A 54,953-nucleotide genomic window follows, 5' to 3' on the forward strand; every position below is an offset into this window, starting at 1 on the left:
TACTTTACTTCTTACACCTCTACTCCACACCTCCCTTTGATTGAAAAAACCAAGAGAAATAGGCACTTTTTTTTGTCTCTCTTACTTTCCAATAAAAGAAAGGTAGGGAGTATTTTAGTATAAAAAATGAAGTATAGGAGTAACACCATTGATAATTCATATTTCATATACCTTTCACACACTTTGCAAGCATTGTTTATTTGGAATCTTTGGCCTTCAAAGAACCACAAAGCAAGCTGAAATATTTTCCTAAAGAAATCTAAAAACTGTATCAGAGAAGAGGAAAAAGGGTTCATTAGCAACATTTTCATCCTAATTAAAAACTATAGTTAACAAGATTAACTCAAAGGGGTGACCTGAGAACACAAAACAAATTAGTAACAAACAAATCAATTTTTGTTTTCAACCAATCAATCTTGTGTTCTTAGTGTCACTCCTCTGAGATAGAACCATATGCTAGATACATGGATGAAACACTTTTACGAGAAAAGCAAAACATATGTTTTTTGGTTGAGAATATTTCATTTTATATGAAATATGGTGATGACATAAGGCGTAATGTCATGTAACGATTTCACTATGTTGTCATTTGTTGGACAATAATTGGTTTTTATCTATTTAATTTAGGATGTGTTTGAATAATATAATAATATAATAACTTATATATGTTGTCATTCTATTGACACCATGAGAGGGATGTTATCATTTTCTCCATAACCAAAATAGATGTTATCATTTTTCGTACATAGCTTTATTAAACAGCGACAGCTTTGGTTTTCTTTGCAGGGCCAGGACATATATACAGTGAAACTAGAAAAAGAGATGTTATCATAAAAACTGAAAAATAATAGTTTTGTTTTTTATAATAAAGAGCTAAATATTTTTTTAATCCCTACAAAATCACCGGTTTTTAAGTTGTCCCTAAAAAATTTATTCACTTTTAGTCCATATTTCTTTTTTATAGTGAGTCTCAATTCTTAAAGGGGTCATGCTAAACAGTGCCCCCGGACACTTGTTAAGCATACCAAAAAAGGAAATAAAAAATAAAATAAATATTGAAAAGACAACTTTTTATACTTTTGATGTATTGAATACACGTATTTCGAGACAAAATTTCTATTTTTAAATGCTTAACCAGTGCGGGCATTGTTTAGCATTTTCCTTCTTAAAATGGTCACTAAAAATGTTAGAGGTAAATACTAAGACTAAGACTTGTCTAAGAGGTAGTCCATCTTACCTCTATCTTGAAATTCCAATTTTCAGAGGTAAGCCTAAGACTAGTCATTTACAACCTATTGCTGATGAGGTTAGAGCCAAAATTTCTACTTGGAAAACGTTTTTGTTGTCCATTGTCAAATCGGTTATCCAAAGTATGCTGATTTATAGCTTACAAATCGATTCTTGGCCAGTCACACTTCTTAGATGCATTGAGAAATGGATTCTTAATTTCATTGGGAGATATCAGCAAAAAGATAACAGTAGCATGCAAGAATGTTTGTACTCCTATTGATGAGGAGGTTTGGGGATTAGATCTCTAGTTTGTCATAATGAAGCCTTTAATTTGAAGCTATGTTGGAATTTGCTAAACTCAGAAAAATTGCTTATGATTTTAAGAGGTATCATCATCCTATCCTTGACTAGGCCAGGACCATTTGGTGTATTGACATACCTCCCTCTAGACTTATGCATGCAACTAGCCACCGATGAAAATTTGAAGATTCGTGTGGTTGCAACTTGCCTTATGTTTGCTCTCTTTGTTTTGTCGTGAGGAATCCACTTTTCACTTGTTTTTTGAATGTAGCTTTGCTTTTTATCTATGGTGTTGACTTGCTTTTATCTTGAATTTAACCTTGCATTTTCAATCCATTGAAGACTTATGGAAGCTGTGTGATAGAGGTTGGAATGCTCAATGTAAGTTAGTCATCAAAACTATTATTGTGAACATCATCAATATGATTTGGCTAACTAGAATTAATATGAGAGTCAATAACAAAAAATCAACTTGGCACTCTGCTATTGCTTTCATTTCTTCTAATGTTACTTTATCTGAAAACAAAACTAAATTGTTGGCCTCAGGATCTATGAGAGATTTTTCTATTTTAAAGCAGTTCAATACTATACATCCTCCAAAAGATCCTCAGATCAAGGAAGTCATTTGGTGTCCTATCTTCAGCTTGATGGATCAAGTGTAACACTGATGGTGCTACAACCGTAGTAACTTCATCATCTGGCGGAATTTTTAGAAACTACTTGGCAAATTTGGTTTGTGGTTTTGCTCATAATACTAGTCAAGAATATGCATTTCATGCAGAGCTTTGTGAAGTGATGACTGCAATTGAAATTGCACACAGGTTTCATTTGGAGCAATTATAGATAGAAACAGATTCATCTCTTGTGGTGAAAGCTTACAAGAATGGTGCTTTCATCCCTTGGAAGCTTAGGATCGAACAGGTGGTCCAATTGCAATAGTCTTCCCCGGAATATAAATGTTATCGTATGACGTGTTTTTAGAGAAGAAAATAGCTGTATTGATAGCTTATCTAGGATAGGTTTGGATCTGGTAAACCTTACTATTTGAGTTGATTTGCCTATAGAGATTAGAGATAGTTTCTTTAGGAACAAGCTTGGTTTACCTAGTAATAGGTTTACCAATTTGTAAGGAGGTTTTGGTTCTTGTTGATGGATAATTTTCGCAAGTGAACGAAATCCACGTAGTAATAAAAATATCGATCCACAGGGATTGTGTGATTAAACTAGTCTAATAGTGTTCATAAACATTATTCAAGAAATACACATAAATTGGGGGTATGTTGAGTGATGAATTGTTAGGAAACGTGCTTTGTGATAAATGGAAAAGCGAGGTAGAATCATCGGAATCACCTAGTCTATAGCTAAATCACATGCAATCTACCGTATCATACGAATTTACTCAAGTGTTCACAACTGGATCGACAAATTAGTGAATCGCAATCTCTTGTCAAAATCCACTCTATTCGTTGTCGATACTCCACCGATCTCTCGGGCGGAAGCTACCTATAACGAATGATATGAAAGCGCGTCGATCGTTCGCTACACTCTATGTTTCAATCTCTCGACCGGAAACACTCGAGTGCTCAATGCAATTCAGTTCAGACATTAAATCAATATTCTCATACGTGACTTAACTCAAAATCATTACAACACTAATGAAGGATCATAAAGCATTAAGAGACGAATTGCATTAAGTAAACACTGTTAACAGAGTAAATCCTTACAATTAAGCAGATTACATGAGATTCATCTACATCCTAAGCTATCCTATATCCTACCTCCACAAGGAGTTTAGCTCCTCATGTTGCTTCGATCGCGTCCTAGCTTCAACTTCATGGCTTGAGAATCCATGCTATTGAGGAGCTTGAAGCTATCCTATGAAGGTCTGGATCCAACTCTGAAAGCTTCAAAATCAGAAAAGTAGATGAATGTAGCAGAATTTCTCCCCATTTAACAGAAAATGCAGAATCCTTATATAATAATCGCAACCACGCTGCGCGCCAGATCTATCACGCCGCGCGTGGTTGCAATTTCTTCAACTATGCCGCGCGTGTAACGGTATCACGCGGCGCGTGATCAAATCTGAGGTCTCTGATCTTCAACTCTGCCATCTTCACGCCGCGCGTGATAGCTCCACGCCCCCGGCGCAGTTGTCCTTCTTTTCTTCACGCCGCGCGTGGTCAGTGCTACGCCGCGCGTGACCAAGTCAGAGAGCAATCCAATTCTGATCAAAGCTTCACGCCGCGCGTGGTAGGCATCATGCCGCGCGTGATCAAAGTGAAAAACTTGGCTCCCTGTGATCTCCATCACGCGGCGCGTGATGAGCTACGCCCCCAGCGTAGTGAAAATCAGCAATTTCCTGCAATTTTTCCTGTTTTCTTGCAAAACAAGTAATCAAGCTTATGAATAGATTTCTCTTACATTTATTGCTTAAAACCTACTAAAATACATTTAATGTTGCTAAAATAGGCATGGATTAGAGAGTGTGACGATCCGTCATCACAACCCCAAACTTAAACCTTTCCTTGTCCTCAAGGAAACAACTTTTACCTCAAGCTTTTGTGTCAAGACCTTGGCATTTTCCTTAGATTCACTCGAATCATACATACGTGAGAATCACCTGATGATCAATGATCCACCTGCAAACAATGCTCAATTGCACAATCGTTCCCGCAAGACATTTTCAAGTAATTCACACTTTTCAACCAAGGCTCTATGATCCCATCACACTACTCACATACACTCTTCAGTTTTGGTAATTCACTCAAATCAACACATCAATGCAAGTCAACACTAATTTTGCAAGTAGTCTAAAAATTCATTCGGTTCACTTTGTGCACACACTTTAGAGGTCTTTTAGGGTTATAACGTGGCTTGGCTAGGGTGGATGGTGACATTTTGGGATAAGTAGTAGAAAAACTTGGAGTTAGATCCCCCTAAGGTCAAAATTTGTCATAAACCAAACCCCCTTTTTTTTTTTTTTTTTTTTTTTGAACTATAGTGGACTAGAGAACTTCTTTTTCAATTCATCAAATAAAGTTTTGTAATTCTTTTGAAATCAAGGCTATCACTTCTTTTTGTACTTCTTTTTCAATATTTCTTTTCTTTTTTTTTTGTTTCATTTTCATGTTTTCATCATTTGTTTTTTTTTTCTTCATACTTTTCTTCTATCTTTCTCATGACTAAAGCCTTGCAAATTTTTGAAATTTCTTCAAACAAAACTTTGTATAAGTTCTCTAGTACCCTCACCCCAAACTTTATTTGTTGCTAATTCCATAGAGCAACCCCAAACTTAGTGGTGAGCGATGCGCATCAACCACTAATTAGGTGCCTAACCTCCAAGAAAGTCATTCCTTTTTTCATCAAAATTTCTTAAGGTTGTGCAAAATAACATTTTCTTTTTCAGCTCAAATTGGTTAAGCAAAGGATAATTATATGTAAGGGTGGATAGAAAAGCTCAAAGGTACCAAGGAACATGCCTCGTGTGTGCTACAAAAGTACCAATCAAATAAAACGACGACAAGCAAAATCGAGAGACAATACATGAGTGGATATCACACATAGAAGGAAAAAGGAGTGTTTGGCTCAATACCTCTCGGTTGGGTCGAATCAAAGAACCGGTCAAAAAGTGTGTGTTCCCTTCCTTTGCCTCTTGATCACATGAGTGCAACAAGCTATTGCACTGCAAGTTTCACAAATCACACACGGATAGAATCAAGCAATTGATACTCAAGTAAATAGAAAGAACATGCCAAGATATCGAAACAAATTCCAAAGGTAAAAGAAATTCCACAATCAAACATAAAAAGATTCAAATTCAGAGTTAAATGTACAATCATCCAAGCAATATTCAAAGGAACATCAAACAATTATTCATAAAGTAGCATAAGAGTGAAAGGGAAGAAAGGACCGTAAACTCATGGGTTGCCTCCCATGAAGCGCTTCTTTCTCGTCATTAGCTTGACGCTTCATCATCACAAGTTAGGGAGGATACTTCAACTTTGATTCAACCCGGCTCCTCTTGTTCTCTTCATTCAAAGGAGCAATATTAATATCAAATAGTAATGATTTCACGCTTCCCGAATCACTCTTGAGACCTTCCTATTTAGCCTTCAAATTGGTTCTTTCCTTCTTACTAGACTGTGATGGAGATTTCTTAGAACCTTTCTTCACCGAAGCTTTCAATGTTGAAGTGGAAGACTTTTGAGTATTAACAACCGGATTGGGCTCTTCTTCTTTGCCCACCTTGTACAAACAATAGATAGGAACCACACCATCCAAGTCCCATCCTAGGTCGTCATTCACTTTCTCCGCTTCTTTTAACAAGTCATTCTCTTCTAGTGGAGTGAGCAAATCACTTATGATCATGGGTTTCCTAGAGTCGCCACCCAAAAACACATACTTCCATTTAGGAGGAAGTTCTTTCAATTCCGGTGGCTTTTTTATTGCCTTTGGCTCTTTCTCCTCTTCTAGGGGGTTATTCAAGTTTTGAAGAAAAATTTCAATCTCATGATCCCACTCTTCTTCTTTCCCATCTTTTACCACTTCCTCTAGCACTTCCACTTTGAAACATTCGGATACCACTCCACAAAATTCAAGGTATTGGTTCTTGACCCTCTTCATCCTAGGATAAGGCATTCTAGCTAGCATATGGTGAAGGAACTTGAAACTTGGGGTCCTTCACAATAGGTTTCTTGCCTTTCTTGGCACTAGACTCATTCTCCACTCTCTTTTCAACTTCACCCTCATAAGCTTTTTCTTCCTTATTTTTTTTTCTTTCTTATTTTCTCTTATATTTTCAACTACACCATCCCTCATCTTTTCAACTACACCATTTTTACTCTCATCCTTCTTAGGATTCTCCACTACTTTTTGTGATGAAACTTCTCTACTCCTCAAATTAATGGAACTACAACTTTCATTACGAGGATCCGTGGTGTTTTCACAAAAACCACTTTGAGTTTGTAGAGAAGAGACTTGCCTTGCTAATTGACTCATTTGGTTTTCGAGATTTTTGATGGAGGCTTCATGACGTTCGCTTGACACTTCTTGGTTTGCCTTCATCACCTCAAAATTTCCTTTAGTCATCTTCATGGCTAAGATAAGAGTATCTTCAAAAGATTCAAGGTGATCTTCAAAATGTTGATCTTGAGGAAATGCTTGATTCGGATTAGCTCCATAAGAACAATTCATGTGATTCTTCACTCCAAGATTGAAGGTGTTGAAATGAGGATTATTTTGAGAGGTTGCTTGCACCATACATTGAGCTTCTAGTTGTTTGATAATGATTTGTAGAAAGACATTATTGAACTTGCAACTAGTTAAGAGTGCCTCTTGATTGTATGATTCAAACATGTCTTCCTCCCGCTTTACAATTTGCTCGTGCTGTTTTCTCAATCTCAGAATCGAATTCCAGCTCAATTGGACCTGTTCTCCGCATGCACAAGAAAACAAAAAGTAGAACGCTCTCGACAGAAAAATGTAAAAACAGAAAAATCAAAGAAAACACAGAAAATACAAACACTATTGCCTTGTCGAATCAATCACAATCCCCGGCAACGGCGCCAAAAACTTGATGGATAATTTTCGCAGGTGAACGAAATCCACGTAGTAATAAAAATATCGATCCACAGGGATTGTGTGATTAAACTAGTCTAATAGTGTTCATAAACATTATGCAAGAAATACACATAAATTGGGGGTATGTTGAGTGATGAATTGTTAGGAAACGTGCTTTGTGATAAATGGAAAAGCGAGGTAGAATCATCGGAATCACCTAGTCTATAGCTAAATCACATGCAATCTACCGTATCATACGAATTTACTCAAGTGTTCACAACTGGATCGACAAATTAGTGAATCGCAATCTCTTGTCAAAATCCACTCTATTCGTTGTCGATACTCCACCGATCTCTCGGGCGGAAGCTACCTATAACGAATGATATGAAAGCGCGTCGATCGTTCGCTACACTCTATGTTTCAATCTCTCGACCGGAAACACTCGAGTGCTCAATGCAATTCAGTTCAGACATTAAATCAATATTCTCATACGTGACTTAACTCAAAATCATTACAACACTAATGAAGGATCATAAAGCATTAAGAGACGAATTGCATTAAGTAAACACTGTTAACAGAGTAAATCCTTACAATTAAGCAGATTACATGAGATTCATCTACATCCTAAGCTATCCTATATCCTACCTCCACAAGGAGTTTAGCTCCTCATGTTGCTTCGATCGCGTCCTAGCTTCAACTTCATGGCTTGAGAATCCATGCTATTGAGGAGCTTGAAGCTATCCTATGAAGGTCTGGATCCAACTCTGAAAGCTTCAAAATCAGAAAAGTAGATGAATGTAGTAGAATTTCTCCCCATTTAACAGAAAATGCAGAATCCTTATATAATAATCGCAACCACGCTGCGCGCCAGATCTATCACGCCGCGCGTGGTTGCAATTTCTTCAACTATGCCGCGCGTGTAACGGTATCACGCGGCGCGTGATCAAATCTGAGGTCTCTGATCTTCAACTCTGCCATCTTCACGCCGCGCGTGATAGCTCCACGCCCCCGGCGCAGTTGTCCTTCTTTTCTTCACGCCGCGCGTGGTCAGTGCTACGCCGCGCGTGACCAAGTCAGAGAGCAATCCAATTCTGATCAAAGCTTCACGCCGCGCGTGGTAGGCATCATGCCGCGCGTGATCAAAGTGAAAAACTTGGCTCCCTGTGATCTCCATCACGCGGCGCGTGATGAGCTACGCCCCCAGCGTAGTGAAAATCAGCAATTTCCTGCAATTTTTCCTGTTTTCTTGCAAAACAAGTAATCAAGCTTATGAATAGATTTCTCTTACATTTATTGCTTAAAACCTACTAAAATACATTTAATGTTGCTAAAATAGGCATGGATTAGAGAGTGTGACGATCCGTCATCACAACCCCAAACTTAAACCTTTCCTTGTCCTCAAGGAAACAACTTTTACCTCAAGCTTTTGTGTCAAGACCTTGGCATTTTCCTTAGATTCACTCGAATCATACATACGTGAGAATCACCTGATGATCAATGATCCACCTGCAAACAATGCTCAATTGCACAATCGTTCCCGCAAGACATTTTCAAGTAATTCACACTTTTCAACCAAGGCTCTATGATCCCATCACACTACTCACATACACTCTTCAGTTTTGGTAATTCACTCAAATCAACACATCAATGCAAGTCAACACTAATTTTGCAAGTAGTCTAAAAATTCATTCGGTTCACTTTGTGCACACACTTTAGAGGTCTTTTAGGGTTATAACGTGGCTTGGCTAGGGTGGATGGTGACATTTTGGGATAAGTAGTAGAAAAACTTGGAGTTAGATCCCCCTAAGGTCAAAATTTGTCATAAACCAAACCCCTTTTTTTTTTTTTTTTTTTTTTTTGAACTATAGTGGACTAGAGAACTTCTTTTTCAATTCATCAAATAAAGTTTTGTAATTCTTTTGAAATCAAGGCTATCACTTCTTTTTGTACTTCTTTTTCAATATTTCTTTTCTTTTTTTTTTGTTTCATTTTCATGTTTTCATCATTTGTTTTTTTTTTCTTCATACTTTTCTTCTATCTTTCTCATGACTAAAGCCTTGCAAATTTTTGAAATTTCTTCAAACAAAACTTTGTATAAGTTCTCTAGTACCCTCACCCCAAACTTTATTTGTTGCTAATTCCATAGAGCAACCCCAAACTTAGTGGTGAGCGATGCGCATCAACCACTAATTAGGTGCCTAACCTCCAAGAAAGTCATTCCTTTTTTCATCAAAATTTCTTAAGGTTGTGCAAAATAACATTTTCTTTTTCAGCTCAAATTGGTTAAGCAAAGGATAATTATATGTAAGGGTGGATAGAAAAGCTCAAAGGTACCAAGGAACATGCCTCGTGTGTGCTACAAAAGTACCAATCAAATAAAACGACGACAAGCAAAATCGAGAGACAATACATGAGTGGATATCACACATAGAAGGAAAAAGGAGTGTTTGGCTCAATACCTCTCGGTTGGGTCGAATCAAAGAACCGGTCAAAAAGTGTGTGTTCCCTTCCTTTGCCTCTTGATCACATGAGTGCAACAAGCTATTGCACTGCAAGTTTCACAAATCACACACGGATAGAATCAAGCAATTGATACTCAAGTAAATAGAAAGAACATGCCAAGATATCGAAACAAATTCCAAAGGTAAAAGAAATTCCACAATCAAACATAAAAAGATTCAAATTCAGAGTTAAATGTACAATCATCCAAGCAATATTCAAAGGAACATCAAACAATTATTCATAAAGTAGCATAAGAGTGAAAGGGAAGAAAGGACCGTAAACTCATGGGTTGCCTCCCATGAAGCGCTTCTTTCTCGTCATTAGCTTGACGCTTCATCATCACAAGTTAGGGAGGATACTTCAACTTTGATTCAACCCGGCTCCTCTTGTTCTCTTCATTCAAAGGAGCAATATTAATATCAAATAGTAATGATTTCACGCTTCCCGAATCACTCTTGAGACCTTCCTATTTAGCCTTCAAATTGGTTCTTTCCTTCTTACTAGACTGTGATGGAGATTTCTTAGAACCTTTCTTCACCGAAGCTTTCAATGTTGAAGTGGAAGACTTTTGAGTATTAACAACCGGATTGGGCTCTTCTTCTTTGCCCACCTTGTACAAACAATAGATAGGAACCACACCATCCAAGTCCCATCCTAGGTCGTCATTCACTTTCTCCGCTTCTTTTAACAAGTCATTCTCTTCTAGTGGAGTGAGCAAATCACTTATGATCATGGGTTTCCTAGAGTCGCCACCCAAAAACACATACTTCCATTTAGGAGGAAGTTCTTTCAATTCCGGTGGCTTTTTTATTGCCTTTGGCTCTTTCTCCTCTTCTAGGGGGTTATTCAAGTTTTGAAGAAAAATTTCAATCTCATGATCCCACTCTTCTTCTTTCCCATCTTTTACCACTTCCTCTAGCACTTCCACTTTGAAACATTCGGATACCACTCCACAAAATTCAAGGTCTTGGTTCTTGACCCTCTTCATCCTAGGATAAGGCATTCTAGCTAGCATATGGTGAAGGAACTTGAAACTTGGGGTCCTTCACAATAGGTTTCTTGCCTTTCTTGGCACTAGACTCATTCTCCACTCTCTTTTCAACTTCACCCTCATAAGCTTTTTCTTCCTTATTTTTTTTTCTTTCTTATTTTCTCTTATATTTTCAACTACACCATCCCTCATCTTTTCAACTACACCATTTTTACTCTCATCCTTCTTAGGATTCTCCACTACTTTTTGTGATGAAACTTCTCTACTCCTCAAATTAATGGAACTACAACTTTCATTACGAGGATCCGTGGTGTTTTCACAAAAACCACTTTGAGTTTGTAGAGAAGAGACTTGCCTTGCTAATTGACTCATTTGGTTTTCGAGATTTTTGATGGAGGCTTCATGACGTTCGCTTGACACTTCTTGGTTTGCCTTCATCACCTCAAAATTTCCTTTAGTCATCTTCATGGCTAAGATAAGAGTATCTTCAAAAGATTCAAGGTGATCTTCAAAATGTTGATCTTGAGGAAATGCTTGATTCGGATTAGCTCCATAAGAACAATTCATGTGATTCTTCACTCCAAGATTGAAGGTGTTGAAATGAGGATTATTTTGAGAGGTTGCTTGCACCATACATTGAGCTTCTAGTTGTTTGATAATGATTTGTAGAAAGACATTATTGAACTTGCAACTAGTTAAGAGTGCCTCTTGATTGTATGATTCAAACATGTCTTCCTCCCGCTTTACAATTTGCTCGTGCTGTTTTCTCAATCTCAGAATCGAATTCCAGCTCAATTGGACCTGTTCTCCGCATGCACAAGAAAACAAAAAGTAGAACGCTCTCGACAGAAAAATGTAAAAACAGAAAAATCAAAGAAAACACAGAAAATACAAACACTATTGCCTTGTCGAATCAATCACAATCCCCGGCAACGGCGCCAAAAACTTGATGGATAATTTTCGCAGGTGAACGAAATCCACGTAGTAATAAAAATATCGATCCACAGGGATTGTGTGATTAAACTAGTCTAATAGTGTTCATAAACATTATGCAAGAAATACACATAAATTGGGGGTATGTTGAGTGATGAATTGTTAGGAAACGTGCTTTGTGATAAATGGAAAAGCGAGGTAGAATCATCGGAATCACCTAGTCTATAGCTAAATCACATGCAATCTACCGTATCATACGAATTTACTCAAGTGTTCACAACTGGATCGACAAATTAGTGAATCGCAATCTCTTGTCAAAATCCACTCTATTCGCTGTCGATGCTCCCCCGATCTCTCGGGCGGAAGCTACCTACAACGAATGATATGAAAGCGCGTCGATCGTTCGCTACACTCTATGTTCCAATCTCTCGACCGGAAACACTCGAGTGCTCAATGCAATTCAGTTCAGACATTAAATCAATATTCTCATACGTGACTTAACTCAAAATCATTACAACACTAATGAAGGATCATAAAACATTAAGAGACGAATTGCATTAAGTAAACACTGTTAACAGAGTAAATCCTTACAATTAAGCAGATTACATGAGATTCATCTACATCCTAAGCTATCCTAGATCCTACCTCCACAAGGATTTTAGCTCCTCATGTTGCTTCGATCGCGTCCTAGCTTCAACTTCATGGCTTGAGAATCCATGCTATTGAGGAGCTTGAAGCTATCCTATGAAGGTCTGGATCCAACTCTGAAAGCTTCAAAATCAGAAAAGTAGATGAATGTAGCAAAATTTCCCCCCCTTTAACAGAAAATGCAGAATACTTATATAATAATCGCAACCACGCCGCGCGTGGTTGCAATTTCTTCAACTATGTCGCGCGTGTAACGTTATCACGCGGCGCGTGATCAAATCTGAGGTCTCTGATCTTCAACTCTGCCATCTTCACGCCGCGCGTGATAGCTCCACGCCCCCGGCGCAGTTGTCCTTCTTTTCTTCACGCCGCGCGTGGTCAGTGCTACGCCGCGCATGACCAAGTCAGAGAGCAATCCAATTCTGATCAAAGCTTCACGCCGCGCGTGGTAGGCCTCACGCCGCCCGTGATCTCCATCACGCGCTACGCCCCCAGCGTAGTGAAAATCAGCAATTTCCTACAATTTTTCCATTTTTCTTGCAAAACAAGTAATCAAGCTTATGAATAGATTTCTCTTACATTTATTGCTTAAAACCTACTAAAATGCATTTAATGTTGCTAAAATAGGCATGGATTAGAGAGTGTGACGATCCATCATCACTTGTCCTTCTCCTTTTACTTGGTTCTCTTTTTATTTTAGTTATATATTTTGAGGCATAGTTCCTTGCTATGCTTTCTTTGGCTTAAAAAAATTGACTATTTTGAGGATTAAAAATATCCGTTTTTTGTAAAAAGTTTTGAAAATTGAGACTATTATGAAAATTTAATAAGGACTAAACTTAAAAAGATGTGATTTTGTAAGAACTAGAAATATATTTAACTCTTTTATAAATGTGAAATAACAGTTGTAATGTACATCAATTATCATTATAAATTAAATCAAGTAAATAAAAGATTATAAAGAACAAAAATATGTATACAAGTAAAACCTATCTAGTCTATTAATAAAAATATGTACACAAGCTGGTACATTGAAACCTTTGAAATTCACAAACACTATGGAGTCAGGCCCCACTTTGATGGGAGAAGATGAAGAAACAAATGTTGGTTTCAATTCTGGGATGTCTAATGTCTCAGTTAGCTTAAGTGGAATTCCATTTAACAACACCACATCACTTTGAATATTTCCATCTACTTAGATATGTTTTGTGTGTAATGAACTCACCCATAATAATCAGGATTCGGAATGAAAGTTGTGGTGTTTAGCAAGGCATAGTTTCCTCCTATAAGAGTTTGTCTACAAAAAACCTTATGGTATAAAGTTGATGTCATGCCTAGTTTGATCCAAGTACCTAGTTATTCATTAATTCAAAAAAATTGCATTAGCATGTCAATGGTAATAATTTTCCAAAAATTGGGGTAAAAAGTTATTAAATAGCTCAATTTAATGAATTATTAGACTGACCAGAATCCATTAACAAAAGTGTGAGACACATCTTTGCCACCACTATTATAAGCTCCACCAGATTCTCCAAACCACGCTCCAGCCCATGGTGTAAATTTTCTGACTGCTTCCAAAACATCTTTGAAGGATTTGACTCAAAAAATAGGGATCTTGAACTCTATTGATATGATCCTTATCAACACCTACATTTATGATAATTAAGGTAAACCCGTACGGGTTCGATTAAATATATAATTAAAATATTTTTATAAATGAAAAATAATAATTGTTATAAATATAATAATATCATATAGTTAAATGATAAATATTAAAATAGCTTATTTAACTCCTCTTCAATGTATTATTGGTCAAAAAAGAATAAGAAAATATGAGACATAAGAACAATTTAAAGTTCGCTTATAGAAAATATTTGTTTGGTTGGACACTAATGTCATCCATTTTGAGGACGTCACAAGTCATTTCACTTTGTTTGGTGAATTAGCAAAAGACAATCATAGCAAGCGAATTCGTCATATAATTTGGCTGGCGACGACGTGGAGTATTTGGCGTATGCGTAATAACATTATTTTTAGAGGAGACTGTGTCAACATATCATCTTGTTGGGGAGTCCGGGGGAGCTCAGGAAAAACAATGGGCCAATGCCCCACGACCACACAAAAGAGGGAGACGACACATCCCAACCCAAAACCTTAAGGTGTTAGGTTAATGGGTCACCTCTCTTATAAATCCAACATTCTTCCCACACATAGTCGATGTGAGACTTAAACACTCATACTTGAAACCCAACATTCTCCCCCAAGTGTGAGTTCCCCCACATACTATAGTTGATCCAAACCAGGATCCCCTCCTGCTCCCCCACCAAGCCGAACCTAGGCTCTGATACCACTGTTGGGGAGTCCGGGGGAGCTCAGGAGAAACAATGGGCCAATGCTCCAAAATCACACAAGAGAGGGACGCCACATCCCAACCCAAGAGAGGGAGAAAATATGAGACATAAGAGCAATTTAAAGTTCACTCATAGAGATGTCGTAAAATAAATTATAACCTTTAACTTCTAAACTTTTGCATAGGTCATATACATTCAAATTATTTCTAATGTAGTTGAGACATACATTTTTTTTTACAAAACATATCAAATCCATGGTTTAAATAGAAGGAAAACATACCAAATCCACTAGTTATTATATTGTCGTCGTTCGCCTAAACCCATGGGTAATACGTAAGTTTTTTATCCTTGTGTGTACATGGCGCCACATATTTTGACTAATTTTTTTTCATGAGACTCTTTGGAAATTAAGAAAGATTTCGCTAACTGTTTTCAGCTGTCCCTAGTTCGACTGATCCCTTACTCGACTTATTGAGCATCAAATCACCTTTAATTTGGTGGAGGGATTTGTTCTTGTTATTGAAAAAAAACACCAATTCAAAATGGCTGAAGAAACCTAAGACATTAGACTCAAGTGATTAATGAGTTTCTCTTATCACAAATCGTTCAGGAGAATCCGAGTTCGATTCTCGATGAGAACAATTTTTGACTAAATTTTACTTACCTCATCACTAAACTGATTATGGGAACACCCTTCTTTTAAAAACCACCCACAAGGTTAATAAAAAAAATGCATGACGAAAGACGTCAAATTTGGCGTTAATTTACTTTCTTATCCTGTAATTTAATTTAATCAGCAATTTCATAACAAGACATATGAGTGTAGAATGTAGAATTAACAATACAAGAAACTTTAAATATAAAATATAAAATCATCTTAAATTTTCACAAACATATGCAAATATACAAATAAATAATATTAGAAAATATAGTACAAAGGGTCATCATTTTTTATATATCTTGATATCTCTCCACCTTGATTCCATATAGTTACTTATATCAACTGGTGCAGCATAAACCCCACACTTGAAATACAAATCTCCAGGCCCATGATCCTTTGTTTGAAACTTCTTCTCTCCATCAATGAACACAGTCACTATTCCTCCATCCACATCATGAATGATATTAAGTCTAAACCATTTATCATAAAGATTCTTAGCCACCAAATCTGTGTCATAATATCTCATATCTCCATTGTATATTCTTAGTATCAATGTGGTAGCACCACTTGCTGCACCATGGATTTGTGCTATTGTAGCACCTGATGTTCCCTTTGGTACATAGCTATATCCTTCAAATTGCCAAACACCTGAGTGGTAGTCAAGCCCCTGCATATAGTATATAACAAGTTAAAGATGCTTCTATGTAAATCACAAAATAGAGATTAATATCAAATAATTACACTTATTTTGTTTTAAAAAATTCAATGAAAATCAAAATATGTAGGAACAATTTTTTTCCCTACAATAGTGATATGTAAAATAGAACGTAATAATAATTTGAAAACAGTCTTATAAAAACTGGACAAGACAAGTCTTAAATATCGCTATTTGAATAAACAACTTATTTGGAGTTTATAGCGCAAACTCTTATAGTCTTATGTATGAGCTTATTTTTTAAAACAAAAGATAAAATAAAATTGTTTTGTATATGCTATAATTTATTATCTTTGAATTATTAGAATAAGTGGAAAAAAGTACAACAAATTTTATCAAGCTATCTCACAATTTATTTTTTTTTGTAGATAAATTTAAATAAATCAATTTAAAAGACTCATGCGCTATTTAATTATGACCCCTATTGAGTTCTTTTTTTTAAAAATAAAAAAAATAAAATTGTTCCGGTCTATTATGTCATTTTGTGTCGACCTAGGCAAGGGGATTTGTGGCCCCTTTCTGTGAGCCCATAATATTCTTTTGATTTTTTTTTCTTCTTTTTCTAAAACAAAGAACCGGATGCAAGGTAAGTAAAAATTATAAATAAAAAATGTTATAGCGTGTGGTTCAACTTTAACCCACGCGGCTTTAGAAACTCATTTAAATGCGCGCTCTTAGCATTGAGGGCTTTTAGCCCCCACAAACATGTAGATGGAAATTAAATTATATACGGGCTCGTATAAATTGACAACGAGATTAGTTATTATACGCCAAACTTAAAGAATACCTTTATGCGAATTTCAGTGCGCGGCTGAGTAGGGCTACTTGGAGAATAAGGTTTGTCATGAGCATAAACCCAAAATCTATGAACACCATCAATGAAGCTATACCTTTGATCAACAGGTATGTTATATGGCTTCTGCACCGCAAAGTTTGCTTCAGTCAATGGGACAGAAGTAAAACCATAAGTAGGATCTTCACCACATATTGGCACAATGTTTTCTATACAAATCACAAGGAACAAAGATAGAATCAAGAAAATGTAAGAGCTACTCATTTTTTTCCTTTAAATCCTCAACTACTTGATTCCTTCTATAGAATAGTATGAGCAATATTAATGTGTATATATAGCCACACTACACATAATATATAATTTAATTGATCTAAAAATTTAGGATACATACAATGTTTAGAATAAAATGTAAAATTTAAAAACTTGACTCGTATCTTGTATAATCCAAAAATTCAATTTGTTTTTACATGTTCACATATAATTGACTCGTAAATTTTCATTTATATGTGTATAATATTTAATTTCATTTGTTGTTACGCGAACGTTGTTTGTACCCTACCCCGTGAATAAAGTCCAAAGTAAGGTTCACATGATCGATGTCCTATCGGTGAAGGTTTATTATTTTATTCAAGTGAAGAATGGAATATTGATTATAGTTTTGGACTCACTATATGTTTTTCTTTTCTTACAATTTTTTTTATTTTATTTTAAATTTATCAGTGGAGTAATTTCCATGTCTTGAATCTTCATTACCGTTATTTGGAGCTAGCAATTACTAGCTTGTATGATCACAAGACAATAAAGTACTGTAGACGACAAACCAAAAGTAGCTTTTATGCACGCTCTTAAATTTGCTACTATGAAAATAAGAGCGTGCAATTGCTACTTTTTGTAGCAATGTTAATTCTTAAAGTAGCGCTATGTAAATAATTAATATTTTGTGTATCTCTTTCTACTTACTACTATGAAATGTCTTAAATTTGCTTATGTAAAAAAATATTAATTATTTATTTGTGATCAGAGTTAACATATTTCATAGTTAATAAAAAATAGCAGTAATACATTATACATGGCCAATTTGAAGACACATATCCTCTTTTTATTTGGGTTCTCCACCAAATGGCTAATTTGAAACCGTATATGTCTTCTTCTTATTTGGGTTCTCCATTATTTGGGTTCTCCACCGAATCAAACAAGATAAACAAATAAATCCACCATAGGCTCATTTATTCCCCTCTAACTATATTCGCACAAAAAAAAGCAGACGAATTTCTTTAACACCCTTTTGATTTTCAACTAAATATCTAATCTAGTGCAATAAAAGTATCTATTTGTCCAAATAGTAAGAATCTTGATTCCTTTAAATATCTGGTCAGAAGTTCGATTCGTGACTCATGCGTATGAAAAAAATTCAATGGAAAACCCACAAATTCATTTGAACTTATTGAGACATATGCTACCTTTAAAAAACTATAGATGAATTATTCAACAACATGAGTAAATTTGCTAGTGCTACTCATAAAATAATTTTTACTCTTCTTATAACTTTAGATATGTGATTAATTTTTATTCATTGTTGGGTAAATTAATCTTATGGACCGTTTGGGTTAAGTTAATTTTAAACTTATGAAAAATAGTGATACAAATAAATAAATTTATATATTAATTTATAAGTTTTTATTAGTGAAAATTGTATCTATATAATTTTTTTTAAAAAAACTATATTGACAAACTTATAAATATTATATAAAAATTTATTTATTTGCGTAAATTATTTTCTATAAACTCAAAAATCAGCCAACCAAATATATATATATATATATATATATATATATATATATATATATATATATATATATATATATATATTCACAAAAATTAAACCTACATTATGATCAAAGTTAATAAACATATCACTCCACACATCTCATGTTATTATACCCTGTGTGTGAATGTCTTGTGCGAAGTTTTTATTACAGAGGATTTTTTTGTTTTTTGTTCATTTGAGGAAATAATGTTGGGTTTCAAGTGTGAGTGGTTATGTCCCACATCGACTATGTATGAGAAGAATGTTGAATTTATAAGAGAGGTAACCTATTAACCTAATGTCTTAAGGTTTTGGGTGGAGCATTGCCCCATTGTTTCTCCTGAACTCCCTCGGACTCCCCCAACATGTGGTATCAGAGTCATGGTTCGGCTTGGTGGGATGTGACATCTCCCTCTCTTGTGTGTTCCTGGAGCATTGCCCCATTGTTTCCGTCAAGTTCCCCGTAAAGATATATACTATGGTACTTAAATAAGAGGAGGCGAACCTTTTTATTGCCCTTCGTGATATGTAAGTCATATTTTTTTTTTTGAACAGCATTCGTAAGTCATATGTCTATCGACATTTAGCATTATTCAATTTTTAAATATCAGTTCATATGAAAAATTTATGAGTTTAGAGATATAATATTATCGTGAATATAGTTCAGTTTGGTATGAACATTGTATGATGTATGTAATGGTCGAAATTCAAATATCGAACATCCTACTTATTTACTTTAAGGATAAAATTTTCAGCCAATAAACTACTTAAAATATATATAATGAAAAAAAAAAAACTAAAGTTCCCTTCGTATAAAGCAAAGGAACAAAAAATCAACTGGTTGTATGACTGAAGTTGCCATAAGAATTTGCCAAAGTGGAGAAACACGTTTCCAACACACAAAACAAAATAAGCATAGCATCAAAAAAGCTCCTAAAGACAAGGCGAGATCCACCTTTATCCAAACCTTAATACTCACCACAATTTTCGTAGATCTTTTAAGCCAAAATTTTCCTACAAATACCTCTCATATTCAAGCAAAACCTCATTACACCAACACTTTTGTTAATTTCTAAATATCATTCACACAACACTAAATTATGTACAACAACTACAACGACAACTCTTATGGTGGTTCTTATGGTGGTCAAGGGAAGGAACAACGTCATGGCCAGAACTATTCGAGTGGCGAGCTCTTCTCCTCTGCTAAGGTCTTGTCGGAAGCGGCACAATCCGTTTACAACCATGAACCTGGCAAGGTGAACAAGGCCAAGGTTGCTGTTGCCGCTTCCAATATTTTAGGTGCAACCGGTGTTGATGAGAATAAGGGCTTTGGCATGTACGTTGACAAAGCCGCCGATTATCTCAACAAACATGACTCTTCCTCTGGTGTTGCTACCAGAGGAAAATCTAGTCATTCTAGTGGCGGGTTTGGTGGAAGTGGTGGTTATGGAAATAAGAGTGGTGTTAATGATCGTTATGGTGGCGGCTATGGGAACAATAATGAGAGTGAGTATGGGAGTGGACGTTCTGGTGGTGGTGGTTATGGGAATAATAATGTGATTGGATACGGAGGTGGACGTTCTGGTGGTGGTTATGGTGTCGATGACCGTTCTAAGAGTGGGTATGGGCGTTATGATGGTGGGTATGGTGATGGAAGACGTTTGAGTGATGGATATGGGGCAGAAAATCTTTCTAGTGGTGGATATGGTTACGGTGGACGTAAGAGTAGCGAATATAGAGATGGAAATCGGTCTAGTGGTGGCTATGGAGGGCGTTCCGGTGGTGGATATGGTAATGAACGTTATGGAAGTGGTTATGGGAATGAGTCTGAAGAACTTTATGGAGGAGGGTATGGTAGGGATGGTCGAGAAAGTCGCCCCAACTATGGATACAACTACAATAATTAAGTTAAAAATATGTCTCAAGAATTTAGGTGAAACTACTCATATGAGTTTTCACTAAATTAAACATAGATGATTATGAATTAATTAAGGGGCATAATCCATAATTACTTATATGCAAACTTTCCACTTTTCAATTTTCATTTCTCTAAGTATATTGTATGAAAGTCTAGAACACTATTTGTATGTTGTTGCCAACTTTAGTATCTTTTACTTAGTATGTATTAATGTTCCAACATGACAATATCCATGTCTTTTCCTTGTAGTGAAATAAACTAATTATAAGATGGTTGTAGTATCATTGATAAAAAAATGGCTGTAGTATCTTGCTAATTTAGTTTGCTTTACTCTTCACAAAATACAACAAAAAAAGTGGTATAAGAAGATTCAATATCGGTGACCTTGTCCTCAAAAGGCCCATATTGGCCTAAAGAACGCGACCCAAGGGAAGCTAGTACCTAACTGACAGTGAGAACTGAGAAGGACCATACATAATAGAAATCACTTATTAAAAAAAAATAAAAATACATAATTGAAATCAGTACTGAGCAAGGGACGTACATACTCTATATACTAATAGACAGGATTAAGCCGTTAGATTTAGTTTAGCAGTGAGGAATTTGAGTAGTATGCATGAGATCTTATGTTTGATCTTTATTGATAACATTGAAGCAAAAAAAATAAAAAGTAGACAATACAGTAGAAACTCTTTAAATTAATACTCGGTAAATTAATAAACTCTCTAAAATAATAAATTTGTCCGGTCCCGACTTGGGCCAATGTAAAAAATTGAAAAACTCGATAAAATAATAATTTTTCGGGAGATCCCTTTATAATTTTCGGTCCCGAGAAAATCATAAATTAATAATTCATAAAAACTGAAAAAAAAATATTACACTCTATTGAAATATGATTCAATAGTTTAATAATACATTGAACACATTTGTTTCTCTTGTTTACATTTTTTGTACTTCAAAAGTCATTATTGATTTCCAATGGATATGAACACAATAGTTACTAATTTACATTGAGTCCCAAAGTTCGCTGCAACGTAATTCTAAGAGACATAGACTAATTTGCCTTTTTGTTTGGTATGTACAGTATAATTACTTAAAAACTCTTTAAATTAATAATTATTAATAACTCTCTAAATTAATAAATTTCTCCGATCCTGACATTATTAATTTAAAGAATTTCTACTCTATTTTCCACAAACCTATAATGCTGCCTAGTTCAAAAAGATATTACAACTTTTGTAAATGCATTACACATTTACACATACTTTATGCATGAAATGACTTGTACAATTATCAACTACTTCTTTCACATTTCACTTTTGCAAATATACCAAACAAACAAAATGATTGAACATTAGAGTTTTTGTTCCTACCAAAATGTCAAAGGATCCACACACATTAACAAGGGAACAATTGGAAACCTGGAAACCTCCTCATAAAAAGGGAATCATTCTTTGCCTCATAGGGTAGATCAATGTCAATATCTTCTTTGTCGCACTCGGGGAGACTTACTTCGAGTGTCGTCGGGGGGCCTTTCGTTTACTCCTATGCTTTTTAGGGCCTTTGTTGTGCTCGTGCTCTTCGTGGGTGTCAGGAAGCAAGAACGACAAGCTTCTAGGGTGGCCTCTATAGTGGAAACTTCTTTGTTGCTTTGTGTGGTACTTCATTTTGAGATACACCGTAGAGGTGAAAGACCTAAATTCTTCGAGGGTTGATCTTTCGATAATGAAATTTTACATGGAGTCACAATCTACTACCAAGAACTATGCGTTGGCGGTCTTTCTTTGCTTCCATGTTCCCACTGACCAAGAGTTTTCCAGACCCCTAAGGTTTGGTTGTTGCACCATTAAAACCACAAGCATTGCAACATGTGTACGAGAGGAGGTTTTTATTTTTCATTTGAAGGTTGTGAAAGAGTCCTACATACCTGATGTTGCATGAACTTCCCCGATCAACTAATATTTAGTGGACACCGTGATTGACTATACTAATCCTGGTTATGAGCGAAACACGCTGATTGGGATCTATTTATCATATCCTCATCTTGCAATGACAAGGCCACTATACTCTTCTTCTATGGGGTGCTACTTTTTGGGTTTGCCAATAACACTAAGCCTATGTTTGGTATTATGGTAGTTGTATCACGATGACTCACCGTGATTCTGACATACCTATCGTGATACTAAACATACACTAAATCTTTTAGCTTCCTTCTGATGGACTTATAGGAGGCCTATTCCATTGTCGGGACTCCTTCGAATACAATAGTCCCCGTTAGAATCTGCCTTCTATCACTTTGTCATCCTTCTCAGCAGCAACAAAGTGTAGTGAGTATACCACTGAATAGTTAGTATATTCTATTTCTATAATTTGGGGCTCTCTTACCATTATATTGTTGAATTACTTTGTCCCTCTTTGTGGGACGGGGTTTCAATTTCCCTCTGTGAACGATACCTACAATATCTTTAAACTTGAGGCACTCCTTCATGTCGTGTTCGTACAATTTGTGGAATCGACATCATTTTGATTCGTTGACACACATAAACGTTGGATTGATGGACCATCGAGGATTGTTCTCCACTTATGATATATCAAAAAAAAATTCAATATTAATAAAGTACTAGTAATTGTTTTTGTTAAAGAAAGTAATAGTACTCCCTCCGTACCACAATATATATCGTTTTGACACTTTTACACATATTAGAAAGGTAATTAATATTGTATGGAAAGGGAGATTATGAGTTGATTTACAAAATTGTCCTTCATTTATGGTATCAAAAAAATAAATTGAAAAATTGAAAGAAGAGAGAGTAATAAATAATTAAGGGTATAGTCCCCATGAGCTTAGCTCAATTGGTTGGGACATCAGCATTTTATATGCAGGAGCCAGGGTTCGAACCCTGGACACTCCACTTATCCATCTTTAAAGGTGGAATTTCAAGCCACTAGGCTACCTGACCAAAAAAAAAATAAAAAAATAATTAAGGGTATAATAGGAAAAATAACATTAAATGCTTCATTGGTAATAATATTATCAGATTTTTGTTTTTTGAGTAACAATTTTTTTTGTCTTGATATATTTTTATTTAAGTGACTGACATTTGTCTGTCTGAAGAACAATTTATGAATAACAATATTTTGGTTTTCATTGAAAAAGACTCATGAAAGAACATTAATAATAGAAGAACTCCGTGGAAAACGCATAATTGACCGTTGTTTTCTGCAACAATAAAAAACTCTGTTTATTTCTTCCGTAAATTTCAACAGTTTTTTGTTTGTGGAGTCACACACAAAATAACCAATTTCAACCTCATTCTGATGCAAAAAAACTAACTAAAAATGTCCTCTAAAACGACGTCGTTTTCTCTATTTTCCACCTCATATAAATAACCGCATTTTCTTCTTCTTCATGCAATTCACCGAAACTGAAGAAAAAACAAAAAGAGAGTGAGAAGAGAACCTATTCTTCTTTCCAGATTCAACGAATTTTCTGATCCATCGCTTAATTTCAAACCTAATTCGCTTTCGATTCATTCTCAAATCCTACACTTCATGTTAATTAATGGTAATTTTTTATTTTCTTGTAATTCTCATTTCTAGTTTCGCAATTTAGATTCTAGGTCTTATTACTTAGATTTTTAATTTTCCTATTTCATTCAGTTTGATAGAAAATGAAGGAGAGTATCATAATTATAATGCAAATGCAAATTAGGTTTTGTTAATGCAATTATTATAATTTCATATATTGATTTTATTTTTTTTTTGTTTTTTGATAAATTTTAATCGATTGTTATAATTTAGATTGGAGTTAGGTTATGGTTATGGTTATGGTTATGGTTATGGTGCTATTTGGAGATTTGTTTTTTACTCATTGAGAATGTGTTGGATATGAGATTGCTATTTTGTGAGTTAAAAGTTATGGATCATAGATTGTAATTATCTTAATTGTGCTGTTTTGTTTGAATTGGAAACAACACTTTGGTAATGTGAAATTAACACTCTATATGGTTTTGCATTATGGTAATGTTTTACATGGCACACATGCGATGCTTTCAAGTTTTACAGTGTTTAAAACATGCATAAGACTAATGCAGTGATTCACCATATAAACTATGTTTCTTTATGCGGAGTGTTAAGAGTCCCACATCGGATGATAAATGACCTGAAAAATATGTTTATAAGGGATGTGGGGGTGGGGGGTGGGCAACCCTCTCCTTACAAGCTGGTTTTTGAGGGTTGGGTTATGCCCAACCCAAATTCTAAGACGTAGTTTAACTGTCTGTTTTATCATTTTTGATTTGTGTCATTTTTAGGTTAGGAGTAAATTTTGGTATGGCATTGTGCTATGTATATGATATGATGCTCTTTAGTGGCTATAACTTGAAAATTTGTGATGGAATCATGGAATTGTTTTTCTGGTTTGGGTTATTTAAATTTAAGAATATATTTAATCATTAATCATATATCCTTACAAACCAACAAATGCATCACAATTATTTTTGTTCCATATTTATATTTTCTTATGAATATTTTTCTTTTTTATTTACATCTTATAGTGGCATTGATTGTACTTATTTTAAGCAGTCATACACAAATTAATATTTTGTTATTCTTTTTTTTGTTTAGATTTATATTGAGGTGTGAAAGGCTTGGTAGTCAACAGGGGAAGCTAATAGCTGGGTCTTAGTTTCACGTGAAAGTGATTCTTTTGTTGGACAATGGCTTATATTAGTATATTGCTGTGATTTCTACCTTTGCATTGTAAACTTTTCATCTTTTACAATGTGGAATTTCGCATCACATGCCCTTACAAGCATTAGAATGAAAAGAAGCTCCACTGAGCCAATCCTAAGTTGTGCAGAATGCTCAGATGATGAGGTCTGCTCTAATGCTAGCAGAGATGAAGGGCTGGAATGCCCAATATGCTGGGAATCATTCAATATAGTTGAGAATGTGCCTTATGTCTTATGGTGTGGCCACTCCCTATGTAAAAATTGTGTCCTGGGACTTCAGTGGGCAGTGGTGAAATTTCCTACCCAACAACAAATCAAGATTCCATTCTTCATTACTTGTCCATGGTGCCACCTACTATCATTCCGGTTCATCTACAAGGGAAATCTTAAATTTCCTCGCAAGAATTTCTTCCTTCTTTGGATGGTTGAGAGCCTGAATGGTGATAGGCATAAGTCCATTTCTGCTTCTGTCGACACCCAACCTAAGTTCAACCTTTCGGGAAGTCAAGGTACTAGTTGTAGCCTTAGAAGGCCCTCAATTAGTCATAGTTCTGGACAATTGGGATCTAATAATGCTAATCGTGTCAGTGTTGGAGAGAGACACTATTTTTCCCTTCATAAATCTCTGGATTTCTTCCTTCACTTTACATCCAAGTTCCCATTGGTCATCATTTTCCTTCTGATAGCCTTTTTTGTAATTCCCTGCAGTGTTGTTATCTTAATCATTTACTTTCTACTCACTATTGTTTTTGCTATCCCATCAGTCGTCGTATTGTACTTTGCATACCCTACAATCCAAAGATTGGTTAGAGAAATAACTTCATAAAATGTAGCCTTGCTCCACAGTCAGTTGTGGCATGTTAAACCAACTTCAACAAATTCACTATATACCCTTTGATTGAATGTTCTACCATGTGGTGCTTCCTTTGTTTCTTTTTGGTTTTCATATTTTTGCGATTTATTTTCTTCTGTAGTTTTTTGTGCCCCACATTCATATCAATTTCAAGTTGTGGATCTTGAGAGGGATTTTATTCTTTTGTTGGTTGTAATTTTTTTTTTCTTCCTGAAGTGAAGTTTAACTATTGTACAAAGAACTCTTACATGCTAAAATTTTATGTGGAAAATTACTATGGTTATGTGAATACTTGTAGAAAATATGTTTCTTGCTACATCTCAATGTCTGGGCTTAATTTGGATGTACATGTTGCAGAGGCAAATTGCCAGATGCTTCATTCTATTACTATAGCTTAAATTTCTAACCTATTAAGCTCCGCATTTCTAACCAAATTACCAGTTGACCTTTAGCGTCTGCCCTGGTTCCTACACCCTAGTCCTTATGTTTTTCTTCAAGCCTGTTGAAGAGGAGTGGTGACGGTGTAGCCAGTTAGCAGCTTCCAGAATTCACAGACGCAAGGGATCAAGTTAGTAGTTTCTAATTATTTATGTTATAATTGCTATTTTAACTTCTTTGTATGAAATAATTTTGGTATCCCAGCCATTCTGCTTCTCTATATTATCCCAAATTTGAAATTCTTTGTATGTTTTCGTTGTGGACTCTTGGTGATGTTAAATACTAACTTTAAGAAATTTGTCTTGGCCTCCGATGGGCGTGGTTTCCTCTCCACCATTGTTTAAGTGCTAAGTGCTGTAGGTTAAAGCAATGCATATAAGTTTTGCCCATTAAGGACCAAACTTATGTAAAAAACTAGGGTTAGCTTGATTAAACACTATCACTGATTTTTTATAACATGATTAACCATTTTATTGGATAATTTGTCATGTTTTGAAAATGAAGTCGACAATGGAACTGTGTTACCAAAATAAGAAAAGCCGAACTGATTTACACAAGTAGCTCATGTATTTGCTGAAACTTACAATTCTGTTTTTTCAATTTATATAGCATCATGTATTGTTTTACTAGAAATGATGTTTAGGAGCAATAGATAGAACTATATAACAAACACTTAGATCTTTGCCTTAAACTCCTTGATATTTGTAATGGGTGATCTCAGAAGCAGAAATAATTCCGTGGCAGTTTGCCTGTTGTTCGAATTGCTCCTGCCTTCCCTTTTGCTTGTAGCTCTTCATTCTTTCGGTTTTCTTCTGCCTTGTATCTTGCTCCGTCTGCAACTTGATTTACATACTTCATCTTATTTTGAAATTTCACCAAAGCTTTCAACCTTCTATGCTCAAGTTCACTCTGCAGTTTTTAGAAGTTTGCGATTAGTCTTTAGAAGGTTCAATTTTTCATCTCCCACAACATTTTTTATCTGGCCATTGTAGTTTCTTTATCACCTATGCTTAATGTTCAAATAAGAATGCTAATTCTTTTACATATTGCATCATCTACTACTGTGTTTTAAACTCTGAAATTGTCATGAATAAGGCACAATTACACAACCTTGCCAAGAGCTAAGACATTATCTGATATTAGCTAAGGAAGCATTTGATGATCTTTAAAATAATAATTAAATGAATACGCCATGTAAAACCTAATAAAGAGTGTCTGCAACCTCTTGCTTAATTAGCTTGCGTTTGGCTTTCATCCTCTTCTTGTCTTCCCATGAATCTATTATCTCTTTCAACTTCTCGAACCTGACAATGTTTTTCATTATTATATAATTATAAGCTGTCTGGAAAACCTGATGCAAGCAATGATAGTATTTATAGTTCTAGTTGAAGATGGTTTCTTTCGTAGAAATTCATCGTAATCTTGCTTCGAATACCTTTGTTTGATCTTGTCGAGCTCAGTTCTCTCCCATTCATCTGCATTTGTCTCCTCAGCACTTGATCCTGTTGTAGTGTTTCTTAGAGGGCCAGGTTTCTTTGAAGTCTTCCTTATTGGTGGTGGTGGTGGTGGCGGCGGTGGAGGAGGAGCTTTTGGTGTTGTTCTGTCAGTTGTTTTCCCAGTGAAAGTTGAAGTCTTTTTCGTTGACGGTGCAGCTGTAATGGCCTTTTCCGGCTTCTTTTCTTCTGTAACCGAGGATATTGACACCTTGTCACCCTGGTCATCTTTAGATCTAAATGAACCTAAACATTATCAGACAAATTTTAATAAACTTTTCTGTTTTCCTTAAAAAATGATAATTATTATGTATATCTAGAGTGCTATGTTGCTCATCTTTACCTGATAATCGCTTGGATGCACTACTAAGTAGGGACTTCGAAGATTTTGTGCTGTCCACCTTGCTTTTGGACCTGGCCAATGAGGCCTCTGGGGTCTCACTCTTCTGGTCAGAGGTCTCTTGCAAATTAATTGAGAATGCAGCAGCAGCCACTGCAGCAGCATGCACCATTTCTATGGAGTCATAATCACGGCTTGTTTTACCCAACAGCTGTTTTTGGAGCCAATTCTGACCCCTTTTCTTCTCTGCTAAAATGGTCAACAAAGTTTGTAACAAGGAGATCAAATGAAAATTTATCACATGTTTTTCTGAAAAAAACGAATTTAAGAACTTCGTGTAAAAGTTTTTATTTTTTCTTTTCCTCATTATTATTTATGGTTAATGGTTCACAAACTCTTAAAATTATGAATTAGACTCGCTAATAATTCTACATCCAGTGTAACAAAAAAAAAAAATACATAAACAATAAACATACCCCACAAGAGAGGATTGTCAATCACCCTCCAATATCTAGTGGGTTTGGAAACTAACGATGTGAGAAATGAAGGTAAGGGGAAAAATAAAACAATACATTACCTTTGAAGGATTGAGTTTTCTGTATAGGTATTTTCTGATTCCTTGTGGCACCAATATCAGCTTTGTTCTCCTCTGTACCAGTAAGTTGCACCCTAACACAATTGTTCATGTAAAATTTATAAACTAATGAAAATTATGTGCAAGACAAGAATAACCTGGTAAATACATTACTGGTATGTATTGTTCTCTGTACCAGTATTTTGCAATCTTGTTACCGCCATTAACATGTAAAAATATTGTAAGAATAACCAAGATATATGACTGGTATGTATTTACAGTACATATTTACCATCCAATATAAAATGTTTAGCTTTAGCTAGAAAAGTCAGAAAAACTAACCTCATTTGATTCCATAAACTCTCCATTCTACAGCACCAATTTTCTTCTCACGTTTCCCTTCTATCACAAATGTGTTTTGTCATCATCAATTAACCACTTGCATGTGCTTATTTGAAATAGAAGAAACTTTGAAAAGGAAACTTTCTTTGGGTTCTTTATGGGACATCATTTGGAGGGGAACAAGCAAGGTCAGATTCAGATATACTTTGCATATGGTAACTGGTTTGGAACTCGAGTGCCTTTTGGAGAAAGATAGGTATTCTTTTCTTGGTTGTAGATTTAGCTTTCAGTATAGTATATACTATATATCTTTATTCATCTTTTCGACCAAAATTGTTTATCCATATTTCTTTGGCGAAATCTTTGAAGAATCACTAGTTGAACTTTTTATGCATCATAGCCTATATAAAATGCTGCTTTACATTTTGGGGGCATTTTTTAAAGTTTATTTAGGTTTCTCTTCTAACATAAGCATTTAGGTAAGGTCCCCAAAATATTCTTAAACAGATAGTTATACTTGTACAGAAGTTTTGAATCTACACTGATTTTATTGTAGATAATCACTTCCACAAAGTTTTATATGATTTTTTTGTAGATAATCTCTTACACATAAAGTTTTATATGATAAACTTTTATTTAATTAAATTTGTTTATCCAAACCAAGTGATTCAACTCAAGGGTTGGTTAATAAACTCTCTCTAAGGACGAATCGTTTGGGATATCTTGAGTTCAATTTATGAGAGGAACAATTTTTTACTTTACTTTACTTACCTCCGGGACAATCTCATATCATACTTCCCATTATCCCATTATGTGATTTTGCTTATGGAAGTCATACACTCATACTATCCAATGTATGTATCAAACCTAATTTCTTCAGGAATCAAGAAGCTCTTTAACTTCAGAAGTGATTTCAGGTATCCAAAACATCAAAGTAAAGAAATTTCTTCATCGTAAAGAAAAAGAAGCAATCTGGTGTTGGAAAAATGTTATCAAATAGTTACTTAAGTAGAAAGTACTTTAAATATGTTATGTTGGTTAACTGCTATTCATTTAATCCCGATTTCGCCAATATCATCATATGTTAATTTGTTTTTAGAAAATCATGTTATGTTAAATTTAAAAGGTTTGTATAGAAATTAAAAGTGTTTTAACAGGAACAAAAATTTATTAAAAATAGAGCATGGTTTTTCTTTTTCTTATGCTGACAACTCAATTTCTCTAAAAGATTCTACAAAAGAACATAACTCAAGTTGAAAGAGGGATCAAGATAAACCTCAACCGGAAAAATATATATTTGAAATTATTATTATTATAAAATAATCAAGTACTACAAAGATTAATGAAAAATTTAAAGTTGATTAATATCATGTCTATACTAACTAACTAACTAACTAGCAGCACATGCTGGTGCTTTGAAGCCTTTGACATTCACAAACACAATGGATTGAGGCCCCACTTTGATTGGAGAAGATGAAGAAATCATTACTGGTTTCAGTTCTGGAATGTCGAGCGACTCAGTTAGCTTCAATGGAGTTCCATTCAGAAGGACAACATCACTTTGAATGTTTCCATCTTTTGGTGTCAAATGATACTCTTCTCTTATTTGTTTATCATCCATTGAGTTGCTTGTACTTGTTTGTACACTACCTTCTGTTGTGTAATCCTCTGGATACAGATTCATGTCATTCACAAGTGAAAAATTGAATGTTGATTTGGACATGTTTATGATCAACACAGTAATACCAGGCTGAAAGGAATAATAATCAAGCTGTTAGAATCATTTGAGCAAATATTATGAACAAAGGTGATCATGGGCTGTTAGAATCATTTTGAATATGCATAAACCTACCCCTTTCTTAGAACAATGAGCATATGTTCGCAAATATGGGGAGCCTTCATGAGAGACAGAGAGAACTTTGCTTCCCATTAGTCGATGCCACAAAAGCGCTCTGTGTTCAAAGACATGTTAATTAGAAAAATCCATTGATTACTCAGACATGTTTTTTATATATACACTGAGGTGTATAGTAAACTCACCCATAATAATCAGGATTTGGTATGAAAGTTGTGGTGTTAAGCAAAGCATAATTTCCTCCAATAAGAGCTTGTCTACAATAAACCTTATGGTTGAAGGTTGATGTCATGCCTAGTTGATCCAAGTACCTAGTTATCAACTCAAAATAAATAAAAAAAAATTATACATTAGCATGCAAGTGGCAATAATTTTGAAGGAATAGAAAAAAGTAACTCAATCTAATGGAATATTATTATTAAACAGACCAAAAACCATTAACAAAAGTATGTGACACATCTTTGCCACCACTATTATAAGCTCCACCAGATTCTCCAACCCATGCTCCTGCCCATGGTGTGAATTCTTTGACAGCTACCGAGACATCTTTAAAAGTTTGAGCAATTTGACTCAAAAAATAAGGGTCTTGAACTTTCTCGATAAGATCCTGATCAACACCTACATTTATGATAACTTTCTTAGAAACAAATCCCTAAAGTAATAAGAAATAATTTTTTTGGTCTCAAATATAATCAACAAAATAGTTGCACTTCATGGATTATATTATTGAAGCTAGCTATACATACCAGCACCAAGGTTGTATATGTGATGAGTGACTCCATCAACCACACCATGTCCTACATTTTGTAAGAAGCTATCAAACCATTCCTTACCATAGAAGCCAGCAGGGCCTAACACCTTTGGTCTTGTAGTCACATTTGGATATAATTTATTAATTATAAATCTTAATTTAGTAATATCTTTAGCATATTGAACACTGTCTATTCTGGCAGATACTCCTTCTGAACATAGTTCATTTCCTAATACACAATAGATTAAACCACATAAATCAATAAATCATAATGCATGCATGTTTATAAATAAAAAAAATCATAATGCATGGAATTTTTTTTTAACGTATGATAATTTATATGTATTATTCACAATATATCAAAGGATTACCCACCTAATTCATATGAATCTATTTTGTATCCTTTTAAAATGGTGTACTTCATGAGAGTTATGGCATTTAATGGATTCCAATTTCCCATGTAGTTCAACTTGTCCTCCTTGGAATTTTTCTTTCCAATAAGGGCATTTAGCCCAAAAGTTAGTTTCACTCTGCAATTAAATTAAAACATGAAAAAATATGTTATACTATTGATAAAATAAGTGTTTATGTATAAGTTAATTTTATAAAAAAAAAATTAATAAAGTCAACCTATTTTTGTGTAAGTTATAAACTATGTAAATTCTCTCAAAGAGTCTAATAAAAAATTTATAAACTAATTCCCACATATATGTCACTAGAAACACGAATACATTGAAAAAATTGAAAAAAAAATGATAAAAATGTAATACCCAGATTTGTTAAAAAAGTCATTTACTCTATCCCATCTATTTTGAGGAAGACAGCCAACACTAAATCCAAACAAGCCATCATCTTTCTTGATCATTTGGGTGCAATTCTTTTGAGGACCAAATTGATAAATAATCTGATCTTGCAATGATCCTCCTATTCTAATTCTCAAGGGATCAAAAGCTGAAAAAAAAATTGTTAGCAATTAGACATTAATTATGATCATATTTTCAATATTATAAACCAAGAAAAATAATTATGATCTATTTGTCAATGCTAATAGAATTTTTTGCATTAATGACACATATTTCCTAGGAAAGTTACATCATATACAAGGGTAACCAATTGTTAGTTGGTTCAGTGGTGATTGACGCTGAACTTGATAGGGAGGATCACAGTTCGATCCCGGCAACTATGATCGGGAGGATACTGCAACCACTTGAGAGTACTAGAACCGACCCTCGAACCAGATTAAATCGGTGGTGAAAGCAAAAAAAAACTATTAACAAGTGTAGAATCATTCTTGACCACTTATGATGATATTTTTTTCTAATCATGATACTATATTCAAAGGCAAATAAAATGTTACATAATTGCCTCCATATGACCATGAATGAGGATAAAGATTGTAGATTGCAAATTAAACAAAGCAAGCTTTTGTAAAAAATATTATGAAGTTTCAACATCATTGTAAAAATTATTACTCATGTGACACGTTAACTTTGTTAATTTCAAAATCAAAATTTATTTAGTTTACAAGAGCTAGAAAACATATTTTAATTTTGATTTATTTTTCTAAATCAAAGAAAGGATTATATTTTTTTCTCTATGGACTATGATTTGAATCATGGAAAGAGGACATACCTTTTATAGCATTTGATAGAATTTTGTTATCTAAGTCCTACAAATATTGAGAATGCATCATACAGGTTAGGTATATATAAACTTTGGATAAAAAAACAAAGTAAGATGAAAATATGGCTTAATAATAACTAACCAGATTGAGAATGCCAGATTTCCCCCATGGACATTGATTGTAGTCACATTTATTTTCTGGCCACCAATCTAAAGTTGCACATATAAAATTTTCATCTGTAGTAGCTATATTTGTCACTCCTTTCAGTTTAAGCTTAATATCTTCTGCTGAAGATATTGAAAATAATAAAAGAAGGATGTAACAGAGAGTTACTTTCAAATCCATTGTGAAAAATATTGAAAAAGAAGAAGAAGCACAGGAAAGAGAATGCACAACTTTTGGTTTATGTCACTTATATTTATACGTAGAGTTTGTATTTAACAATACTCCCTACATTTTTTGACCGTAAAAACACTTAATCACACTATATTTTAGGGATTGCTTTGAGTTTTACTTTATCTTAAATTTCTTCTAATTAAGGATGACGGATCCATTATCCGGTAAACATTTCGTACACATCTTATTTAGATATGTATTATAGTACATTCGCTGGAGTAGACAATTCTGATAAGACAAATTTAATAAAAAAAAATTGTGTAAATTTGTCTACAGTGGAAATCGAACCCGCATCTTTTGTTTACAATAAAGGTTTTCAACTACTAGAACATAATTTTTTTTAAAAAAATTAAACACTATTTATGGACGTATTAAAATTATCCATCCAAATAAGATGTGTACCAAAGAATTCACGCTTAACTTTAAATTTTTGTTTTTGTTTTATCATTTTATCTGTCACTGTAATTTTTTTTTTTGAAAGAGATGTTTTTTTTATGATTTTATCTGTTTTGAACAATCATTGGCTAACATTAAACTTTTATATTCTTTTTATGTTAACCTCCGAATTCTAGGGTAAACTTTTTTTTTTTTTTTGACAAAGGGTAAACTATTCTTTTAAAACACTAAAAAAAGATTCTTTTCAAAAACTATAATTCAATTTTTATATTCAATTTTACTTTTAAACCAAGTGGTTAATATATGAGCTCCCCATAGAATGAATTCGGGAAAATTCGAATTTGAAAAAGTGTCTTGAATAATTAAAATTTTAAAAGTTTGTAAATCACATCATATAAAAAAGATGTAAATCACAAGGATGGATCAAAGGGAGCAAATTGTCTATCGGAGAAGTTATCTTGCAACCAATGTGAGACTTCTTAACAAGCTAGATATTTGATCTTTCAAAGCAAGTTTTCACTACTTATACTCATGCTCGTACCCAAAATGCAGGTTCTCACTTTACCCATAATTGTAGGATTTTTTCGCGGGTACCCACTGTGTATAGGTCAAACTGTCATCCCTACCCCGCACAACAGTTGCTAAAGAGAACATGAGATTTGGATATCTTATAAATAATAATAATAATAATAATAATAATAATAATAATAATAATAATAATAAAAAGCATTTTTTTCAGCTATCTATAATCTATAATCTAAAGAGGACATGAGATTATAGATTTTTTTTTTAGTCAAAAAATAAATAATCAATAAATATGAAAAAGCCAAAGTTAAGCCACTAGGTTTGGTCTTGTGGTGAGGGGTTTGGATAGTACTCACTCCATGACACTTTATAAGCAAAAATTTACTTTCTAGGTTCATTGTATATTTAATGAATCTGATTTAATATTTAGACCAGATTCATTAAATATACAATGAATCTAGAAAGTAGATTTTTGCTTATAAAATGTCACGAAGGGAGTATGTTATAAGTTAAGGTTCGATTCCCACTGTAAAAAAAAAAAATTAAGACTATTTGCTTTTCTCTTTTTTCAAATCTCTTGACTCTCATGCATTTTACTCTCTCAATGATTTGACATTTAATACAATCATGAATTATTATTTCACATACAATCCTACAATCAAGTGGATTAATTGGGTTGAGTCAAAAAAAAAAAAAAGTGGATTAATTGGGTTGATTTTTAAAATTTTGAAATTATTTTAGGCATTCATTGTTGAATTGGAAATTGAATTTCACTTGAAATTGAATTTCACCTCAATTGTGAAATTGAAGTTTTCCCCTAAAAAACAAGCATTCAAGTTTAAACCGAAAAAAAATAATAAAAAAATTCAAGTTTCCTACCCCACAAAAAAAGGCTATTTTTATTTCAAACTAAAGAAAAATATTTTTATTAGCTAATTTCTTCAAAAGAATACTTTATTACCAAAAAAAATTACTATAAATTGCTGCAATTAATTTTTTGAGCCATAAAAAACTATGCTGTGATCTTCTATAATAGCCAAGAGATTATAGTAGCCAAGAATAAAATGACATTAACAAAGGAATATTCTTTTTTAAAAATTCTTTGTTTTTTTTTTTTTGATAATGTTCTTTGTTTCGCTGTGATCATCTAACATATCCTAAATCATAGCCAATAACAAAATAGAAAACATTAATTTGAAAAGATCGAAAAAACGAGAAATTCTTAGGTGAGTCCTCACTTAAGCATTAATTATTAGGCACAACCAATTAAACTATGACAACTTATTAATTAATATTAATATATTAAATAATTACAAATATATAATTAATAGTGTAATAATCAAAATCAAATCTGGACAAAATCTGGAACGTCAATCAAAGAGCAAGAGCAACATGTATGATTTAGTAAAAAAAAAAACATAAGGATGATTCCCGTTTTTGCTACCTTCTTCTTCTTAAAAGGATGATTCCCAACTTTTGCTACCTTCTTCTTCTTAAAAGGATGATTCCCGTTATTCTTGGTTTTTGGTGTTTATTAAAACATTTGGAAGGTGAGTTCTATTGTTTATCTGAGCTTCCAAATGGTTGACTACAAGCAAATATATTAAGTTGTCAATTTATGCTTATGTTGAAATTCATGTATTATTAGAAGTATCTGAAAGGTAAATTCTATACATTGCGACAATCACTTTAATTAGTGATGCCTCAATATCTAGGGGTGTAATTGACCGGTTTGAATCGGTTTTGATTGAATCCAATGACCGAGCCAATGAACCCTCGATTGGTCAGGTTTGGTTCGGTTTTTAGTATTTTTCAAAAATGAATCAGAACCAAACTCGTCGGTTTGGTTCGGATACTTTGATCGGTTTTTAATCCGAACCATAAAAATCGATTTTTTTTTCGGTTTGAATTGGTTTGGATCGTTGGTTCAATTGGATTCTTCTGATTCGCTTACACCCTGATGACAGTCAATTATATGTTGTTTTTAGTAGTAACTTAGTAGTTTTAATAGCAGTTGAAGCCCAAAAGCAAGCAAATACCCGAAAAAGTGAAATTACTTGGCCCAAAAACAAGAAAAGTGGAAAAAGCAGCAAAAAGGGCAAAAATGTAATAAAACAGCACAACCACCGTACCCACGATGAATCCTGGCGTGGCGCGATGAGAAGGCGGTTAAATTGAAAACAATCTGCAACAATTTTTTTTTCATCGTACCACGATGACGACTTCAAAAGCACGCAGAAAATCCTGAAGAAATCTTCCATCGTACCACGATATGATCCATCGTGGCCACGATGAGGCGAAAATACACGCCATCGTGGTCACGATGGGTGCGATGGACGCGTAGAAAAACCCAAAACCCAGCTGAAAAACTATAAATAGAGTCATCCTCCTTCACTATTATTAATTCCAAGAAATTCCAAAGTATTCAGTACTTTGAATATTCACTCTAGAGTTAGGAGAACTCTAAGAAGGAGGCAAGGAGGCCAAGGAACTCCAAGGTCAAAAAGGTTCTTTTCTTTCTGTCTTTGTAATTTATTTTTCCTAGGTTAGGTGGAGTCGAGGAACTCCTTTACGAATGCTTTGTATTTTGTACAATTTTGGTATATATTCAATTGTTTCTACTTTCAAACTCTTTTATCATCTGATTTTATATTTATTTTAATACTGATCATATTAAAATAAAATTTAAGGACCTAGTGAAAATCGCATAGGAAACGAAGCTACTAATCCCGAACGAAGGACGGTGTGCTATGGCCAAGATGAGACCGTTAAATTCAGTATCTGAGGTCTTAGTATAGGATTAGAAAGAACGATAATTTCTACCCGAGACATAATTATGACTAGTTAGAGACACACGTGACGGCTTATGACACATGAAGCCACTATGGTAATGATACCAACGTTTTTAACAAAAAGTGGAACCTGTGGCGATGATTCTTAAATAGAGTAAAGGTAACCACTAACTAGACTCTGAACAGTTTGTAATAGAAATATGAACGATTGTTTCTGAACCTATTTTTAATAGTCTAATTCTTGATAGAGGAAAATAAGGGAATAACCACCAAGCAGGGGTAAGAGAGAGATCCGATCACACTTAACCACCCCGTGTGGTCACACACACACTATTTACTTTTCTGTCATTTACTTTCTGCACTTTAATTTCCTGTCATTTACCGTTATCCGCAAAGATACCTTTCAAACACCAAAGCGAATGCAAAATCATTCCTAAACGAAACTAGTAACTTTGGCACAATCCCTATGTAGAACGATAAACTTCTCACTTTATTACTTGGTAGCTATTCTGTACATTTGCAAACCCAGCGTCACACCCATATCAATATCCGTAACTAGATATAACTTTTACTTACGGTTGACATGTCATATTTTCTCGGTATATTCAAAGAAGACATAAAATTATTCTGATGCCCCTTGACTTTTTTTTTTGGTAGGATGCCCATTGACTTTTACCTTTCTCTATTTTTTTTTTTATGATGCCCTAATTTTGTCTCATTTTCCTCTTCATCACAGAGAATTGATTTTCTCACCGCGGTTATTCTTCACCTCTAACCTGCAGTTGAATTGTTCTTCACCGTGATTGTTTTTCCTCTTCTTCCCCCATGAATCGTCAAAGAAAAACTTCGCTAAAATTTGAATTTATAATGGAGAATGAAACGGAATTATGTTGATGAGAACCGAGTTTCAATTTGAACCGAGAATGATACCATTGTTGATATAAAAAAAAAGTGTCGGTCTATTTCTACAACTTGGGTTATTTATTTTTTTTTTTGGTTACATACAACTTGGGTTATTATTCTAATAAAAATATTATTATTGTTGGAAACTTTTTTTTTTATTTAAAAAAATTTTTATTATACCAATTTTAGTAGTTTTTTTTTTTAAAAAAAAGTTTATGGTTGTATATGTTTGAAGTGACTTCTTTTTTATAACATGTCAATGATTTATTGTCAAAATATATATCATTAGTTTAATAATTTTATTATTTAATTTTTACTCTTTATTTTTTTTTTTGTCGATAGACGAAATGACAAAGTCATTGAAAACTCACACACACAAAGTGGAGTGACTGGGGTTTAAACCCTCGTCCTGACGTCCGACACTAGCAATTTCAGCATTTTTGCCAGTTGAGGTAGAATTTATGGACTATTCTTTATTATTCTATCTATAAATTTAAATTATGGATTATATAGTTAAGTTATTAAGTTAATTATATTTTAAATTTTTAAGAATAAAAAATATGCGTAAAAAAAAAGAATAAAAAATAAAGATTAAAATTGGTAACATAAAATTTATAGAAATAAAAAATTCAAATTTTTTTATTTTATTTATTTATAATGAGCTGGGAATCGAACCAAGAACCTATAACATACTACTCAAATTCCTCATCACTAGACGAGAATCTTTTTTATCTATAGACAAAATAGTAAGTAGTATATAACTCATCACAAATAGGAGATCCCATGTTGGAATTCAGGACACCCCGAATATCCATCCTAACAATTTTAAAATTTTCCATTTGACCTAGAATTTTTAAATTTAAATGAATTAAAAATATATTTAACCCTTAATAGTTAATATTATTGTTGTTGCAGTAAAAAAAAAGTTAATATTATTGTTGTTGAATTTTATTTTTTTTTTAACAAATCATATTCTTTTACTATATACTGAGCGTTATATCTTTTATATTATAAGCTTGTATACACAAGCAAACTATAAACCCTAATTTGTTTTTCCTGTTTTCCCTCCATTTTATCTTGCAATTTTTATTAAAAAATAATACAATTTTGTCTTGACTAGGATTCGAACCTGCAACCCTTCAATGCAAGACAATATTTCCAACCATTATGACAAGTATACCAATTATGATTAAAATTATGTGCAATAATTGATAAGCACCATCAATTTTAAAAGTATATCATATCAAAATTATTGTTGACTATATTATTCATCACGAAATATTTTTATGTCTTTCCTGATCAATGATTTTTTTTTCTACCGGATCATAAATTTAGAGAATAATTATCATGTGAGATTTGGAAAGTTATTATCACGTGTAATTTGGAAAGTTATTATCAAACTCAATTCTACTAAATCAATTTTTTTTGCAATACAACCAAACACAACCATAGTCATGTCACTAATCACATTCATTATTTTGTTTTTAATATTGCAGATTTAATATTAACCGATGATCAATTGATATAATATGCACTAGCAGACCAATTGTGATTTAAATTATGTCCACAAAGTGTTAAGCTCCATCAACTTTCATAGGAAAGATTTCATACGACAATTAAGCACCATCAATTTTCATTGCACAATTTAAACAATTAAAAACCGATAATCTCTTATATTATAAGCTTGTTAACATAAGCTAACCCTAAACCAAATTTTTTTCCCCCTCATTTTCTCTTTCTTTTTATTGCAGCTTTATATTAAAAATATACAGATTTGTCATCGAACCTGCATCTCTTACTTACAATAAAACCTTTCAACCGCTAAAACATGTGCTTCAATTATGAAAGAATTTAGGAATCCTAATATGTTAACCCTGTTTTCAATAAATTTGAACGGCGGAATTAATCACAATTTTTATTTATTTATGGATGTCTACTTAAGTTTATGTTCTTGATTACGTCTTTAATTTATTTTTTTTAACCTTTAATTATCATCAATTTTTTAACCTTTAGTTATCAGCAATTTTTTTTAATAAGTAAACAAAACGTTGGAGTTTAAAAATTATTTAAAAAATATATAAAATATAAAATAAGCACATAAACAAATATAGAATAATTAGTTTATGAAATTCCATATACTACTCTTATTGAAAATGCTCTTAGAATTTTTGTATTTTATTTTTTATTGTTACATATTACACCTAATTAGACCCATGCACCGCATGGGTGAAAGTTCTAGTTTTATTAGTATGTTTTGAAACTCTACTCATTATAACATTTTTGGGCGGCCCAAGTCAAACCAAATGCCACTTAAAATTAAATTTTAAACTCACCCAATATGCATAGGCAACTACTTTTATCTTAAGAAAAAAAATTAACTTTTATCTTAAGAACAAACCCAATCATTTTTATCGGTGTATTTTTAGTTCATTTTAAAGTTTAATCCTTTTGTTTAGTTTGGATCCTGCTGATGGAAGATAGGCTGGGGATCGCAATAGGGAGGTTATGAGTAGGGTATTATAGTATCCATCTCCATATCTGCGGATTGAAAAAATATTCCTACTCATCTCCATACCCGCGTGGGTAACAACTTTTGCCCCTGTCCCCATATCATATGGGTACCAAGGTACCCGTACCCGCATTTTTACTAAAAATAAATTAATCAATTATAAAATATCATATGATTTTAATAGAATTAAAAAAATTTCAAAGATTTTAATATTGACTAATAAAAATTATAAACAAAATTATTACTAACCTTATGTTAAAGTTCATATTTATATTAAATATTCACATTATTTTTATATTATGTTATAAATAAACACTTTTATTAAAAATATGTAATAGTTTAATAGAGTTGTATTTTTTTAAATTGATTTATATATATATATATATATATATATATATATATATTATAATATAATAATATAAATAAAATAAATAAATATATATTATGCAGGTATGGGGCGGGGTGGGTACTACCGTACTAAGGTACTCGTACCCGCACCCATACCCGTTCATTTTTGCGGGTAATTACTCATATCCGCGCCCGTACCCAAAATGCGGGTTTTTACCCTACCCGTTGTGGGTAATTTTTGCGGGTACCCTCTGAGTATGGGTCAAATTGTCATTCCTAAGATAAGCTGGCACATGTAATGTAATGTGTGGTCTCTTTCAATTCCAAACTCTCAATAATTGTTAGCTAAGCATGGTAAAGAAATGAATTTTCTCTTATTTCCTAATTAGATCAAGGGCATGTTTATTATAGATTTTTTTTAAAATTTATTCTTGTAGTTTTACATAATTTTGTGTAAAAAATATTTACAAAGAATTTTTTTATAAAAGCTTCAAATGAAAAATTTGTTTTAATAGTTATTCTCAAAACGTTATTTTAGTTATTTCATCATGTTATAGAAATTCTTTTTGGATATCAAAATTTTGAAAAATCGTTTAATTTTAAAGCTATTTCAAATAGATTTTCATAAAAATCATTTTTGAAATACAACTTTTTGAAAAAATTATGATTTTGACTATATTTTGATCATCAATAATGTGTATTTGTGCTATAGATGTCAAAATTAGTATTTCAATTTAGAAAAAACGTGTTAAGAAGTCCCACATCGGTTGCGAGATGGCCTGACTAAGTGTTTATATACTAGAGGCAATCCTCACCTTATAAGCCGGTTTTGTAAGGATGAGTTAAGCCCAATACTCATTTCTAAGATGGTATCAGAGCCTCTCCAAGATCCGTTGGGCCACCCGATATCGGGCCACCTACCATTTATATCCGCGTACCAAGCCCAATAGCGCTGGACGCGAGGGGGTGTGTTAAGAAGTCCCACATCGGTTGCGAGATGGCCTGACTAAGTGTTTATATACTAGAGGCAATCCTCACCTTACAAACCGGTTTTGTAAGGATGAGTTAGACCCAATACTCATTTCTAAGAAAACGAATATAAAAAACTTATAATATTTTGAAAAACGGTTTTAGAAAAACTATTTTAATAAATAGAAAGAAAGAATATATTTTTATAAAGCTGAAACAAATGGACACTAAGTTGTGGCATTTTTTTCACTTTCTTTCGTCCTTTGGAGGGAGAATGGTAATGAGCATATAATTTAATTCTAATTCAAATAAAACTAGAACTTTGACCCGTACAGTGTACGAATCTAATTAGCCTAATATGTAATAATATATGGGTTTAACTATATATTTGGTCTCTTACGTTTATTTTAGGTTTTAATTTAGTTCATTATATTTAAAAAGTATCAGTTTGGTCCCTTACGTTTTTACCGTTTGCATTAGTTAGTTCTTTCCGTTATTTTTGTCATATGTGGCAGTCAGTTGCATATGTGGAGAGACACGTGGACACTTAGACACACTGGCACGTGTATAGTTCAAACGGTGTTAGTGACAAAACTGACAAAACTAACAGAAATGATTAAATTGAAACTTATTGGTAAAGGAGAAAAAATAGCTTATAAAGACATATATAATAGTATGTACGACAATGACTCTTATTCGTTTCAATATATATTAGTATAATTTTTTTTACGCGAAAAAACAAAACCATGGTCATTTTTTAAAATTAATACATTTTTTACGAAAATTTTGTTTAAATTAATACATTTTTTTACGTATTTTTTTTACCTGATTCGTTTGGTTAAATAAGTCTAGGGTTTGGCGTATTAAAAGATAACTGGCGTATTAATTTAAAATACAAATGTGTCAATAATATAAAGATACTAATTAAAATTAAAAGACAACTGACATATTAATTTAAAATACAAATGTGTCAATAATAGAAAGATATTAATTGAAACGTGACAATATAATTGGCGTAATTAACTTCTGAAAATAAACGACATTAAATATATTAATTAAATTCCAAGGTAAGAGATATGAAAATATAAATGTGTCAATAATAGAAATATAGTAATTGAAACGTGACAATAATATTTTTGTAGCGAACAATTCAAAAATTAATTGGAATAGTTTAAATTATTTTGAATACAATATTCATTCTATATTATACCTTAACGTATTCGTTTCATAATGTTCATTCTAACTTTTTTGCTAATATTTTGAACAATTCTAAATTATTTTGAATTATGTGAACATTGCATCTTCAGCTTATTGTTCTCGTTCTCCAATGATGCGACAATAATGTGAACATTGCAAATTATTTTATTATATTTTTTACTAACGTGACAATAATGTTCATTCTAGATTTTTATCATATATTTTTTAATAATGATGTGTTGTAATCAAATGGATCACATAAAAAAGGAATTGAATTAAACGGTTGAGATTAGAAGAAGAGTGAGGGGACCACATAGAAAAAGAGAGGGAAAAAGAAATTAGGATAAAGATAACTTTTTGAACAAGCTTAAAATATATTTGAGATGTTAAAAAATAACTCAACAAGAATTGAACTTGTGACCTTTAAGAATTATTTGGTGCATTTATCACTAGGCTACATCAATCAATCTAATATAATTTGGTAACCAACATCAATCAATGTCTAATGTTGGTTTAAATAGAAATCAACCCCACTTTTTTTTATACAATACACATTTATTTATTTTTATACAAATTCCAATTTTTTTAGAAGTTAATAAATATTGTAGGATAATTTTTACAAGATTTACATTTCCATATTTCTTTATTCAAAATAACGGTAAATTAGAAATAAGTTTAGAAAAAATAAATGCGTCAGAAAAAAGTTTAAACAAAATAAAAGTCAATTATAGAAAATAATTATTTTTATATCGTATTTTTATTGTTTCATATTACGGTTAATTAGACCCGCCGTGCGGGTCGGAGTTCTAGTTATAAAGGTGATCATGTACTCGATATCAATCTTGAAAATTATTATAATTTTCATATCTTGATCAATTATTCCCATATTATTGTTTTTTTGAGTAGCCATATTTTGTTTAGCACAGAGATATTTTCATCATAGACATCTAATTTTTTTTCCCCAATGTTGTCTAGACATAGGTTTAATAACAATTGTCTGTCAAAACATAAATTTTTCAAACCTTTGTGAGATCATGAGGCTTCTTGTAAGATGGTGGGCCAGGATCTGGATCTACACTAAATCTCATTTCATTCCACCAAGGATTTTTCCTTGTTGGCTACCATGGTGGTTGAATGCCTATTTTCAATGGATGTCTCTTTGTGGTGGTTCACAATGTTATATTAATGATAATAAAAGTAAACCTAATGTTGTGTAATGTAATATAGTTTGGCAATGAGTAAGGTGTTGTTGATTCACCCTTCAACAAATCATTCATTGTTGAAATTTTATTGTCTTCCTCATATTTTGCAATCTTTCTTGTAGGATCGTTTCTATTAAGTTTTACTTTATCTTTCCGTCAACCTCTTAAATTTTCTGATGAATCATTCACTAGCTTGATAGAAACGACCTTACAAGAATGATTGCAAAATATGAGAAAGAGCATAGATTTTCAACAATGAATGAAGGGTGAACCAGCAACACCTTACTCGTTGCATGAACTACCTGACACAATATTAGGTATTAACTTTTATCATCGTTAATACAACATTATGAACCACCATAAACGAAATATTCATCGGAGAGATGGGTTCAACCTTCATGGTGGCCAACAAGAAAAGAATGTTGGTTGAATGAAATGATATTTATTGAAGATCAAGATATTTGCCCACCACCTTACATGAAGCCACATGATCTAAAGAAGTTTTGGAAAATTTGTGTTTTAATAACTATTATTAAACATATGTCTTCTGACATTTAGAAGATTAAGAATATTGTTACACATTTAAGGACTTTGCGCAAGATAAAAGGACAAGTCGTGACAACTAAACACAATCTTCACAACTTTCAAAAAAAAAAAAAACACAATCTTCATATGGAATTTAGAATATAAATACCAATTTAATGGTTTCTACTTTCTAAGTCACCAGGTAGATTGGTTGCCTACTAGTATGGTGTTTATAACAAGAGTTAGCTATAATGGTTCACTAAAAGCATAAAGTTAAAGATTTTTTTTGAAAGAATCCAACCTTAGAGAAATTCTTAGATAGGATCACACCTAAAATTGCATTCTTAGAAACAACGAATGAAAACACGACATATCATTATCGATTATATCATAGACTACATACATCAATATTTCAATGCATCTAAAAAGTGGATTTTTTTTCTTATATTTACGATCAGAGGGAGTATTATCTTTCTTTCAAAGATGCTTGAGAAAGAGAAGGAAGGGAGGAAATATCCACCATGAGTAATGGTGGAGGTGGTTCTGGTGAGCACTAACCGCGAAAAATGGCTGAGAGAGAATGATGTTTAGATGGTTTTAATTGTTAAAATTATTTTCAAATTAATTTAAAAGAAAATAATGACGTATCGTGTTTTTATTTGTTGTTCCTAATAAACATGACAATCACAAAAGATACGGAAGGTCGACACAAATGTTTATTGAAGAATCGAAAAAGTAATCAAAAGAACGAGAGATCCTCCAACCGTAAACATCAATTATTGAAAAAGGAAAATAAAAATAAAAATAAAAATCTAAACACAAAAAATTGAAAATGTGTTTCTTCAATCATCCACAAATAAACCAGCAAAATAGACAAAAAAAAAAAAAAAACATAAAAACTAGTTCGTTTTAGTTCAAGTGCCTAGCTTAAACATCACAGTCATTTTCTATTAAACAGCATAAAACAAAGCATAAAAGGAATAAAATGAAGCTTATTAAGAATAACCTAGATTCTCCGATTGAAGTTGAATTGGTCGAGGAAGCTCAAAGAATTCAATACATGCTCGAAATATCACAATTAACCTAGAAATAACAAAGTTAATTATCAACATATAATCGATAAGAAAATTTAAGAATCAACTTATAGCATTAAATCAGGAAATCAAAACCCTAAACATACCTCAGGTTCAAAGGGATTCACGGGAAAATTTTTGGATGAGCGAAGATTCGCAAATCAATATAGAAATTAGTAGGGATCTAATTTTTATTTGAGATCGATTGGAAAGGAAAATGATAGATGAATATGTTCATAATTGTTAGATGATGGAGAGCAATTGGAATGGAAAACAAGAGATGAAATCGAGTGATTGCTTGATTAAGATTTGTGAGATGAAAATTTGATCAGGGAGTCGTAAGGTTCTAGAAAAGATGAAAAGGGGTACTTGGCGGCCGAGCTGATATAAGCTTGAGGTAGAGACAGGTTAGAGTATAAGACCTAGGGTTGTGGTGGTTATATAGGCCAATAAATGTAGTATTGGGTCGATGAATGTGGCAATGAGCTTGGCCCGGTCCAAAAGTCCAACCCAAAACAAAAAGAAAAAGGAAACAATTTAAAAGTAAAAATAAAAGTATTAATAGGAATATAAACATATTTAACACATTAAATCTCCGTAAAAAAACCCATTAAATTATCACTTTGCAATTCTTTTTAGTTGATTTTTTTTAAGGCTTGAAAATTCTTTTTTTTTTCCAATCAAAGGATTGAAAATTCTTTCTTGTTAGAACTAACTTTATGGAATCGGTTGATATCTTTGTTATATCTTGTTAGACACTTGTATTAATATTTGAGTAGAAATATTGGTCTCCGTATAAATTATAAAAAACTATGCACGCATATTTATATATGAGTAAAAATATAGGTACACCTTCTCGTATGCCCCTTTGAGGTTGGAAGCAAGGGTCTTGTGCTCCTCCCTGTATCCTTCGTCGGAAACCTCGGACTGCTGAAGCTTCTTCCCTAGCAAGTCCAGTTCGCGGCAGACAGCATCTCTCTCCTCCAAGTATTTTCATTCCCGACCATTCAGGAAAGTCACGACCTCTAGCAGCTTGAAAAGGGCCGACGAGTGTGAAGCGATCTTGTTAGAGACAGGTTAGAGTATAAGACCTAGGGTTGTGGTGGTTATATAGGCCAATAAATGTAGTATTGGGTCGATGAATGTGGCAATGAGCTTGGCCCGGTCCAAAAGTCCAACCCAAAACAAAAAGAAAAAGGAAACAATTTAAAAGTAAAAATAAAAGTATTAATAGGAATATAAACATATTTAACACATTAAATCTCCGTAAAAAAACCCATTAAATTATCACTTTGCAATTCTTTTTAGTTGATTTTTTTTAAGGCTTGAAAATTCTTTTTTTTTTTTCCAATCAAAGGATTGAAAATTCTTTCTTGTTAGAACTAACTTTATGGAATCGGTTGATATCTTTGTTATATCTTGTTAGACACTTGTATTAATATTTGAGTAGAAATATTGGTCTCCGTATAAATTATAAAAAACTATGCACGCATATTTATATATGAGTAAAAATATAGGTACACCTTCTCGTATGCCCCTTTGAGGTTGGAAGCAAGGGTCTTGTGCTCCTCCCTGTATCCTTCGTCGGAAACCTCGGACTGCTGAAGCTTCTTCCCTAGCAAGTCCAGTTCGCGGCAGACAGCATCTCTCTCCTCCAAGTATTTTCATTCCCGACCATTCAGGAAAGTCACGACCTCTAGCAGCTTGCAAAAGGGCCGACGAGTGAGAAGCGATCTCCCCATGGATAGCCTCAGGACCCATGTTCTCTAGAATGGCTTCATCCGCAGGAGAAATCTTCATCTTCGTCACCCCGTCAAAGAGTTTCCCATGGGAGATAGCAGGGGGAAGGACGAACTGACCTGCTGGAACCCGAGGGTAAGCCTATGAAGACTTGGAGACAGAGAGTTGACCGGATCCTCTAGATCAATAACATGATGCCTCCAGGAAGTAGTATCACCCAAATCCTCCGTGTGAATCTGCTTACTACGATCTGTGTCGAAGGATGGTGCCGGGGATAACTGTCTCGAGGAGGTCCCCAAACCAGAAGAGACCACAATGGTATTGCTCGCAGCCTTTTTGTTCCTTGCAGCACGGAATTGACGAAGTGTCTCCACAGCACTGGTCATTCTTTCTGCAGAACAAAAATAAAAAGCAAGTTAATAGCAGTTAAAGGCAACATATATTTTGCGAATAATGAGAAATTAACACAAGTACAGATCATACGCCAAAAAGCAGTCAATTTTTCCGGGGTGTCACTAGCGAGCAACCCCTTTATATCTATGAGCTTTACGCTCGTCATTCTCTGGCCATCCTCGTCGTATAGAGGTTCGCCCTCAGGATCATCTCGTAAGTAAGGGGGAAGGCGCGCCACAAAGTTCTCCAGCCTTTTATAATCAGCTCTCTCCTCCACAATAAGCTCGTTGAGCTTAAAAACAAACTCACTCGAGGCCATAGAATAATGCTCTTTCCTCCAATAAAAGGGGAACAAAGCAAAATCCTCCTCGATAGGTTTCCCCTGGTCGTCAAGCTCCTCTTTCCCATTCTCATCAATACGATTTCCTTTTCGGACGAAGTTTTGCCAGCCTTTAAGAGTTATAGGCCGAACCCCATAATACACCTCCTTAAAACCTCGAACCGATTCCTCGTACATCTCAAAGAAACGCTTTCGTTGCCTTAGGAAGACCCAACCCCGCTTGGATTCGGGCACGTCCTTCCCTTTGGGGGCATTCCCTTTGGCTTTCTCCCCCTTTGGGCATGAACGCTGAAGACGGAAGGTGTAGAAGAACAGAGGTAGGGTAGGAGTCAAGCCTAAATGGTCGGCTGTCAGTTCAAAAGCTCGGATGAAACCCAACGAATTGGGATGCAGCTGCGAGGGAGCAAGACGCAGGTGACGGAAAATCGATACCTCGAGATCCGTAAAAGGTAATTTGAAACCTAAATGCTTGAAGGCTATCTCGTACATAGGGACAGTACCCCAACGCCACACATTGCAGATCGTTTGTCGAGAGGATGGGATCTGAACTTCGAAGTCTTCCGTTGGGGGAACCTGGATATCGGTGCACATCTCATCCGGAATATCATCCTCGCAATCCGCATATTCCAACACTGAATATCGCGGTTCATCTGCAACCCACGAGTAGTCCGCCACTCGACGCGAAGAGGACTGATGAGGGTTCTGTAGCTGTTCCTCGGCCATCTTGAAACCTGAAAAAGCAGAGGAAGGGTGGTGAATTCGACATTCCTTACATCAAATACACCCTTCCACCACTTAATCAAGTGAAAGTGCCAGGAACCGAACGAGCAAATAGGGTTCACTTTGATAAACCTAAAGTAACTTAAGAAAATCTAACGCTAAACCCTAAAGACGAACAGCATATCCAAATGAATAATCCGAACAGGAAATTCATGGAACGCTCGACACCGTTCTTCATAGAAAACCCAAAAGGCAGCAACTTCTTCCAGTAAAAGCGGTGGATTTTCACCCCTAACCACATGAAAACCACTATTTTTGGGAGGGAAAGGGTGCCAGCCACCACTAACAACCCTCTAAACCACCATACCAAAAGGTCAAGCCACCAGAAAATCAAAACATCTACCTATTAAAATCACCAAATCAACACTCTTACCACTAAGCAAAACATTGATACAACATCGAAACTAAAGAAAAAGGTAGGGAAAACTTACTTGTCCGATTTAGGCAAAAGGGATGGTGTTGATGATGAACCTGGAAGGCCTCGAATTGAAAAACTTGAGAACTTGAAAACTTGAGAATTTGAAGAAAGTAGGAAAGATTCGAAAAATCTTTCCTTTTCCTATATATATAGGATAGCTAACGGGTGCGCCTGCACGTAACGAAGCAGCGCCATAACCATCTGGATCGTTGCTTCAATCCAACGGACCAGGTCAAAAGCGATCTAACGGTGCAAACGTAATCTCAGGACAAATGAAAAGCGCGTGAAAATCTGACGGTCTCAAATGGCCTCGAAATTCAAATCCCCTTTAAATAACCACTCAAGTGCTATTTCAATAGCCTTTCCATGTGGCAGGAAAAGACAAAGCGGCTCGTCCCTTCAAGTCACATCCATCTGCTCGCGAGAATCTTGCGAAAACCAACGCGTAAAAATCTCGAGAGAATCGCAATGAATAAGGTACACCGAGATTCTCGACGGGTTTGGAGGATCCAATAGATGCTCAAAAGATCCAACGAACACCAGAGTAAACGCCCGAGATCCTCGACAAGACCGGAGGAATCAACGGATGCTCGAAATCTAACGAACGCTCGAATAATACAACGATAAAAGGCAAAACTTCCGAACAAATCGCAAGATTTAAGTAAGATACACAAATAAAAACACTAGGACAAAAAACAAATTCTTTATTAATATGGAAAAAGCCAATACAAATCGAGAACAAGTTACAAAAGAAACGAGCATCTAATGCTCGGCATCTGATTCAACTTTTGATGGTTCTAGTGGCTTTATTTTGGATTCTACAGTCATCTGGGACCCTCCTTCACCAGACGAAGAATCACGAGGATAAGAATCCTGAGGTTTATACGTCTTCAGGAACTCCGCATAATCTTCATCTATGTCGTCAGAGTCTGAGAATCCGAGGAAAGGATTATTGTCTCCACCTTAACCTCTTTGGATCTCTTCAGGCGAGTGGATTTGGACCTAGATACCTCTGTTTTCTTTTTGCCTTTCCGCAGCTTTCCTCCTCCGGCAACAACCCTCTGAGTATTCTTCCTTTCCATCGTTATTGATCGAGGCACATTTGGAAAAGCTAAAGGAGAAAGTAGCAAGTATTTATAGGTAACTTGCCTTCCTAAAGCCCAACATCGTTATTAACGGCCCACAATAAATGTATAGACGGTTGCAACTACATAGGGTTGACTGCTTTGGGCGGTTGCGACTACCTAGGGTTTGACTGCCTTGGAAAACGTCTTTACCCTTTTTCAAAAAGCTGAATTTGACTGAGTGAAACACTATAAGAGGGCTATACAGAACCACCGCACATATTCCCCGAATGCAATGATCAAAAATATTCCTCGGATTAAGGCTCTGTTCTGCGAACTGAAAGACCGTCACATATATTCGGTGAATCAACAGCGATGAAACTTCAAAGTTATTATGCTTACATTCGAGCATAACAACTTGGGGGGCTCCTGTTCTGGACAGAGCTTACAAGCCCGGACACCAAAACACTGCGAGCAAATAGAACCGAGCAAGCCTTAATGCGAGGACATATGACACTTGCTCGACACACCAACGACCATTCCTACGCATCTTGTAATGGACGTTTCACCGGAATGATGAGCATTAACTGCTCATCAAGGCTTTCCAGCCGTTTTCCGGCAGCCACTTGATGACCATTAATGCCATCAAGGGTCTTGGCCCAACGCTGGGGGCTATATATACGAGACTCCAAACCATTCACAAGGTACGTATAATCTTAGCACAGAAAACCTCACTCCACACTTGAACTGACTTGAGCGTCGGAGTGCCTGCAGGTACACAACCCCCCTCCGCTTCAACAGGAGCTCATACAAGCTAAACGCCGGCGCGGTCGCATATTCTGATCAGGTACGATCAATATCCAATAATGATATCTCATTATCTCAACATAAATTCCAAGTAGATATAAATCCAATCATATCAACATGATCCAAAATATAAATAAGGAAACAACATAATCTCGGCAACAAAGCCACATAACAAATCCAACAATAAGGTATTGAAGAGATAGCGAGATGCTAGACATAGTGGTAAGCTGTGAGAGCACTATAAACTAAGACTCGACTAATAACATAATAAACTAAATGGAGTGGCATCAGTTAATCTCCTCACCACGAGCTAAGCAAAGAAACAACCATCAAGCAACTAATCCAGATCGATAGAATTCTCAACCTGAGAATCTGAACTCTTAAAGATTCAGCACATACATAAAACAAAGGGTTAGATAATTCAATCACAAAAGTGTCCGCATAGAAATACTAACACTTAATAAATAAGGCAAGCTAAATACATGAAATTAAACATTCTCGTACAACATAAGCCATCACGTATTAAGCACATATTCAATTAATAACCCTGCAAATAACAACACATCATCAAGTAACATCAAGGACATAATACACATTGATTTGCAAGTTTTTGCATACAATGCCATATAACAATTATCAAGTAATGATGAAGGCACGTTTATTTATATGCGATTTTGTCTCTCCCCACCCCCGACCTCGGTTCATTGAGTTGTTATGCTTCTGAACTAAACTAGTTCTCAAATTATTGAATTGAACTTCCATTCCAAACAATTTTAGATAATTGATTATTTGAATACATTCGATCAAGTCAACCATTTTTCAATCTATTAAGATTTTTTGGTTTACCCCTCTCATGGAAAATGTTGACTTAAAATTTCGTCCTTTTGCCTCCTATAATGTTAGCGAGTTTTGGTTTACCCCCTGACTAACCATGCCACGTCATCATTTTCCATAAGGGGGGGGGGGGGGGGGGGGGGGGGGGGGGGTTAACCAGAGAATATTGACATTACACGGGTAATCCATTTTTTATTTTATTTTTGGAGGGGGTAAATCAAAACTCGTCTACTTTGCAGGGGATAAAAACTTATTTACCCTATGTAAAATGAATAAAATAAAAATAGTAATTTCAAAAAATTGGCCATGATCCAAAATATCACGATCTCTAATCCATTGGCATAAAATACCACCATTATCAATGAAACCTTCCGATAATAGAAATCGATCAAATCTTCTCATTGATGTACCATCATTGTAAACCAAGTAAAGAACTTTCATGTCACTAGTACATAGGGACAAATGTAAAGGGGGCAGGCAGTGGCGAAGCCCCACACACACACACTCATATATGTGTATAATAATATATATTATTAAGTCTCAATTATCTATCTACACACTTTAATTTAGTATTATACATACATAAATTAATATTAGAATATGATTAAAAATAAATGCATAAAAAATAATACATATATTCGGGGAGAGTAAATAGGGATTTGTTCCTTAAATATATAAGATGTTATAAATACAGTGTATGAAATTACAAAATATTCTCAAATATGTCTAGTATTAGTAATTATTTGGAAAAATTGACTAACATAAAGTATATTTGAAGATCAAACTAACAAATGAAATATACATTTGAGAATCAAAATGACCAACAAAAAATATACTTAAGGATCCAATCCATAATGCCTTCTCTTATTTCTGATGAACAAAAGAGCTTCATTCATGACAGAAACATCAGGGATTGTTTGTGTATTGCTTCAGAAACCGCTAATCTCCTTCACAACAAGTCCTATGGAGGCAATTTAGCTCTCAAAATTGATATTGCAAAAGCTTTTGACACTTTAGATTGGTCTTTCCTTCTCAAGGTGCTTAAAACTTTTGGTTTTAATGAAGTGTTTTGCTATTGGATTCATCTCATCCTCAAATCAGCTTTCTTATCTGTTTCCTTCAATGGTAAATCACATGGTTATTTCAAATGTACTAGAGGAGTTAGACAAGGGGACCCTCTTTCTCCACTTCTTTTTTGCTTAGCTGAAGATGTTTTAAGTAGAAGCACTTCAAATCTTGTGACCGAAGGCATAACTAATCTCATTAAGGGCACAAGAAATGTCAATGTCCCATCTCACACTTTCTATGCGAATGAATTTGATGATCTTTTGCAAAGGTAATCTGTAACGACCCAAATTTATTATTCACTATTTAAGTGTTTAATTATTTGGTGATGTGGTTTTTAAGTAAGATAGTAACTTTAAGTTATTTATCGAGAGTTTTAGTTAGCGCGCGAGTTAGTGAGAGTTAACGTGAGTTGGGCCAAGCTATTGGGCTTGAGGCCCATTGGGCCTTGTGAGCTAGAGGGGGGGCGCTATTTAGCCCTTGTAGTGAGAGAAAGAGTTCATTTTTCTTGTTTTTGGGAGAATGAAGAGAGAAGGGAGAGCATGGAGCTAGAGCAAGAGCTTGGAGAAGGGATTCGAGGAGCAATCTTCGTGAGTTCGTCGATCCAAGGTAAGAGAGTAGATTTCATATTCGTGGGTGACCCGAGGAAGGGGAGAATGTCGATTTCTCCTCACCCGAACTTCCTCCACCCCATTTTCGTTTTAGTTTGGAATGGATTTTCTTGATGGAAATCGTTCCTAAGGTTCTTAATATGTTTAACATGCTTTTAACATGATTAATGAACGGATTTAATGATTAAAAAATGAGTTTATGAAAGATTAAACTCAAGAACTTTGTGTTCTTGAGAGTTTTGATGAAAAAGTGTTTAATCTTTACTTTTTCAATGTTTATGATGTAGATCTGAGGAATGGACTGTCCTTTTGTGTTCATCCATGTTTGTTATGCTTGAATACAAACTCTTTTGGGATTTATAACATGAAAAATGGGATTTTTGGGCGTTTTTGTGTAGAAAACGCAAGTATTTCGCCCCAGGCGCAATAATTTCCGCCTGAAACGGCAGAACAGTGAGCAGCCAGCCTTTCAGAAGTTTTTCCGCCCCAGGCGTAAACTTTTCCGCCTCAGGCGTAAACTTCCGCCCCAAACGTAAATATTTCCGCCCCGGGCGGAAATGCTGCAGATTTCACCAATTTTCATCTGTTGTCTTCCTTTGCATGTATTTTCAAATCAGTGTCTTATTCTTACATGATTGTTGATGCATGTTGA

The 54,953-nt window shown here is 34.2% G+C and overlaps 5 protein-coding genes across 7 annotated transcripts; 2 read left to right on the plus strand and 3 right to left on the minus strand.

Annotated features, from left to right (window-relative positions):
* Positions 1–15,443: 15,443 nt before the first annotated feature.
* On the minus strand, positions 15,444–17,160 carry LOC123909002 (citrate-binding protein-like). The gene is made up of 2 exons (XM_045959769.1): positions 16,678–17,160; positions 15,444–15,842 (listed from the first exon to the last, which is right to left on the minus strand). Exons 1-2 carry the CDS (start codon positions 16,945–16,947, stop codon positions 15,459–15,461), a joined length of 654 nt encoding a protein of 217 aa, XP_045815725.1. The 5' UTR covers positions 16,948–17,160; the 3' UTR covers positions 15,444–15,458.
* A 2,430-nt stretch (positions 17,161–19,590) lies between these two features.
* On the plus strand, positions 19,591–20,400 carry LOC123904437 (glycine-rich cell wall structural protein 2-like). The gene has a single exon (XM_045954106.1). The coding sequence runs from the start codon at positions 19,591–19,593 to the stop codon at positions 20,398–20,400; it is 810 nt and encodes a 269-aa protein (XP_045810062.1).
* A 3,215-nt stretch (positions 20,401–23,615) lies between these two features.
* On the plus strand, positions 23,616–26,987 carry LOC123911450. Its single transcript, XM_045962865.1, has 2 exons — positions 23,616–23,976; positions 25,038–26,987. The coding sequence occupies exon 2, from the start codon at positions 25,194–25,196 to the stop codon at positions 25,968–25,970; it is 777 nt and encodes a 258-aa protein (XP_045818821.1). The 5' UTR covers positions 23,616–23,976; positions 25,038–25,193; the 3' UTR covers positions 25,971–26,987.
* On the minus strand, positions 26,984–29,430 carry LOC123911449 (uncharacterized protein DDB_G0284459-like). 3 transcript variants are annotated; one of them, XM_045962862.1, is made up of 6 exons: positions 29,185–29,423; positions 28,846–28,937; positions 28,272–28,517; positions 27,871–28,174; positions 27,658–27,739; positions 26,984–27,344 (listed from the first exon to the last, which is right to left on the minus strand). In XM_045962862.1, exons 1-6 carry the CDS (start codon positions 29,208–29,210, stop codon positions 27,153–27,155), a joined length of 942 nt encoding a protein of 313 aa, XP_045818818.1. In that variant the 5' UTR covers positions 29,211–29,423; the 3' UTR covers positions 26,984–27,152. The 3 variants fall into 3 exon arrangements, with proteins under 3 accessions (XP_045818818.1, XP_045818819.1, XP_045818820.1); XM_045962863.1 differs by having other exon boundaries at positions 28,272–28,514; positions 29,185–29,418; XM_045962864.1 differs by having other exon boundaries at positions 27,283–27,344; positions 27,637–27,739; positions 29,185–29,430.
* Positions 29,431–30,523: 1,093 nt separating this feature from the next.
* On the minus strand, positions 30,524–33,759 carry LOC123911452 (heparanase-like protein 2). The gene is made up of 9 exons (XM_045962866.1): positions 33,556–33,759; positions 33,423–33,459; positions 32,561–32,741; positions 32,166–32,320; positions 31,786–32,019; positions 31,468–31,657; positions 31,225–31,350; positions 31,037–31,136; positions 30,524–30,934 (listed from the first exon to the last, which is right to left on the minus strand). Exons 1-9 carry the CDS (start codon positions 33,757–33,759, stop codon positions 30,575–30,577), a joined length of 1,587 nt encoding a protein of 528 aa, XP_045818822.1. The 3' UTR covers positions 30,524–30,574.
* Between the last annotated feature and the right edge of the window lie 21,194 nt (positions 33,760–54,953).

Source organism: Trifolium pratense, linkage group LG2 (genome assembly GCF_020283565.1).
Source record: "Trifolium pratense cultivar HEN17-A07 linkage group LG2, ARS_RC_1.1, whole genome shotgun sequence".
NCBI classification, from domain to species: domain Eukaryota; kingdom Viridiplantae; phylum Streptophyta; class Magnoliopsida; order Fabales; family Fabaceae; genus Trifolium; species Trifolium pratense.

Bases quoted from the DNA above. Each gene is read 5' to 3' on its own strand.
- LOC123909002 (XM_045959769.1), bottom strand. From the start codon at position 16,947: ATGAGTAGCTCTTACATTTTCTTGATTCTATCTTTGTTCCTTGTGATT. The intron at 15,843-16,677 runs GTATTCTTTAAG...TACTATATGCAG, and splicing joins GCACTGAAATTCGCATAAAG to GGGCTTGACTACCACTCAGG.
- LOC123904437 (XM_045954106.1), top strand. From the start codon at position 19,591: ATGTACAACAACTACAACGACAACTCTTATGGTGGTTCTTATGGTGGT.
- LOC123911452 (XM_045962866.1), bottom strand. From the start codon at position 33,759: ATGGATTTGAAAGTAACTCTCTGTTACATCCTTCTTTTATTATTTTCA. The intron at 32,742-33,422 runs GTATGTCCTCTT...TTTTTTTTTCAG, and splicing joins TCTATCAAATGCTATAAAAG to CTTTTGATCCCTTGAGAATT. The intron at 31,137-31,224 runs GTGAGTTTACTA...CTTTGAACACAG, and splicing joins CCAAATCCTGATTATTATGG to AGCGCTTTTGTGGCATCGAC.
- LOC123911449 (XM_045962862.1), bottom strand. From the start codon at position 29,210: ATGGAGAGTTTATGGAATCAAATGAG. The intron at 28,175-28,271 runs GTAAAGATGAGC...GATAATGTTTAG, and splicing joins TGCATCCAAGCGATTATCAG to GTTCATTTAGATCTAAAGAT. The intron at 27,740-27,870 runs GTATTCGAAGCA...AAACATTGTCAG, and splicing joins CTCGACAAGATCAAACAAAG to GTTCGAGAAGTTGAAAGAGA.
- LOC123911450 (XM_045962865.1), top strand. From the start codon at position 25,194: ATGTGGAATTTCGCATCACATGCCCTTACAAGCATTAGAATGAAAAGA.